Source organism: Dasypus novemcinctus, chromosome 13 (assembly GCF_030445035.2).
Source record: "Dasypus novemcinctus isolate mDasNov1 chromosome 13, mDasNov1.1.hap2, whole genome shotgun sequence".
NCBI classification, from domain to species: Eukaryota; Metazoa; Chordata; class Mammalia; order Cingulata; family Dasypodidae; genus Dasypus; species Dasypus novemcinctus.
This window is the reverse complement of record NC_080685.1, coordinates 26,296,518-26,368,606: the sequence shown is the minus strand read 5'-3', so window position 1 is coordinate 26,368,606 and position 72,089 is coordinate 26,296,518. Positions and strand designations below refer to the sequence as shown.

The 72,089-nt window shown below is 41.4% G+C and overlaps 1 protein-coding gene, 1 non-coding gene and 2 pseudogenes across 2 annotated transcripts; 2 read left to right on the top strand and 2 right to left on the bottom strand.

The window, feature by feature from the left end:
* The first annotated feature begins 35,263 nt into the window (after nt 1-35,263).
* Nucleotides 35,264-56,038, top strand: LOC101443389 (ferritin heavy chain). Its single transcript, XM_071207443.1, is given in 7 exon segments — nt 35,264-35,807; nt 47,043-47,223; nt 51,927-52,086; nt 52,683-52,793; nt 55,480-55,831; nt 55,833-55,947; nt 55,950-56,038. Coding segments are annotated over 7 exon segments (1,068 nt in total). The 5' UTR covers nt 35,264-35,732; the 3' UTR covers nt 56,024-56,038.
* Nucleotides 56,039-60,466: 4,428 nt separating this feature from the next.
* Nucleotides 60,467-61,136, bottom strand: LOC101440660 (importin subunit alpha-1 pseudogene; annotated as a pseudogene).
* A 2,197-nt stretch (nt 61,137-63,333) lies between these two features.
* Nucleotides 63,334-64,379, bottom strand: LOC139436134 (importin subunit alpha-1 pseudogene; annotated as a pseudogene).
* A 5,427-nt stretch (nt 64,380-69,806) lies between these two features.
* Nucleotides 69,807-69,913, top strand: LOC111762616 (U6 spliceosomal RNA). Its single transcript, XR_002795695.1, has one exon. It is a non-coding gene; the product is annotated as a U6 spliceosomal RNA (small nuclear RNA).
* The last annotated feature ends 2,176 nt before the right edge of the window (nt 69,914-72,089 follow it).

The window sequence follows — 72,089 nt, the reverse complement described above, 5'->3', positions numbered from 1 at the left end:
TGTTGAGGGCTTGACATGCTCAACTGCCCTAATGCACTGGGAGCCACCATTTCTCTTGAGAGATACAGTTCCCTCTATTTGATGGCATCAGTCCTCCCCAGGATGTGGGTATAGCTTCACTCTCATTATATGGGTCTCTATCCAATGATATAACCCACTATGGCAAAATGAGCATTCACATATTCCCTAGGAGCCTGTCCTGTGTCAGATTATCCCCTTTAAGCATCTTAAACAGGCAACTTTCCTTATTATATTTTTGAAAAGGTTTTCTCAGCATTATACTCTCAACCAAATACCTGAGAATCTCCTATGTTTGTATGTTGCCCCACTCTCCCCCCAATTCCTGGGGCAATATTACCCATCCTCCCATCCCTAGCCCCCTCAAGCCTGCAAAGCCCCACCCAAAGGTAACCCTATGCCCCCATTTTATCCCTTCCTTTGTACAAATACTTACCTCCAACTTATCATACATTTCACCCATGTAGGTGTCAGCTTACATCCTTCCTCTACCCCCCACTTTCCTGTAAGCCTATCATCCAGTCTCTAGTTCTCTGAGGCAGCTTGGTTTACTTATTTCATATCATTGAGGTCATGTAGTATTTGTCCTTCAATGCCTGGGTTGCTTCACTCAACATAAGGTTCTCAAGATTCATCCATGTTATCACGTGTGTTTGTAGTGTATTTGTTCTTAAAGCTGAGTAGTGTTCCATTGTATGTATATACCACATTTTATTTATCCATTCATCTGTTGATGGGCATTTGGGTTGATTCCAACTTTGGGCAATAGTGAACAATGCTGCTATGAACAGTGGTGTGCATATATTGGTTTGTGTCCTTGTTTTCAGTTCTGTTGGGTATATACCCAGCAGTGGAATTGCTGGGTCATATGGCAAATCTATGGCTAGTGTTTTGAGAAACTGCCAAACTGTCCTCTGGAATGGCTGGATCCTTCTGCATTCCCACCAGCAGTGGATGAGTGTTCCCATTCCTCCACATCCTCTCCAGCACTTGTAGTCTTCTGTTTATTTCATAGCTGCCAATCTTATGGGAGTAAGATGGTATCTCATTGTAGTTTTGATTTGCATTTCCCTAATAGCTAGAGATTTGGAGCATTTTTTCATGTGTTTTTTAGCCATTTGTATTTCTCCTTTGGAGAAGCATCTGTGTAAATCTCTTTCCCATTTTTGAAATGGGTTGTTTATCTTTTTATTTTCAAGATATAAGAGCTCTTTATATATGCAGGTTTTAAGTCTCCTATCAGATATATGTTTACCAAATATTTTCTCCCATTGTGTAGGCTCTCTTTTCACTTTCTTTTTTTTTTTTTTTTTTTTTTAAGATTTATTTATTTATTTAATTTCCCCCCCTCCCCTGGTTGTCTGTTCTTGGTGTCTGTTTGCTGCGTCTTAGTTCTTTGTCCGCTTCTGTTGTCGTCAGCGGCACGGGAAGTGTGGGCGGTGCCATTCCTGGGCAGGCTGCACTTTCTTTTCATGCTGGGCGGCTTTCCTCACGGGCGCACTCCTTGCGCGTGGGGCTCCCCCACGCAGGGGACACCCTTGCTTGGCACGGCACTCCTTGCGCGCATCAACACTGCGCATGGCCAGCTCCACACGGGTCAAGGAGGCCCGGAGTTTGAACTGCGGACCTCCCATATGGTAGACGGAAGCCCTAACCACTGGGCCAAAGTCCGTTTCCCTCTTTTCACTTGACTCCTTTGAGGTGTAGAAGGCTTTACTTTTGAGGAAGTCCCATTTATCTATTTGTGCTTTTGGTGTGAAGTTCATGAAGCCATTTCCTATTACAAGGTCTTGTATATGTTTCCCTACACTGCTTTCCAAAGTCTTTATGGTCTTGGCTCTTATATTTAGGTCTTTGATCCATCTTGAGTTGATTTTTGTATAAGGTATAAGATGGTAGTCCTCTTTCATTCTTTACATATGGATATCCTGTTCTCCAGGCACCATTTGTTGAATAGGCCATTCTCTCCCAGTTGAGAGGGTTTGGTGGCTTTATCGATATTATATGACTCTATATGTGAGGATCTATATCAGAACTCTCAATTGGGTTACATTGGTCTGTGTGTCTCTCCTTGAGCCAATACCATGCTATTTTCACTACTGTAGCTTTGTAGTATGTTTTGAAGTCAGGTAGTGTGATTCCTCCAATTTTCTTTTTCTTTTTCAATGTCTGGCTATTCGGGGCCTCTCTCCTTTCCAGATAAATTTCATAACTAGTTTTCTAGTTCCTTAAAGAATGCTGTGTTGATTTTTTTTTTAAGTTTTTTTTTTTATTGATTTTGTAAAAATATTACATTAAAAAAATATGAGGTCCCATTCGACCCCACCACCCCCACCACACCCCTCCCCCCCCCAGCAACACTCACTCCCATCATCATGACACATCCATTGCATTTGGTAAGTACATCTCTGGGTATCTCTGCACCTCATGGTCATTGGTCCACATCATGGCCCACACTCTCCCCCATTCCATCCAGTGAGCCCTGGGAGGATTTACAATGTCCGCTGATTGCCCCTGAAGCACCATCCAGGGCAACTCCAAGTCCCAAAGGCGCCTCCACATCTCATCTCTTCCTGCCATTCCCCATACCCATTAGCCACCATGGCCACTTTTCCCACTCCATTGCCACCTTTTCTCTGAGGTCCTTGGATTGGTTGTGTCCGTTGCACCTCTATGTCAAGAGGAGGCTCAGATTCCACATGGTTACTGGATGCAATCCTCCTGCTTTCAGTTGTAGGCACTCTAGGCTCCATGGTGTGGTGGTTGTCCTTTTTCAACTCCATCTTAGCTGAGTGAGGTGAGTCCAATAATTCAGATTGTAGGAGCTGGAGTCTGTTGAGGCTCAGGGCCTGGCTATCATATTGTCAGTAAAAAGATTCAATCCCCTAAATATATCTTAAACCCCAATACCAACTACAATTCCAGTAAAGTAGCATGATAGTCTTATGAAAAGAGATCCCCTCTGGGTCCAGTTTCATCATGCAGAAACACCAGCTCCAAAGAAGGGCCATCTGACATGGCAGTGAACCCTATCTGCCATGACCATAGAACCCGTGGGTCCCTTTAGCCCTCAAAGGAACCAATACCTGGGGATTGTATCTACTTTATCTGTCTCTTAGACTCTGCTCAGTTGTGTATAAGGGAAATCCTTCTGACAGCCTCCAGACTCTTATTTTTTTAGAGACTCATAGCCATATAAACTCATTTCTCCTTTCTATTTCCCCCTTACATTAGATCAAACAGCATTTTAAAGTCATATTATTCTATGTAGACAGGGATATTCTACTGATCCGCATCGAACCTTCAATTCAAGGTCATTTTCCAGTTGCATTATCAGTTGTTAGTTGATAGTGATCCCTCGGTGCCAGGGAGGCTCATCCCCGGGTGTCATGTCCCACGCTGGGGGGAAGGCATTGCATTTAGATGCTGAGTTAGGCTTCGAGACTGGCCACATTTGAGTAACATGAAGGCTGTCAGGAGGAAATTCCCAGGCACAATGCTGCTCTAGGCCTTGTTCTTATTTCAGGCATATAGGCTCACAAGCATAGTCATTAGTATCAGGGGCTCACTGTTGGACCCTCATTCCTTCTCGGTCCTTGCTGCTGCACTTGGGGAACTGCCGCTGCTCCCCTAGGGACCACGGCACAGCACCCCCGGCCAGGGACCCAGTACCCCCCCCAGCTTTAGTTTTTAATTGTTGCCACTATGAGTATATCCAAACATTACCATGCACCCTGGACATATGCCCTGTATAGCTCCCTGTCAGCCATATATCCCCTGTCAATAGTATCCTATACCAGTATTCCTCCACTGCCATTGTTGGACCACTCTGGGATCCAGAACTTCCTGAATATTGAAGCCCCAATATCATGTCAGGATCTCTTACTAGCAAAATGGGATATAGCGATGGGTTTAAAGGTTAGATATAGAATACGTGTTGACTTGGAAAAATTCTACATCCTATCTTTTTCTTTTCCTTTTTTTTTTCCCTAATTATTGAACTTCTCTTCACAAGAGCCCTAGGCCACAGCAATTCATGTATGCAATAGACAGCACTCTCACACATCCACCACAAAACCTTTTCCCTTCCACAGCGATACTCTTACAACCTATTCACAACATATTTACTTAAAGTGATGTACAGAGTCTGAGACAATAGCTTTCAAACCAGGTGACATCTGTGCTTACATTGTGGTGCATACTTTAGGACATGCAGTTTTCTAACATTTTTAGTTATCCTATGTTTTACATGATGGTTTACATTATCATTCTGTCGTCCCCTATATGTTTATGATGTAATATTACATATTTTATATCCATCCTTGTGTACTCTCACGAAACTCCTCTCTTACCCCACATTTACCTTGGTTTCACACATTTAACATCCATTTTCCCATCCCCTTGGTGCCCACAGTGACAGCCAACCTCCATTTCCCGAGGAGCCACGTCCAGAGATACTTGCAACAGTGTTCAGGTCCTAAATTGCTCAGCTGCGCCAATGCCCTGGGAGCCACCCTTTCTCTCAAGAGATACAGTTCCCTCTATTTGATGGCATTAGTCCTCCCCAGGATGTGGGTCCACCCCCACTCTCACTGCTTGGGTCTCTACCCAATGGTATCATCCACTCTGGCAAAATGAGCATTCAGACATTCCCCAGGAGCCCGTCCCACATCGGACCATCCCTTCCGAGCATCCTAAACAGGTAACCCTCTTAATTATATTTTGATACGATTTTTTCAGCATTTTACTCTCAACCAACACCTGACACTCTCCTGTGTTCGTATGCTACCCCTCCCTCCCCCCACTTTTTGGGCAATATTACCCATCTGCCCATCCCCAGCCCCCCTCAAACCCGCAAAGCCCCACCCAAAGGCAGCCCCTTGCCCCCATTTTATCTCTTCTTTGTGTTCATACTTACCACCAGCTCATCATAAATTCCACCCCTGCAGACGTCGGCTCACATCCTTCCTCCACCCCCTGATTTCCTGTAAGCCTATCGTTCAGTCTCTAGCTCTCTGATGTAGATTGTTTATTTCATATCATTGAGGTCATGTAGTATTTGTCCTTCAATGCCTGGGTTGCTTCACTCAACATAAGGTTCTCAAGATTCATCCATGTTATCACGTGTGTTTGTAGTGTATTTGTTCTTACAGCCGCATAGTATTCCATTGTGTGTATATACCACATTTTATTGATCCACTCATCTGTTGATGGGCATTTGGGTTGATTCCAACTTTTGGCGATAGTGAACAATGCTGCTATGAACATTGGTGTACATATATCGGTTTGTGTCCTTGTTTTCAGTTCTGCTGGGTATATACCCAGCACTGGTATTGCTGGATCATATGGCAAATCTATGGTCAGCTTTTTGAGAAACCGCCAAACTGTCCTCCAGAATGGTTGGATCCTTCTGCATTCCCACCAGCAGTGGATGAGTGTTCCCCTTTCTTCACATCCTCTCCAGCATTTGTATTCTTCTGTTTTTTTTTTTTTTATAGCTGCCAATCTTATGGGAGTAAGATGGTATCTCATTGTAGTTTTGATTTGCATTTCCCTGATAGCTAGAGATTTGGAACATTTTTTCATGTGCTTTTTAGCCATTTGTATTTCTTCTTTGGAGAAGTGTCTGTTTAAATCTTTTTCCCATTTTTTAAATGGGTTGTTTATCTTTTTATTTTCAAGATATATGACTTCTTTATATATGCAAGTTATAAGTTTCTTATCAGATATATGGTTGCCAAATATTTTCTCCCACTGTGTAGGCTCCCTTTTTACTTTCTTAACAAACTCCTTTGAGTTGCAGAAGGCTTTAATTTTGAGGAAGTCCCATTTATCTATTAGTTCTTTTGCTGCTCGTGCTTTTGGTGAGATATTCATGAAGCCATTTCCTATTACAAGGTCCTGTAGATGTTTCCCTACACTGCTTTCCAAGGTTTTTATGGTCTTGGCTCTTATATTTAGGTCTTTGATCCATCTTGAGTTGATCTTTGTATAAGGTGTGAGATGGTAATCCTCTTTCATTCTTCTACATATGGATATCCAGTTCTCCAGGCACCATTTGTTGAACAGGCCACTCCCAGTTGAGAGGGTTTGGTGGCTTTATCGAATATTATATGGCTATATATATATGAGGTTCTATATCAGAGCTTTCAATTCGATTCCATTGGTCTGTGTGTCTCTCCTTATGCCAATACCATGCTGTTTTCACTACTGTAGCTTTGTAGTATGTTTTGAAGTCAGGTAGTGTGATTCCTCCAATTTCGTTTTTCTTTTTCAGTATGTCTTTGGCTATTCGGGGTCTCTTTCCTTTCCAAATAAATTTCATAGTTAGATTTTCTAGTTCCTTAAAGAAGGCTGTGTTGATTTTTATTGGGATTGCATTGAATGTGTAGATCAGTTTTGGTAGGATAGACATCTTGATAATATTCAGTCTTCCTATCCATGAACAAGGAATATTCTTCCATTTATTTAGGTCTTCTTTAATTTCCTTGAACAGTCTTGTATAGTTCTCGGTGTATAAGTTTTTTACCTCTTTAGTTAAATTTATTCCTAAGTATTTGATTTTTTTATTTTCTATTGTGAATGGTATTTGTTTCTTGATTTCCTCCTGATCTTGCTCATTATTGGTGTACAGAAATGCTACTGATTTTTGCGCATTGATCTTATAACCTGCAACTTTACTAAACTCATTTATGAGTTCTAGAAGCTTTGTTGTAGATCTCTCAGGGTTTTCTATGTATAGGATCATGTCATCTGCAAATAATGACATTTTGACTTCTTCCTTTCCAATTTGAATGCCTTTTATATCTGGTTCTTGCCTCAGTGCTCGAGCAAGTACTTCTAAGACAATGTTAAATAGGAGCGGAGACAATGGGCATCCTTGTCTTGTTCCTGACTTTGGAGGGAAGGATTTTAGGATTTCTCCATTGTAAACAATGTTGGCTGTAGGTTTTTCGTATATACTCTTTATCATGTTCAAAAAATGTCCTTGTATTCCAATCTTTTGGAGTGTTTTTATCAAGAAAGGGTGCTGTATTTTGTCAAATGCTTTTTCTGCATCTATAGATATAATCATGTGATTTTTTTTCCTTCAATCTGTTTATATGGTGTATTACGTTGATTGATTTTCTTATGTTGAACCATCCTTGCATACATGGAATAAATCCCACTTGGTCGTGGTGTATAATTCGTTTAATGTGTTGTTGAATACGATTAGCAAGTATTTTGTTAAGTATTTTTGCATCTAGGTTCATTAGAGAAATTGGTCTGTAATTTTCCTTTTTTGTGGTGTCTTTGTTTGGCTTTGGTACTAGGGTAATGTTGGCGTCATAGAAGGAGTTCGGCAATGTTCCATCTGTTTCAATTTTTTGGAATAGTTTCAGCAGGATTGGTGTTAGTTCTTTCCGGAATGTTTTGTAGAATTCACCTGTGAAGCCGTCTGGCCCTGGGCTCTTCTTAGTTGGGAGATTTTTAATGACTGATTCTATCTCTCTGCTTGTGATTGGTTTGTTAAGATCATCAATTTCTTCTTTCATCAATATGGGTTGCTTATGTGTTTCTAGGAATTTGTCCATTTCCTCTAAATTGTCATTTTTGTTGGCATATAGTTTTTCAAAGTATCCTCTTATGATAGTCTTTATTTCTGTGGGGTCAGTGGTGATATCGCCTTTCTCATTTCTTATTTTGTGTATTTGCATCTTCTCTCTTTTTTTCTTTGTTAGTCTCACTAAAGGTTTGTCAATTTTGTTGATCTTCTCAAAAAACCAGCTCTTGGTCTTGTTTATCTTTTCAAGTGCTTTCTTATTTTCTATTTCATTTAGTTCTGCTCTTATCTTTGTTATTTCCTTCCTTTTTCTTCCTGTTGGGTCACTTTGTTGTTGTTTTTCTAATTCCTTCAAATGTGCAGTTAGTTCTTCAATTTTTGCTCTATTTTCTTTTTTGATATATGAATTTATGGCTATAAATTTCCCTCTCAGTACTGCTTTTGCTGTATCCCATAAATTTTGGTATGTTGTGTTATCATTATCATTTGTTTCAAGGTAGTCATTGATTTCTTTTGAGATTTCCTCTTTGACCCACTGTTTTTCTAAGAGTGTGCTGTTTAATTTCCAAATCGTGGTGTGAAACCTGGGCCTCTGTCCCTTGCAAATTTCCAGCTTGACTCCACTGTGGTCAGAGATATTGTTTTGTATGATTTCAATCTTTCTGAATTCATTCAGCCTTTCTTTGTGGCCTGGCATATGGTCTATCTTGGAGAATGATCCATGTATGCTTGAGAAGAATGTATATCCTGCTGTGTTTGGGTGTAATGATCTATATATGTCTATTAGATCCAGCTCCTCTAATATACTGTTCAAATGTTTTGTTTCTTTAGTGATTCTCTTTTGAGATGTTCTGTCCAAGGTAGATAGTGGTGTATTAAAATCCCCCACTATGATTGTAGATGCATCTATTGTTTCACTTAGTTTTTCCAGCGTTTGTCTCACGTACTTAGAGGCACCCTTGTTAGGAGCATAAATATTTATGATTGTTCGATCTTCTTGACAGATTTTCCCTTTCACTAAAATGTAGTATCCTTCTCTATCTCTCACAATTGTTTCACATTTAAAGTCTATTTTGTCTGATATTATTATAGCTACTCCTGCCTTTTTTTGGTTATTGTTTGCTTGTATGATTGTTTTCCAGCCATTCACTTTCAATCTCCATGCGTCTCTGGGTCTAAGATGTGTCTCTTGTAGACAGCATACGGATGGGTCATATTTCCTTATCCAATGTCCCAGTCTGAATCTTTTGATAGGTGAGTTTAATCCATTGACATTCAGTGTTATTACTTTCAAGGAATTATTTGTTAGCCTTATTTTTATTGGATTTGTGTTTGTCATATTTTGGTTTTTTTTTTCCCCATCTAGTTTGTCTTTTTTTGTTGCTCTTATACTCTCCTCCAACTCTGCCTTTCCTGTTTTTCCCTTTCTTCCTGCAGAACTCCCTTTAGAACTTCTTGAAGGGGAGGTTTCTTGTTGGTATACTCTTTCAGTTTCTGTTTATCTGCGAATATTTTGAACTCTCCATCATGTTTGAATGTTAGTTTAGCTGGATAGAGTATTCTTGGTTGAAAATTTTTTTCCTTTAGTACCTTGACTATATCATACCACTGCCTCCTTGCCTCCATGGTTTCAGATGAGAAATCAGCACTTAATCTTATGGAGCTTCCCTTGTATGTGATGGTTTTCTTTTCTCTTGCTGCTTTTAGGATTTTCTCTTTGTGTTGAGCATTGGATAATTTGACGAGTATATGTCTTGGGGTGGGCCTGTTGGGGTTTATGACCAGTGGAGTGCGCTGTGCTTCTTGGATATGTACGTCTGTCTCTTTCAGTAGATTTGGGAAGTTTTCAGCCATTATTTCCTGCAACACTCCTTCTGACCCCTTTCCCTTCTCTTCTCCTTCTGGAATACCTATAATACGTATATTTGAGCGTTTTGCATTGTCATTCATGTCCCTAAATCCTAGCTGGATTTTTTCTATCTTTTTATCGACCCCTTCTACTATCTGTTTGATTTCTGATGTACTGTCTTCCACATCACTAATTCTCTGCTCTGCCTCTTCTAGTCTGTTGATATTTGCTGCAAGTGTATTTTTTATTTCTTGAACTGTGGTGTTCATTCCCATCATATCTGTTATGTTTTTGCGTATGTCTGCAATTTCCCCTCCCAGTGTTGTCTTCATGTTGTTAACCTCTTTCATTACTTCATCAAATTTGTTGGTGATAAATGTTCTGAGATCTTTCATTGCTTGTGCGAAGTTCTGCTCCCCTTCCTGATTTTTAGTTTGTTGATTGGATTCAGCCATGTTTTCCTGGTTACTGATTTGGTTTGTCGATTTTTGTTGCTTTCTGGTCATCCTTTTATCTTTATGGGTTTAATCAGTTCCTTAGCTTCTTTGTCTAGTCTTGGAGATTAATTAGCTGTTAGTTTTGCGTAAGTGTTATATCTTCTTTTTGTCACTTTGTTCTTCTTATTCTAATTTCTTGTTGCTGGTTAAGTTCACTTTAAAGGAAAGTATTAGTGCCAGGGAAAGGCAATTGTGTAAGCAAGGAAAAAGTGTAGAATAGTATTGGTGATATATGTTAACAAAGCAAGAATATGAGATCTGGGAGGATGGAGGTTAGATTCATGTAAATTGTGTAGAGTTATAGCTGTAGGTAGAGTACCTATTATGAGGTAGATGACTGAATATGGGAGGAATATGGTATGAGCTACAAAGCTATTGTTTTCGTGAGAGAGGGAAAAAGAAAAGAAAGGTAATAGTTTCAAGAGTGGATACCAGACAGAAAACAAAACAAAGGTATTAGAAATTAAGAGTTACACACTTTGTGGATCAAAGAACGGGATGTGGGGGGTGGAATATAGGAGAGACAGTAGATGATAGCGGATATCAAGATGCAGGGGAAGGGAGATAGTGTAGGTAGCCTAAATCAGTTCACACAGAAATGAGGCAGTGGAGGATGGGAAAACCCAGCAAATGTGAGGTGTTCTCTGTAGCACCTATTGTATACTTGAATTAAAATAAAATAAGTGGAAAATGAGGGACAAGAGGGAGAGAGAAAACCGAAAAAGAAGAACTAATAATAATAAAGAAAAAAAGAAAGACGAGAAGAAAGGAAGAAAGAAAAAGAGGGTAGGCAAACGGTGGGGGCTGTGTTGATTTTTATTGGGATTGCATTGAATGTGTTTATCAGTTTTGGTATGATAGACATCTTAATATTATTTAGTCTTCCTATCCATGAACAGGGAATATTCTTCCATTTATTTAGGTCTTCTTTGATTTCCTTGACAGTGTTGTGTAGTTCTCTGTGTATAAGATTTTTATATCTTTAGTTGAATTTATTCCTAGGTATTTGATTTTTTTATTGACCATTGTAAATGGTATTTGTTTCTTGATTTCCTCCTGAGCTTGCTCATTATTGGTGTACAGAAATGCTACTGATTGTTGTGCATTGATCTTATAGCTGCGACTTTACTAAACTCATTTATGAGTTCTAGAAGCTTTGCTGTAGACCTCTCAGAGTTTTCTATGTATAGGATCATGTCATCTGCAAATAATGAAATTTTGACTTCTTCCTTTCCAATTTGAATGGCTTTTATATCTGGTTCTTGTGAGGCCTCTTTCTGTGCCTCTGAGCTCTGCTGATACCCGACTTCAGGACCTCTCTCAGCCTCTCGGGGCTTCTCTGCCTTTCTGCAGCTATAGGTGAACCTGCAGTCCTCTCTCTCTCTCTCTCTCTCAACTTTCTCCTTTCTCTAATATTTGCAGGATTGAAATGCAGCTTCCTTTTTCTCTGTGTCCCTGTTTATATAAGATCCAGCAAGCAGCATAGACCCAACTTGTGTCATGCCCCAGAGATGTAGTACAATCAAAAGTGATCTAATGAGAGTAATCTAATCAAGGTCCTTTAACCAAATCTAATGCAATCACAGTGCTCACACCCACAGGAATGAATTAGTTCAAAAACAATTCCCTTTTGGAATTCACCAAATTCAAACTGTCATAGTCAGGGAGAGAGAATATTCCAATTCCTTTTTGAAATTTACTGCCAGGTTCATTTAGGCCAAACCAGTGACGGCTAGTCTGTATAACTAGAAGACTGACATGCATTTTGCATTCTTCAGTACCTTCCCTTTAATACCTACGGTTTGGGACAAACAATCAACTTTGGATAGCTCTCCTAAGATGACGCTACAACCATGACCATATTTACTTACTTTACAACTGAAATACAAAATGGCTTTTTCTAAAAAATAAAAATCATTGTAAGGAAGACAAAAGTTAGAATTTACACAAATTAAACAGTCAGAATGGAAAGTTTGCCGGGGTGACAGTGTTCTGTTATGTTAAAACTTTGCAGGAGCATCAAATGTTTTCTACCATAGGACTGTAGCAAAGGAGTTTAAAAAGGAAATGTAAAAATAAGTTTTGTTCATCAGACACAGTGCATCCTTGCAAACCTCCCACCCTACGTTCCCACCTCCACATCCTTGTGGGTGGTATACATCACTCAGAGACATTTTCCAATGTGTGGCACCATTTTCAAGAGTACCCCCAGCTCATGATCATGCCAGGCCCCCCACACCCTGATGTAGAGGTTCCCGCCAAGCACAAGTGCCAGTTTCCCCATTTCTTCTGTGCTACCCAGACCTGTCTGCCCAAGAAAGAGAGACTCACCGCTATTCAAATTCCTCAGGAAACTTTCCAGACAATCTCCGTTGATATAGACATCGTCATCCACTCTCATAAACCATTTGTACTTGTCCAGGTAGTGGTCGTGCATGTACTTGAGCATCATACAGGTCTTCTTCTGGGGCAGGTGGGAGTGCCCTGGAGTGGCTCTATGGGGATGGGTATCAAGGTGCCTGAGCCCTAAGTACACAATTTTTAAAAATTTAGTGTAAAAGTTTAACAGGAACTTGGTGCCCAGTTCAAGATTTAAAATTAAAGGACCTGCTTATGGCCAACATGCAGTAACAAGGACTGCAATTGCCCTCCTGTCTGAAACAACAACCAAAAGATAAAATACATAAAATAACAATTTTCAAGACACTGTAATGAAAAGTTGGTGATCCCTGGTAATGAAAGGTAGTGATCCCTGAGAGACAGGGAATAAATATGGAAATTCATACATTAACTTGAGACTTTCCATGTTAAGCTAGGGCACAGAGGAGGGTTACTTAGACTTTGCACCCAAGATAAAAGCAACAAAAGAAAAAATAGGTGAATGGAGCTTCATCAAAATTTTAAAGTTTTGAGCATAAAAGGACTTCATCATGAAGTAAAAAGAACCTACAGGATGGGAGAAAATATTTGGAAATAACATATTCAATAAGGGTTTAAAGTCCAGAATATACAAAGAAATCTGACAAAAAGACAACTCAATTTAGAAATGGACAAAGACATGAACAGACATTTCTCCAAAGAAGATACACAAATGACTAAAAATCATATGAAAAGATGCTCAAAATCATTAGCCATTAGGGAAATGCAAATCAAATCCATAAGGAGATACCATTTCACACCCACTAGAATGGCTACTATTAAAAAACACACATACAAAATCACAAGTGTTAGAGAGGAAGTACAGAAATTAGAACACTTGTTGGTGGGAATATAAACTGGTGCAGCTGTGCAGGAAAACAGTTAGTGGTTCCTCAGAAAGTTATATATAGCATATGATTAAACCATGCTACCCAGCAATCCCACTTCCAGGTACATATCTCAAAGAATTAAAACCAACATTACTCACATACCAGCATTACTCACAATGGTTATAAGGTGAAAGTAACCCAAGTGTCCAGGGATGGATGGCTAAACAAAATGTGGTAAATACATACATGGATTATTATTTAGTCATAAAAAAGGAATGACATTCTGATACCTGCTTAAAGACATCATGTTGAATGAAATAAGCCAGACACAAAAGGACAAATATTGTATCATCACGCTTGTATGCAATGACTACAATATGCAAATTCATAAAGACAGAAAGCAGACAGGGTACCGGAAAAAGGGCCAGGAAGAGAAAAAAAAATGGGAAGTTTTGCTTAATTGGGTACAGAGTTTCTGGCTGAGGTGATGGAAAAATTTATCTGTTGGTATGGCAGTTTGAGATTATCTATGAATTCCAAATAAGAGAGATTATGTTTGTAAACTGGTCTGTTCCACTGGGCATGGTCTCCTTTGATTGTATTAAATTCAGCTGGGATGTCTTTGATTAAGTTATGTCAAGATTAAGGCTTTGCTTCTATCATGTCATTAGGGTGACTTAGAGTTGAGTCCCTGCCCCTTGGTGGGCTATATAAATAGGCACTGAATCAAGGAGATAGAAGCAGATATGAGAGAAAAGAGGAAGGGCTCTCCAGGCACAGAAGAGGAGCCACAGAAGAGAGATGAGCCATTCACCTGATAGTTTAGAGCTGACCTTGTGAAGAGAACAGAAGAGCTAAGCCTTGAAAGAAAAGAGCTCTCCAGCCTACAGCTGAGATCTGAAGAAGCTGGACCAAGGAGCCTTAAGAGAGAAGAGGAAGGCTGAACCCTCACAGATGTCACCTGCCATCTTTTTTATTTTTTATTTATTTATTTTTTATTTCTCTCCCCTTCCCCAAACCCCCCAGTTGTCTGCTCTCTGTGTCCATTCTCTGTGTGTTCTTCTGTGACTGCTTCTATTCTTATTAGCAGCACCGGGAATCTGTGTTTCTTTTTTTGTTGAATCATCTTGTGTCAGCTCTCTGTGTGTGCGGTGCCATTCTTGGGCAGGCTGCACTTTCTTTAGCACTGGATGGCTCTCCTTATGGGGTGCACTCCTTGTGCGTGGGACTCCCTACGCGGGGGACACCCCCACCTGGCATGGCATTCCTTGTGCCCATCAACACTGCACATGGGCCAGTTCCACATAGGTCAAGGAAGCCCCGGGTTTGAATCGCGGACCTCCCATGTGGTAGGCAGACACCTTACCCACTGGGCCAAGTCCGCTTTCCTCACCTGCTGTCTTACTTCAACATGTAGCAACAGAGTTTGGTAAGGAAGTAACCTTGAGTCGGACTCTTTAGGCCCTTGTAACTGTAAGCTTTTACCCTAAATAAATATCCTTTATAAAAGCCAACAGATTTCTGGTTCTTTGCATCAGCTCCCCTTTGGCTGACTAATACAGTTGGTGAAGGCGGCACAACATTGAATAGGAATCTATTATTAAAAACTACATGAACTAATTAGTGAATTTAGCAAGCATATGATATATGAAGTTTAAAAATAAATTGTATCAAATTTCAGGCACACAGGCTCATAAGTATAGTCATCAGCATCAAGGGCTCATCATTGACCCAACTTTCTTCACTGGTCTTTGCCCTTGCACTTGGGGGACTGTTGCTGTTCCATTGGGGAATGTGACAGAGCTCCCCTGGCTAGGAGCTCAGCATTCCCTCAGTTGTCATTTGTAATTCTAACTACTATGAAAATAAACAACATATATCTGAACATTTTTATGTACCCTATATACATGTCCTGGAGAACTCCCTCCCAACCACGTGTCCCTCATCAATAACACCCCACACCAGTGTTCCTCCCCTGCCGTAGTTGAACCCCTCTGTCATCCAAAACTTCTTAAAAAATGAAGCCTAGGAGCAAGATGACAGTGGAGTAAGGAGCTCCTAGAGTCAGCTCCTGTTACAGGGCAGTTAGTAAACACACTGAGCTATCTGGAACTATCTGAAGCACCTGTTTGGGGGCTCCAGGAGGCCAGAAGAGCATCCTTCAACATACATTAAGGAATGGAAGGAAGAGACTGACCATCTGCAGAGAAGATTCATTAGTAGAGTGCTCCACGCCATGGAGGCCAGTGCCTATTCTCCACTGGAGGCACAAGCCACCTCGGGAGCTGTTCTGCAGCTGGAACTGAAAGCTCCACCTCCCAAAAACAGGGGAGGAATAGATGGTTGGGCACCAACTTCAACTATTGATGAGTAAATTCAGTGAGCTAAAGTATAATCCTGAGAACAGCTAAAGTTTGAGCCTGTCCAAGTCAGAAAGAGACCAGTGGCCTCCATCTTAACTCCACACCTGGCATGAGGGGAAGCAGGGTAGAATGAAAAATCACAGTGCTGTTGGGGACAGGCTTCTTTCCATCCAGTTCAGGTTGCAGGTCTAGCATAGGCTCCAGTGCCACCTCCAGCAGGGAAGAGGTTGTGGGGAACTCCACCAGCCTCTCTAGAAAATTACCAGCCAAGCTGCAGAGGCCTGTGATTATCCTACTCTGGCAGCATGAGCTACCCCAGGAACTGTTCTGTGACTGGAATTGGAAGCACATTTCCCAAAGTCAGGGTAGGACAAGATGATTGGCTGCTGATTTCAGATATTGATTGGTAGACTCAGCTTGCCAAGATACAACCCTGGCAACAGCTGGGGTACAAATCTACCCAAGTCAGAAAGAGGGCAGGGGTCACCATTTTGACCCTGCCCCCAGCATGAGGGGCAGCTGGGGTGACTGAAAATCACAGTGAGGGTAGGAAACAGTTTCTTTCACCCAGATCAGCCTCAGCCCTAGACCACGCTTCAGGCCCACCTCTGAGAGAGAGAAGGCTGGCAGGTCCTGCACCAGCCTATCCAGGTAACTGCAGGTACCTTTGGCTGGCACAGGCTGAAAATTGAAAGTGTACCAGGACAACTGCAGTCATCTTGAACCCACTCTGCATAGATTGCTGCCCACAACTGCAGCCCTATCCCTGTCCCAGGCAGGGGAGAAAGGGGCATGACTTCATCAGTCTCTCTGGGCAACTGCAGTCTAGGCCTGTACGACTTGGATTATTCTACACAGGTGTGACTCTGTCATTACCCCTGGCAAAGGAGAAAGTTGGGAGAAGCCTATGCACCTGGTCCCTGGTGCAATGAGGGCAGCTTGAGCCTCCACGGCATATAGCACCAATTACAACCTTGGCTCCTACTATACAACCAGCAAGGGAGAAAGGGCAGGAAGCCCTAAACTTTAAAGAGAAAAACTGCACCCAAAATAAATACTCTAGTAATCCAGATGCCAAGACACCAAAAAAAAAATTACAATCCACACCAAGAAATAGGAAGCTATGGCCCAGTTAAAGGAACAATGACATAAAGGAGTTGAGACAACTAATCATAGATGTTTGAACAAATCTCCTTAATAAATTCAATGAGATGGCTAAAGAGATTAAGATATTAAAAAGATACTGGATGAGCACAAAGAAGAATTTGAAAGCATACATAGAAAAGTAGCAGATCTTATGGGAATGAAAGGTGCAATAAATGAAATTTTTAAAACATTGGAATCATATAATAGCAGATTTGAGGAGGTAGAAGAAAGTATTGGTGAGCTTGAAAAAATGGCCTCTGAAAGTGAACATAAAAAAGAACAGATGAAGAAAATAATGGAAAAAATTGAACGAGGTCTCAGGGAACTAAATGACAGCAAAAGGCATGCAAACATACATGTCATGGGTGTCCCAGAAGGAGAAGAGAAAGGAAAAGGGGCAGAAGGAATATTTGAAGAAATTATGGTAGAAAATTTCCCAACCCTATTGAAGGACATAGATATCCATGTCCAAGAAGCACAATATACTCCCATCTGAAAAAATTGGAATAAACCAACTCCAAGACACATACTCAACAGAATGTCAAATGCCAAAGACCAAGAGAGAATTCTGAGAACAGCAAGAGAAAAGCAATGCATAACATACAAGGGATACCCAATTAGAGTAAGTGCTGATTTCTCACCAGAAACCATGGAAGCAAGAAGAGAGTGGTCTGATATATTTAAGACACTACAAAAGAAAAACTTCCAGCCAAGAATCTTATATCCAGCAAGACTGTGTTTCAAAAATGAGGGTGAGATGAGAATATTCAAAGATAAACAGAAACTGATAGAATGTCTAAGTGAGAGACCAGATTTCCAGGAAATACTAAAGTGTGTCCTAGAGCCTTGAAAGAAATCACAAGAGAGACCTGGAAGAGAGTCTAAAATGAAGATGACATCAATAAAAGTAACTAAAAGTATCAAAAGAGTGGTGAAAATAAAATAGGACAGATAAAACTCAAATAGTCAGGAATAAACTTAACCAATGGTGTAAAGTACTTGTATTCAAAAAACTGCAATTCAATGTTAAAAGAAATTTAAAAAGGCCTAAATAACTGGAAGAACATTCCATGCTCATGGATTAGAAGACTAAATATCATTAAGATGTCAATTCTACTCAAACTGATATACAGATTCAATGTGATCCCAATAAAAATTCCATCAGCCTTGAAAAATAAAATTGAAAGCACAATCATCAAATTTGTGTGGAAGTGTAAGGGGTCCTGAACAGCCAGAAAGATCATAAAAAGGAAAACTGAACCCTCATCTCCAGACTTTAAATCATATTTCCTAGTTCTAGTGGTAAAAACAGCATGGTACTGGCAAAAAAGACAGATACATAGAAAAAATACATTTTTTAAAATTGAAAACATGATTATCAAATTGATTTTGAAGGGTAAGTGTTCCTGAATAGCCAGAAACATCTTAAAAAGGAAAAACAAACTCTCCTCTCTAGACTTTAAATTATATTACCTACCTATTGTGGGAAAAACAGCATGGTACTGGCATAAAGACAGACACATAGACCAATGGAACCAAACTGATGGTTCAGAAACACCCTCACATGTATGGTCAAGTGATTTTTCACTAGCCTGTCAAACCCAGGCAGAATAGTCCATTCAACAAATGGTGCTAAAAGAATTGGATATCCATAGCCGAAAGAAGGAAAGAGGACCCCTATTTCATACCTTATCCCAAAATCAACTCAAAATGGGTCAAAAAACTAAAAATAAAAGCAAGAACCATAAAACTTCTGGAAGAAATTGTAGGAAAATCTTCAAGACCTGGTGGTAGGTGGTAGATCTTAAAGAAGATAAGAGGACGACTGAGTAGACTACTGATGTTTAATGTATGTAGAAGTTTTAATTAGCTTTACTGTAAAAGTGTGGAAATGGATAGAATGGATGGTAACACGCAGTGAGGAGCAGCTAGTTTATAACAGGGGATTTGACTGAAATTGGTGGTCTAGGGATGTAAATGCTAATTGGCAGAATGCTAAAGAATAATCTAGTAACTGAACAGCACAGTAAACCAAGAGATGGATGAGAATTGTGGTTGATGGTACAGATGCAAGAGTGTCCTTTGTGACCTAGAGCAAATGTATATCACTACTGCAGAGTGTTGGGGATGTGGAGAAGCATGGGAAAAATACAACTGGAGGGACCTATGGACTGTGGTTAGCAGTAATAATATTCTTGCAACTATGTAAAAGATGTACTGTGTTGATAATGAGGCAGTATGGAAAATGTGAGCCAAATGTACACTATGGACATGGAAACAACCAGATGATATTATCTTATCTGTAGCAAATGTTCCACCACAGTGTGGTGTGGTGATGGAGGGGTGTTTTTGGGAATTACGACTTCTCTCATACAAAATATATTTTAAAAATAATAGGGAGGCGGACTAGGCCCAATGGATAGGGCATCCACCTACCACATGAGAGGTCCATGGTTCAAACCCCGGGCCTCCTTGACCCGTGTGGAACTGGCCCACGTGCAGTGCTGATGCGTGCAAGGAGTGCCGTGCCACACAAGGATGCCCCCCACATAGGGGAGCCCCAAGCGCAAGGAGTGCGCCCCATAAGGAGAGCCGCCCAGAGCGAAAGAAAGTGCAGCCTACCCAGGAATGGCACCACACACACGGAGAGCTGACACAGCAAGATGACGCAACAAAAAGAAACAGATTCCCAGAGCCGCTGATAAGGCTAGAAGCGGTCACAGAAGAACACACAGCAAATGGACACAGAGAGCAGACAACTGGGGGGTAGGGGAAGGGGAGAGAAATAAATAAAAAATAAATCTTTTAAAATAATAATAATAATAGGATGGGCCAAGTCTGCCGCTTCCCGCATGTTCTTAAATTCTTTTAAACAACGTAGCCAAGAACCTAGAGGAATCCAACACTTTCCCAGCTTTATTTGGTGAGCCATTGCCAGGAGACAGAAAGGTGAGTGGTGCTCCCTGAACCCCACCAGAGACTGGTGCATTTTAAGGCCTATCTGTGCCCTCTTTTGGATCTGCCATTTTAAAGGACATCCTGGATAGGCTCCCACAGGACATAAACTCAGTCTGCCCAGCCTTCTAGCTCCTTACTGAAGTGGTAGGGGCAAGCCCCCACACCATATAGATCCAAGAAACTTCTGGGTGGTGGGTGAAATCACCCTTAAGACCTGAATGGGGGGAAACGGACTTGGCCCAGGGGTTAGGGCGTCCGTCTACCACATGGGAGGTCCACGGTTCAAACCCCGGGCCTCCTTGACCCGTGTGGAGCTGGCCCACGCGCAGTGCTAATGCACGCAAGGAGAGCCCTGCCACTCAGGGCTCTCCTCTGCATAGGGGAGCCCCACGCACAAGGAGTGCGCCCCATAAGGAGAACCGCCCAGCAGGAAAGAAAGTGCACCCTGCCCAGGAATGGTGCCACACACAAGGAGAGTTGACAAAACAAGATGATGCAACAAAAAGAAACACAGATTCCCGTGCCGCTGACAACAGAAACGGACAAAGAAACAAGACGCAGAAATAGACACAGAGAACAGACAACCCAGGTGGCGGGGGGGGGGGGCAGAGAAATAAATAAATCTTTAAAAAAAAAAAAAGTCCTGAATGGGCACATGGCCTGAGTCAAGCAGGAGTCCACCGGGAGTCTGCCAGGCCCTCTCCTTGAGTTCAGAATGGCTATCACCCATTGTATCATTTCCTTAGACAGCTAGTTAACTCCTTTTAATTGAAAGTACCTTTGATTTTCCAACTACTGCAGTCCTCATTTTGGGTCTGTAAGATGCTCTAGAATGCCTTAGAAACTGAAAATGCATTTGTTAGGAGGAGGCATGAGCCCCACCCTCAGGAGTGCCCTGAGGCTTTGCTCCTTCTCTGCTCTGGGGAGGCCCCGAGATTGTCTGGGAGACAGGGGGTCCCTGAAGGTGTTTGCAGGCAAGTCACAGGACAATTGTCTCTGGTTTTTTAGTGCATTTAATGTCGGGTTTAACTTCAGACCTTGGCCCCTGGGAGCGGCTATGAGGGGAGCTCATTCATAGCCAGCTCCTAAGACTGCTACGAGGTAGGCCAAAGAAAGGCGCCTTTCCTAAGTCAGCCCGGCTTGGGTATTTGGTCTGGGAACCAGACCCAAATGCCCCCAAGACCTCTAAGGCTCTGGGGATGCCTAGAGACAAAGCTCCCCATCCCTGGAAAGTGGGACAGAGAGCAGTGCTCCCGATTTCTAGGACGCTGCCTCAGCAAGCACTCTGTTCAGTCAGGTCTAACGGTGGGACACCCCCAGACTGACGGGGTGCAATTTATCCTCCACTAGGATAATGGGCGGCAATTCCAGCATACCGCACACTCCCCATTGGGGTGCCTTCTCAGAAATTGGGGCAAACTTCCTACTGATAGTGTTGTAGAAGTTGAGAGAGGTTCAATTATTTGCGTATAGAAAGGCCAGGACTCAGGAATGATTTTGAGAAGGAAAAATGATTTATTGATGGCCAGCTGGACTCCGGAGACTTCCGTTTCAAACCTGAGCCTCCAACAAGATTTTCAAGTTCCTTTTATACAAGGTGGGGAGTCAAATTGTGCTTTTATCAAAGAAAACTACTTTCTTTGTTAGTGAAGTGTTTGCCTGAGTACCAGGTAGGTTTTGAATTAACATTTCGCCCACATTTCAGGTGAGCTTGAATTAGCATCTTGCCCACATTCCATCTGGATGCAACTTTGAATACACATTCAGTCTTACATCCTTTCTGAACATTCAAACCCCGAACACTTAACTGGATTTCTAGAGTCTAGGCACTCTTGGATACAGAATTAGAAGATTTTGAATTTATGCACAGGCTATATTTCCCATTCGAGGCCAAGTCCAAGTTCCCTTAAGCTTCGGCATTACCACCATCAGAGTTTCCCTGGAATGACTGGTATGTATATAGAGTTTGCATTGCTAAATTGCCACCCAGAACTGGAGTCATTGCCATGGTCACCAAGGGCATGACTGCAGCCTTTTACTGTCTCACACCCACAAGTCAGGACACAAAGGGACTAACAGCCTCCCACTCATAGCCCACATCAACAGTATAAAAAGAAAGAGGCTATTATTTTTCTGCCACACCACTTGGCCCCCAGTATGGCCGAGAGTGGGCTCTGTGTGGGACTTGGAATTCCAGTAAAACCTATGTAAGAGAGAAGGAGAAGACAGACAGATATGAGAGCCAGAAATCTCATGGCCATGTCTCCTTAGAGGGATGAGGAAATGTACTCCATTTACTAAACCTCCTCATGTGCCATCAATTGCAAGTTAAAAGTTCCTGGCTTTCCTAGTTCCCTCTTATTTCTTTGTAACAATCCAATCCCTCCAGTGAAAAAGGCTTGCAGGGCTTTACCCCTTGTGGGAGGTAACTAATGGGATGCAGCCCAATTCGGGTCTCCTCAGGGGCAGGGCTTATCTGCACACCTTAGCTCCAAATATAGCAGCTGACTAGAAATCTTCCTGGAGGAAATAAGCTGGAGGTGAAGCCGGCTAGTAAGATTGGTAATCAATAGATGGAACTGGAACCTGGCAAAGAGTCCACGTGGATGTTAATATCCCCAAGGCGACTGCAGGAAGACACCACAAGATTCTGCCTTATAGAACAAGATTTCCTCCAGAAGCCAGGAGAAGCCCCAGATATTCGCTAAAGACTTCCTCATTGGACTCTCCTGGGAGATTGATGGGAAAAATAAACAATCAAAACAGTAAACAGCTGGAACTCCTCCCCTGCCATTAGCAAAGGGGTGGGATAATTAACAGTTCAAAAGGCAGGCACAGGACCTAAACTCTCTCTCCTGTGTTCTCTCACCTTTGGACCCATTCCTGCCCTCTGCACACCGCTCTTACCGTTTTTCCTCTGCCATATGGCCACGCAAGTAAACCTGGGGATTTATAACCTATAATGGGAAATTGTAGCCTGTAAATCAGCCCTAGGACCCTTGATCTATTATTTTCTCCCATTTCTCTTCCCTCCCTACCTAAATAAATTACTGGCCTAACTTACTTGACATGCTCTGAAATTCATTTCTGCAGCAGAAGTCAGGAACCTAAATAAAATCTGGTAACAGTTACATATGTGAATGAATATTCCCTGAGCACAAATTAGGCTAGCAGGATGGAAAGGTCATAGAGAAATCTGAATGTAGAAACTATTGGGATGTTGTAGAATTTGAGAGAGGTTCAATTATTTGCATATAGAAAGGCCAGGACTCAGGAATGATTTTGAGAAGGGAAAATGGTTGATTGATGACCAGCCTACTCGGGAGCTTTCTGTTGCAAACCTGAGTCCCGAACAGGAATTTTGAGTTCCTTTTATACAGACGAAGGGCTAAATCGTTCTTTGTTTCAGTGCTCAATAGGTTTGAATTAGCATATATATCTTCCACATCCTAGGTAAGCTTTTAGCATGGACTTCATACATTCTCGATAAGCTTTTAGCACATTTTGTTTGCATTTTCCCTGAATATTTAAAGTTTATAGAGTTTGCATTGATAAACTGTTTCCTGGGGCTGGAGTCGTTGCCATGGTTACCAAGGGCAGGGCTGCAGCCTCTCACCATCCCACACCCACAAGTCAGGACAGACAGCTTAGGTTAAGGTTATCTCCAAAGAGACAAAGAGCCTCCCACCCATAGCCCACATCAGGAAAAGAGAAAAAGATTTTCATGAGCTCTTTGACCTACCCACCCCCCAGAGCCTTCTCTTTGCAAGAGCACTGAGGAAGGGGTTGGTGTGGCAGATTAAAACTCTACCTTCTAGGCTGGGGAATTAAGAATCAGTTTGCCCTGTAGTTCCCCAATTTGACTTTTTAGCAGCCTTAAAATAAGAGTCATTAATCCAATTGTCAAGTTTCAGTAAGTAAAGGAAAAGTACTTGAAAGCCATGGAAAGAACTCTTAAGACAATTAAACAATTATAATTATTCCAGAACCCAACAGTCAGTATGCTTTTAAGATTATTCAGTTTTAGGATTTTGTTAGAGAAAAGAGGTTTTAACCTCCTAAAAAGGAGGAGGGAAAAAAACATTCCTTGCATAAGCTATAATGGCTTCAATTTTATTTAGCTTGGGTCTTATCTCTCTAGGTTTATGGAATAGCAACTAAATAAATAAATATTCTATGTATTAAATCTTTAAGGTAATGAAAATTGTAAGTTCATGTCTAATGAAATTAAGTTAAAAAGAAAATGTAGATCTGTCCTCTTAAGAAGATAAAGTAAATTTCATTGCTTGATAACTGTAATAAGCTTATTTAAAGGTAAAGTAGTCTATGTGGTTATGGTTAATTATAAAAAGTTTGTGAAAGCATCTTCTAAACAAATTCCAGCAAGCCATTATTAATTAGAAATCTAAATTGATATTAATAGCAAAAAGTAACTTCGTATCAGGAGAACATGTCGGAGGCCACTTCAGTCTGCATATTTGAGTAGTGGTAAGGAAAGGCCATCTTGATTCAATTGGGAATCTTAGATTTTCATAAAATAATGGAGAAAGTATTTTCTACTTTGCTGCTAAAGAAAAATATATTCTAATTAAAATAATCATGGTAAAGGTATAAAAGTAAAAAGCAAAGTACCAAAATAGTTAAGTTCATTTGATATGTTATACATGCATTGGAAGTATTTAGAAAGTGTATGAAAATTAAGAGAAAGACTTTAATATCCTCAAACTCTCATATATTCAAACCAGGCCTTCAGTATACAGCATGTTGCCTCTCCATTTGAGTTACTGCCTAGATTGGTCACTGACCCCTAAAACAAAAAAGTATCTACTACATCTCTGAACATGTGCTTGAAGTGGATGGAGAGTATATTGCAATTGCAGATTCTTGCAGCAGCCAGCGATGGCTCAATATGGCCAGATGTACAATAGACATTGCCTCCAGACTGGCTCTGTTTCATAGTGCCAAATGGTGCTATGCACCACGCTCATGAAATATTGGAACCTTACCTTCCTAGTCTCACTAGGGTCTGCAGCATGCTGGCTGTGTGGAGGGTATATCAAATGGAGAAAAAATTACCAGAGTACTATGAGTGGAACTTAAACACAACTGGCATTATGGCCTGCACCAATGGAGAGATGTGTATGGTATTGCAAACATGGAGCTTAGATCTGTTACCTGCAGCTCAAAGAGGAACTTGTGCATTGATTAGTATTAAGTACTATTCTTATATGCCTGATGATTATGATGATAACTTTTCTATTCTAGATCATATGCAGAGATATACTGAACATGTTAAAAGTCCTGGTAAACTTAATTCATTTCCTAAGTAGTTAATGAATGTGCCTATAAGATAAAGGAATGGCTCTCACAAGTACTGTATTTCATTTGCCATATGCATGTCTTTTTTGCCTATACTGTCTTTGTGAGGTTATGTCTAGGGCAGTGCTTATCCATACCTCTCCTAGCTGTACTTAAGCATAACCATTTCTGTGGGAACTGGGTTTGGCAGTTTATAGCCAAATCTGGCAGTTCTACCACAATCTGTCCCTAGAATTAAGCAACAGCATAAAAGAACTCAAAGAAGAATGCTGTTTCCCATCAACTTTGGGAGGATTCAGCCTCTGAAGACACCTGGATTTTCTCAGTCTCGTGGTCTAGTATATATCAGGGCTGACCCTCTTTTTGAGTCTGCATACCACCATGCTCTTTATCCTGTCAGTGGGACCATATAGCTTGAAAATTCTAATTATGTTTATTTCTTACAGAATCAATGCCTTATTCCTCATGCAGGGATTTCATCCAGTTCCAACCACAGTGTTGGACCTGTCTTTCCTTGACCTCAGTAGAATAGCCAGGGAGGGTTACACCCTGTCAGGCAGGGACTACTGCCCTAACCAGTAGGAAGTAAGTACAGAAGAATGGCTATAGCCCATCAGCACCCCCTAAATAATAAGGGCGTGAACTCTCTGAGGGGAGAGTTGAGGCAGGTTAGTACAGGGAAATGAGGAAAAGACAAGCCACAGCATGTTCGACAGACAACATGGCCGTGAGACCCCACTGTGAGAACTTGACCCTGACCTTGAGGTCTCTAACTCTTTCCAGAACCTCCCCTTGGCCCCAGATATTCCCAACAGTCCTCACCATTGGCCCCCACCATTGGTGGGGTAGCCAATGACAGCTGGGGACCCTCCCCTTAGCAATAGCAAGGGGAGGAACAATTAATAGTTTAAATAGTAACCACACAAGTCAGAGCTCACTCTCTCTACCTCAAGGATCCTGCCCCAAATTTGGGGGCATATTTCTGTCTTCCGCTCCCATATCTCAATAAGCTCTACTCTTTCCTCCCATTTCCCAATAAATTTTTCTTACTTGTCTAACTTAAAAAAAGAAAAAGTTAAACATATGATCCATTCATTTCACTCTTAGATATTTACCCAAGAGAAAAGAAAGCATGTCCATACAACACTATGTTCATAGCAGCTTTATTTAAAACAGACAAAAGCTGGGCAAGAATTTTCATTCATGCTGTCAACACAAATATCAAAAAAAAAAAATGCCTAATGAGGGAGACCAGGTCAGAGTGGGAGTGATTTAGCCAAGCATATTATACAGCTTGAAAATTCTGAAAGTTATAGTTAATATAATTGACCTAAAATTGTCCTAAACCCAAAGTGTTTTGAAAGTCAGATATATAGTCTGGGATCAGATTGTTGGTGATATTTATAGTACAGACACTCTTAACAGGGCTGAGGTCTATTTATGGGGTTAAACCAACTTTGACTACATTGTAAAACAGTAAGTATACACAATTTTAAGTGATCTACATAAATGATTTTCTATTCATTAACACAAGTTTTGACTTACAGGGGCTTTTTACCACTTTTGTTTTACATTTATAATGTTATTTTTATTTTTTATACTTGTGCTTTTATCTGCACCACATGGTAAGACAATAGACACCAATGATACTTTGAGCTCTTTCTGCTAAACAAGTATTTAAGCACTAGGTAAGAATCATTATAAGAAACACTACAATTAACACAAGTTGGCACTGTCTCTGTCCTAGATAACTCATACTGTATAAAAGAGAAGCAGGTGTGGCTCAAATGATTGGGCACCTGCCCACCAAATGAGAGGTTTGGTTTCCAGTGCCTCCTAAAGAAGAAGAGCAAACAGCAGGCTAACACAATGGGCTGCCATGGCAAGCTGACACAAAATGATGAAACAAGATGACACAACAAAGAATAACCAAGAGGAAACTCAATGTGAGACACAGCAAGTGGGAGCAGAGGTAGCTCAAGCCATTGGGTGCCTCCCTCCCACATAGGAGGTCCCAGGTTCGGTTCCTCTTGCCCCCTAAAAAGAAGACAAGCCCTGCTTTTGCCTTTTTCCTCTGTCTGGAAGACCATACAACATAGCCAAGAACCTAGAGAAAATCCAGCAACATATTTGGCAAGTGCTAGCCAGGATGTATTAGTGAGTCACTAAGGATTACAGCCTGTTTAATGCCCTCTTTTGGTTATCATTTTAAACAAATTTGCCTATGAACGCCCACAGGATATAATCCCGAGAGGGAGGGGGCCAGGGCAGAGGACTTTTCTGCACCTGCGCTGTGTGCCCAGGATTGTGAGATCTGACCCTGGCCGGGAGGGTAGGGGTACAGGGAAGGGGCCCAAAGCAGAGCCCTGCCAAGGCAGGGGTTCCTGGGCCAAGCTCCAGGCATTGCAAAGCCACTTTTTCAAGCCTTTTAAACAGCCAGTGGCTTTGCCCTTGGGCCTGGCTGCCATTGCCTTCTCCCACCCTCTCCCCTTGGTGGTGTCAGGGGCAATGATGGAGGAGAGCCCGGGAGGTGCAGGCCACCGTCATATGGACCACACCTGGCTTGGACAGGGTGGGAAGGCAGCAAAGAACAGGGCCAAAGTGGATGCCAGATGCCACGGAAGTTCCTTTCCTGGGAGGGTCATGGGCCAGGGCTTCCTTCATAATTAACCTTGACCCAAGTTTAATCTCTCACTTTCTACTACTGAATTTCTCATTACAGGTTTGTAAAGTGCTTTGGAATGTCTTAGAAACTGTAAAATTGAAAATGCATTTGCTGGTGAGTTTTAGCCCTACCCGTGGCATGTGGAAGTTATTGTCTCAGGACCCCAAGGCCTGTTAGCTGGAACAATTGATTTCTAATCTCTTAATGACCTTTTGATGGCTGATCTAACAGGGAACTTCTCAGGCAGAAGAGTCAAAAACTAGGACTGCTTTTTAAGACCTTTGTAAGAATAGGTGAAGAAGTTTTTTGCCCTTTCTCCAAGAAGAAGCAATTTTTGGTTTGTCAGCTTCCATTGGAAATCTATTCGTTCTGACTCCCAATCCCAGAATGGCCTGGAAACGCCCAGCAGCAGGCGCTCTGTGATTCTCAGGGTGGCAGGAACCAGAGCAATCAAACATCCCCTGAGATTTAGCTCAGGTGCTTCACTTTGGGTAACAGTGTGGTTAGTCTCATATGCTGGGATTCCAGGGGTGCTGGGAACCAGAGCAGTAAACTCTGAATGTCCCTGAAGACGTTCCTTGGGCCCTTCAGTTCAGAGGGCAGCCAAACATCCCCTGAGACTTAGTTCAGGCTCTTGGGTTTGGGCAACTGCTCCCAAAGTCTCCCAGCAGCAACTCTTTGACTTGGGCACTTGGGTCTGAAGTTTGAAGTTTTCAGGCATCCCCCAAGACCTAGGTCAGTCACAGGAATGCCCACTGGCAGAGCTCTGGATTAAATTCTCAGGACACTGAGACCAGAACATCAGCTCCAAATTATTTGGAGTGGTGAACGTTTTACTCAGACCTGAAATCTGGAATGCTGAGTCAGTCGGCTAAAAAGTATTTCTTCATTCTTCCTAGAATAATGGGCATGATCTCTAGCCCACCAGCAGACTCTCCATAGGCGTGTGTTCTCAGAGATCACGAAAATTTGGCTACAGCTGGTCTATGTGGCCACAATATAGCTGAGCAGCCTCTGTATGGGACCCTGAATTCCAGTTTAGCCAGTATAAAAGAAAAGGACAAATATATCTGAGGGCCAGAATCCTTATGTCATGTATCCTTAAAAACATGAGGAAATACACCTCAAATGTTCTTTTTTTTAAACTTATTTTTTTCTCTCCCCTCCCCCCCCATTTGTCTGCTCTAAGTCCATTCACTGTGTGTTCTGTGTCCACTTGGATTCTTGTGAGCAGCACAGGAAATCTGTGTTTCTTTTTGTTGCATCATCTTGCTGTATCAGCTCTGTGTGTGTGTGTCACCACTCCTGGGCAGGCTGCACTTTTTTCATGCAGGGCGACTCTCCTTATGGGGCGCACTCCTTGCACGCATCAGCACTGTGCATGGGCCAGCTCATCACACAGGTCAGGAGGCCCTGGGTTTAAACCCTAGACCTCCCATGTGGTAGGTGGACGCTCTATCCATTGACCCAAATCTGCTTCCCTCAAACAACCTTGAACTCCCTTTTAGAAACAGCCTTCTCAGATTTAAACTCAGTTGTGCCTATTTAGGAGTGTTAATAGGGATTAAGATCCAAACTGGTTACTAAACCTCTCCTGGAAAATACGAAGCCTCATGTGCCATCAATTAAGATCAAAAAGTACCTAGAAATGCTAAGGATATAAAATCTGCTTGTTTGTTTTAATCTGTCCTTAACTTTGTGTTCAACTTTGATATCTGTGTTTAACTTTGTCAGTTTCCTTCTGCCTAGGAAATCAGATTTGGGGTTCACCTGTTACAAATTGGATAATGGTGAAAGGTAACCTAAAAATGAGTCTTCAAATGTCCATACTGTCTTGCAATTGGATTTAATGTATAAATCACAAGTGAATGAGTTCAACTGCTAGAAAAACAGGAAAACTTAGCAAAGGTGTTACTAATAAAATCCTTATGGCTTAGTTAATGAAGGTGCATAATTAACCTTAAAGTAAAAACTTACTAGAAACCGTAGCTAAGAGATCATTATATAAATGGAACAATGTCAAATTCTCTTGTGCATTTAAATACACTGTGTTTTGCCATTCCATTTAAGTTATTGACTAGGTTGGTTACTGACCCCTAAAACAATAAAGGTACCTACTGTTACTGGATTTTATTGAGGTTCTTGCTGCAGAAATGAATTTTAAGAACACATTGGGTGAGTTAGACCTGTAATGTATTCAGGAAGGGAGGGAAGAAAAATGGGAGAAAATAACAGATCAGGGATCCCAGGTAGAGAGGAAGGGGGTGAAAAAGGATAAAGAGGGCTGATTTACAGACTACAATTCCCCATTATAGGTTATAAATACCCAGGTTTTACTTGCGTGGCCACATGGCAGAGGAAAAATGGCAAAAGCAGCATGCAGACAGCAGGAATGGGTCCAGCGGCAAGAGAGCAGGACCCAAGCACACTCAGGCCTTGCAGTCTGCTTTATAAACTATTAATTATTCCACCCCTTTTCTAATGGCAAGGGAGGGGTTCCAGCTGTTTCCTGTTTTGATTGATCGTCCCAGCCATCAATCCCTCATGAGGGCCCAACGATAAAGTCCTTAGGGAATATCTGGGGCTTCTCCTGGCTTCCAGAAGAAGTCTTTGTTCTGGATAGCAGAATCTTGGGGGTGGGGATCTTTCAGCAGCCATCTTTGGGGTGACTGATGTCCACATGGACTCTCTGCCAGGTTCCAAAAACATCTATTGATTCCCTATCTCATTAGCCTGCTTCACTGTCACATCTCTGGTTGTACTCCTGAAGTGGATGGAGACTACGTTGCAGTTTTGGACTCTTGCAGCAGCCAATGATGGCTTGATATAGCAAAATGGACAATGGATATCGCCTTCAGACTGGCATTGTTTCATAGTGCCAAAGGATGCTATGCATCAGGCTGGTGGAAAACTGGAACCTACCTTCCTAGCCTCTCTCTAGGGCCAACAGTGCTGCAGCATGCTTGCTGTGTGAAGGACATGCCATTGAAGCAATGTTTACCAAAGCAATGTAAGTAGATCTTAAACACAGTTGGCATTATGGCCTACTCCCATGGAGAGATAACATATATGGTATTGCAAATCTGGAATTTAAATCTATTAATTACAGCTCAAAAAAGAAACTTATGCATTGGGTTAGTGCACTAATTAATATTATGTACTATACCTATATTTCTCCTGTTCTACGTACATGCATCATGATTGTGGTGGTATCCTTTCTAGGCCATATGCGGAGGGATACTGAACATATTAAAATTCCTGGTAAACTTCATTTTCGAAGTAGTTAATGAAAATGCCTATAAGATAAAAAATGGCCACCTAGCCTGAGAGTCATGGAGGTAACAGCCCTTTTAATTTAAAAAAGCGATTAAATTAACCCGGGATGCCCTCTTGATCTTCACCCCACACCAGGTGAAAGACATGCTTAACCCAGGTCTCCCTCCTAGCCCGTATTCCCGAACCTATCCCACTCATATCCTGGGGAGGACTGACAAACCCACATGCCACCCTGCTAGGGCTAAGCATTTCCCACCAGAAGGTAAACAGCAAATGAGGTGACTAGGACCCACTTCAGCTTAGCCCCTTTGAGATGGTTCATGGACAATCTTTCCTCACTCAGGACCTGGAAGCCAGGTTCTGATCAAAACTTGGCAAGAAAACAAGCCTCACTCTCAATCAGAGCCAAAATGAAAGGAAGCTTACTCTATAGTACTGATCACTCCATCAACTGTTAAAGGTAAAAAGAATTCCCAGCTTGGTACACTTATCCCGAATGAAGCCAGCTGCCCAAGGAAGTGCCAGCTCACCAGAAGCATCTCATGGGATGTATGAGTGCCACTCATTGAACAGCCTGAAATACCTCTTCAAGAGATAAAGACTAAGAAATGTCTGTGTCGAAGCCAGCTGTTCCCTCTCATTCTAGCCCAAATGCCTATTGCTAGGGGGAGGGCAAACCATACACCCCTTAGGAAACCTTGTCTGTTTTCATTTCCTGTAGTTTCTTCCTGTACAATAACTAAAAGGGCAATGTCTCTTCTCATTCCCCTCTTAGCTGTCTTAGGCATAACCACCACCATGGAATACTAGGATTGACAATTTATACCAAGCCCCATTGTCTATTGCAATCTCTCCTTAGAGTTAACCAACAGCATAAAATAACTAAAGGACGAATGCTCTTTCCCATCAACTTCAGAAAGATACAGCCTTTATAGGCACCTGGCCCTTTCTACCTTTGTGGTCCAGTATCCTCGTAAGAGGACCATTTATCCTCAAAATTCTAATCAAGTTTATTTCTTCTAGAATTAACATCTTGTTACCCAAATGGGGAGTACATCCAGCTTCACCCCAAATGCCGGATTCATCTTCCTCCAACAGCAATACAGCAGGCAGAAGGTTTTACACCTTATCAGGTTGGGTCTACTGCCTGTAACCAGCAGGAAGTAATTACAGAAGAATGACCATCGTTCTTCAGCACCCATTTAAGAATAAAGGAGTAAACACTCTGAGGGGGGAGTTGAGACAAGCTAGTTAGGGAATAAAGAGACCTGGAACCTGGCAGAAAAAACACTACCATTTAACATGTGGCCATTGGTAACCCACAAGATGACTGCCTCTGGAAACCAAGAGAAGCCCTGGATATTCTCCAGGGGCCTTATCATTGGGCCATCCCAGGGGATTGATAGTTGGGATAACCAATAAAATAGCAAACAGCTGGGACTCCTCCCCTCTCATTAGCAAAGGGGTGAGGTAATTAATGGTTCAAAAAGGTAAGTGCAAAGGCTGACCCCGCCCTGCTGTTGCTTTTTTCCCCTTGCCTGGAACACCACACAAATAAAATCTGGGCATTTGTAGTTTGTAATGGGAAATTGTAGTCTGTAAATCAGCCTCCTTTTTCTATTTCCAGCCCCTTTCCTCTCTACCTGGGACTTATATTGTGTTATTTTCTCCCATTTCTCTTTCCCCCTTCCTTAATAAATTAAGGAAGCCCTAACTAAAAAAAAAAAAGACAAGCACACATCAAACAGACACAGAGAGTACACAGTGAGAGCAAACAATGGGTGGGGCAGAAATAAATCTTTTTTTAAAAAAGACTGTATTAAAGAGAAGACAACAGATAAAATGTATGGGGAGGAGGCAGAGCAGGAGAGAGCAGCCTTTCAGAATTACAAAATGTCAACTGCTACCCTTTATGCCTTATGATCTTCAGTCCAAACCGCTCTGGGATTCCATGCACCATTCCTGATCTGTCAAACTCCTTTTGTGTGAGAATGCTGTACCTTTTCCCCAGTTAACATTTTAGGTTTGAAATATATCAGGGGAAAGCAGACTTGACCCAACGTTCAGGGCATCTGCCTACCACATGGGAGGTCTGCGGTTCTAACCCCAGGCCTCCTTGCCCCGTGTGCAGCTGGCCCATGTGCAGTGCCGATGCATGCAAGTAGGGCCATGCCATGCAGGGGTGTCCCCCACGTAGGGGAGCCCCACACACAAGAAGCATACCCCGTAAGGAGAGCTGTCCAGCGCAAAAGAAAGTGCAGCCTGCCAAGGAATGGCGCCACACACACGGAGAGCTGACACAACAAGACGACACAACAAAAAGAGACACAGATTCCCGGTGCCGCTGATAAGGATAGAAGCAGTCACAGAAGAACACATAGTGAATAGACACAGAAAGCAGACAACTGGGGTGGGGGGAAGGGGAGAGAAATTTTTTTAAAAATTTAATCCTTAAAAAATATATATATATATCTGGGCACTTCTAAGGGACGTGTAACTATGATAGTTTGTCCTTATTGTTCCAAGAGACATTATAGGATGTCTCTCTAAATAAAGACTTGAAAAATGCAAAGAGAAAAATGTAAAGTGAGTATTTGGGTGCCAAGGTGAGAAACTAGGAAATGAAAGATAAAGGGGCCTCATGAACAGGAATGCATGACCAAATATCACGGATGAAGCAAGGTTAATTGAAGATGTCTGGAATACGTTAGCATCCTGAGCTAGCATGAAGAATTTCTGAGCACTTTCACTCATATTTCAAGAGGGTAATGTGATCAAAATGAGAACTTTCGGAACCAAATCTTCAGAAAACATTTATCTCAGTAAAAATTTATTTAAAAAAACAAAAAAACAAAAAACTAAATGACCACCATCTTGGAAATAAAACCATCTTTCTTGATTCACAAAATAAAAATAAATGCAATTTATTCAAGCATTAGAATAAAAGTTAAACCTATTTTTATATTCTTTCCTGCTGACACACTGATGGAGAAGTTCACAGGAAAGAAATCAAGGCCAAAATTATCTAACACATCCAGGTTCTTGGAGTTTCATAGAAACTAAGAGTTCACAAAAAGTTAGAAGGGAATTCTCAGAACTTAAAAGCCAAGCCAATTTATCTCTGATAAATCTCTCCTGATAATGGTTTCTCCAATCCACACCTTCAGCTCCACCACAACTGTGTGAGTTGTTACTGAATGGGGTGGTAGGAAAACCCGTGCAATGGTGTGCTGGGGTAAGCCATCTACCATTAGTCTTAAGTCTTCACCTGAAGATGGGTTAGCATCTTTATTACTAGCTAGTAAAAAAGGAGAGAGAGAATGGCCTGATTTGTAGCATCTGGGTGGCTGATTTCAAGCTACCACTGTGATGTGACAGGATGCCGAGTTGGGAAGAGAAGCAAGGCAATACATACATAGGTGGTAGTATTTCCACCCAACAAATAAAAGGGGCATAAATAACCTCAAGAGCATAATAATAGTAAAATGTAGTAAAATAATTAGCAAGTGATACATTTAATATCTATTATCTGTGTTTTTCATACATAATTTATTGAACTGTAAGGTTACATAATTTAATTTTAAATAATGACAGTGTTTAAGAACTGTCTCACAGTAGTCCTGAAATTTTAACAGCTCTGGTGAGTCTTTGAGAAGCCGGATCCAGCACACCCCTGACTTGGGAGCATTTCCCTTGTAATGGCATTTATATTACATTGTAATGGCATTTCTCAGGTAACTTCTAGCTTCATGACTCCTCTACTAAAAGAGAAGGTCCTGACAGTAGTAAATCTTCATATACATTCTTTTCAGTACTTACAACCACCTTACTCTTACCAATAAACAGAAGAAACAGGAGGCCAGGTGCGATTAAAGAGTTTGTGGGGTGAGGAGGAGCGGCAGGGGAGCGGTGGTGGTTGAACCATAAGTCCGACTCCAAAGCTAGGAATGGACCCTTAGAAGTCATTAGTGAACCCACGCGTCTTGCAAAAGTGCAAACACTTTCTATTTGGAGAAGTCTGGTTTAAAAGGACTTTAAGCTCTGCCCAGACCCATAAGGATCCTCTCTTTAACAGAAGCGCGCCAGAGGGGGAGGAGAAGGGAGCAGGTGGGGAGAAGGAAGAGGGGGGTTGGGGAAGAAAGGGGAAGACGGCGGGCATTGTTCATGGTGTAATCGTACACAAGCCCTTTACACCAAGAACCCAATCAACACTACCAACCCGACCCCAGGGACGTGCCCATGGCCTACAAAAACACTTGATTCAAAAAACTATTTCTACGCTTTAGTCAGCACCAAGGTCTTCCTGTCTTCTGCGGGTGGGGGAACTCCTTGGGCACTAAGAAGTCTAAGCCTGCGCAACCGCGAACCCTCCACCCACAATGCGCTTGCGCGGGGACTGGGGCGGCTTCAGCGTCTAGGCAGTAACGCGGTCAGGGCTGGCGGGTGTCGCCACGCGGGTAGTGGGGTGCGGGACCTCCCGGGTCTGCCGGACCTCCGGCAGACCGCTCCCGCTGCCGGGCCAGCGAGGGTCCCTGCCCGATGGACCCGTTCGCCCCGCTCCAGCGGCCGTCTCGGTGCTTTGACGCGCCGCCGGAAGTGGCTCTGGGCGCCCTGAAGGGCATTAGGTCACCCAGGACTGAAAGCCGACCTCAGCAGTCAGTCAAGCGGCCGTCGCCGCCCTCTCACTGCTGGGAGAGCCCTCTGGACTCCGCCCTCCCCCGCCTCCTGGTTGGCGGAGCCTCCAGCATTTACAGTTCTGTGGGTGGGCCTGCGGGTGGATTAGTTTCGCTTTTTTGCCCCGAGGGTGAAAGGCGAACTCGAGACCCGGAATCCCCCTACCACTTGGAGCCATGCTGAGGGGCTTCGCATCGCGCCTGCGCGTGCTCGGGCCTCTGCAAGGTCCGCGGGGAGTCGAGCGGCAACCAGTGAGTGACCCTGAAGAAGCAGGAGTGGGTCCTGACGGGCCGGGAGGCCGGGGCCGGGGCCGGGGGGGGGGGGGGGGGGGGTTGTGGAACGAGACCTAATCAATAATACGGCTAAGATAACAGATAAATGTGTTTATCCGTTATTAGTTCAGCCAACTAATCTCAGAATAAAAGCTAACGTCAACTGCAAAGGGCATCAATATTAACGGGGTCTCGGAAATCCTTCAGATACAAAACATAGGAAATTGGTCAAAAAGGTGAGTCACTTTCAGAGCATTCTGCAGGATGCTTGGCTCTGGCCAGAAAGGAAAGGACCACTGATATTAAAATAGAGAGGAAAAACACGTGGCAGAGCTGCGATCTGAATTTAGTAGGCGCTAGAGTCCAGGCGCAGAACCATTAGTAACCTCTCACAAAAGAGCACTCCCTCTTCCAGTAGTTAATCCTGCTTGTTTCTGACTTGTAAATTCTGGAGCATGACTACCAACTTGGGAATTAAGTAGAAGGCACAAGATGCTTGTCGGTTAATCAACCCTCTCTAAGTCAGTTTGCTTAACTTTAAAGGTTGTTGTAAGATTCAATGAGATGATTCTCGTAGAGTGTTTAACACAGTGCCTGGCACATAGTATTAATAAATATTGCCTGTTTTTATAGCCCTATATTTTGCTTTATTGATTTATTCTATTAATATTGATTAATCCCCAGCAATGTGCCAGACTTTTTTGGTCATTGATGATGTAAAAATGAGTAAGAAACAACCCTTTCCCTCAAGGAACTTATGGCCTAGTTTTTTTTTTTTGAGTACCTGGATAGGGAACTGAACCCCAGGACCTCATATGTGGGAAGCCGGGGCTCAACCACTGAGCCACATCATCCCTCCGTCAATTGCAAATTTAAAATATGTATGTAGGGAGCACATGTGGCTCAAGTGGTTGAGCTCCCACATGGGAGGCCCGTTCAGTTCCCGGTGCCTCCTGAAAACAACAATAACAAAAACAACAAGCAAAACAAACTGAAAAACCAACTCAGCTGATGTGGCTCAGTGGTTGGGCACTGGCTGCCCCGCCCCAGTGCCAAAAAAAAAAAAAGTATGTGCTCTCTTAAAGGACCAAGGAAACATTGAGCAAGAACTGAAGGAAGACTTTAGAAATTTACACAAGTATCACATCTCTGTTAAGCAGTTAAAGTATTTACTTATATGTTGGTGCCTTGTAGTATGTGTAGGGTGTATTTACGTATTAGTATTCATGGGCTTTCTCAGTCATGCTGTTCCTGTTCCATAGCTTAGTTTTGAAAGAAAACATACAAAAAACTCGTAACTTGGTTTAACTATTCCCACTTTATGAATATAAACCAAAGATGACGCATATGAATGTATAATCAAAGATCAAGCAAGCCCTTCCTTCCTCTCAGGGCAACAAAAGGTAATGATTATCTCTAACATTTATCCCTCTGTGAATTTACAGGTGTCTTTGCAGTGGGTTTCAAGTAGCTCTTAGTTCTCACCTCCTTGTACTGAAACTTTTATATTTTTATTTCACACATCATGGTAGTGTACCTTAGGGGTTTCAGACTCACATGCCCCAAACTAAACTTCATAGTTCCACCTTTCTTCCCCTCATGACACACAAGCACTAACAAATCCTCCTCTTTCTTTTCCTTCTGTCCACCCCCATCCTCAAAGCCACAACTCAGATCATCTAAGACTCTTCTATTTTTCTCTTTCCCCACAGTCACTCCCCAATCCTTTGGTTGCAATATCCTAAATATCTCTTAAATCTTTTCATCTCATTCCTCTGAAATTAGTTCAGGTTCCAACCATATCTTGGACCTTTGCCCGTCTTTTTAACTGCTTTCCCTACCATTATACAGCATACGTTTTATTCATCCATTACACCAGAAGAGGCTTTCTAAGCCTAATTCCATGTTACTCCCTTGCCTAAAACTCCTTAAAACTCCCCATAATAGAAAAAAAAAATGTTTCTTAACTCTCATTCGAGTACCTTCTTCATGATTCCTATCATAACTGCAATCTACCTGTACAATTTTCCTTCATAGACTCCCTTTCTTTAATTAGTCTTATCATAATTAATATTTGTGAAATTAAGAGTGTGATGTGCCTTTTATGTCCTTTTATAATATGCATTCCAATATTTATAAAATACAGCCTTTTTCTTTGTGCTAGCTAACATCGTCTTTCATACTGGTCTTTGGAAACACTGACCTAGACGATGAAATCTAGGTCTACACCAAGGCTATGTAGAGCTTCTGGGCCTGTTCCCTTCTATTTTGCCAACTAGAAATTACTGCAGTTCTTGTACATTATCTCCATGAAGATTGAATTCCTAACCTTTCCCCAACATGTCATATGGGGTCATTTCATCCCTTGCTTGGAGCATCCCTTCCTATTTTCCCCTTAGTGAAAGTTTTATCCTTAAGAAATCAGCTCCATCACTCCTCACCTTTTTGAAGTGTTCCCTGAAAGTCACTCCTTCTGTGTCTGTATCTACTTCCATTGTAGCATTTTCACCGTCGTGGGCTCAAGCACTGAGGGCAGGGTCTGAGTCTTCTCTCTTTGTCTTACCTGTCCCTGGTACACAGTCATAAGCATATAATAGGTGCTCAGAAAGGTTTGTTGGATTTAGCTGAATCCCAGATTTTTAAAAATTAAAATTAGGCAGGAGAGCACACAGTTGGGGGAGTCATTCTAATTCCCAAAAGTCATTAAGTAACTCTGCTTCACTGGTCTATAAAAGAACTGTGGAAGTGAGACCCTAGAATTGCCTATATGAGACCTATAGAAGAGTGACAGAGCTCCAATTCACAACTCCAAAGCTCACACACACTATTCTGCCTCTGAGTTGACATGAATTGGTCAATACATACTCATTTCTGACAAATTGTTTCTGGTAGTCACTTCCAGAATTCATACACTTTAAGACCTACATGATTAGAATTGGATTCTAAAGAAACTGTCATAAACAGAAAAGAAGCTATATTCATGATATTCTAATGAGCATTTCAAGTATCAAAAGATTAGAAACAATTTAAGTGTCCAACTTAAATGGTCAAGTAAATTTTAGAATGTCAGCTTAGGGCGGCGGACTTGGCCCAGTGGTTAGGGCGTCCATCTACGACATGGGAGGTCCGCGGTTCAAACCCCGGGCCTCCTTGACCCGTGTGGAGCTGGCCCATGCACAGTGCTGATGCGCGCAAGGAGTGCCCTGCCACGCAGGGGTGTCCCCCGCGTAGGGGAGCTCCATGCGCAAGGAGTGTGCCCTGTGAGGAGAGCCGCCCAGCGCGAAAGAAAGTGCAGCCTGGCTAAGAATGGCACCACCCACACGGAAAAGTGACACAAGATGACGCAACAAAAAGAAACACAGATTCCCGTGTCCGCTGACAACAACAGAAGCGGACAAAAGGAGGGAGGAAGGAAGGAAAGAAGGGAGGGAGGGAGGGAGTCAGCTTAATGGGCAATTTTTCTGTTATTTCAATGATAACTGGGATTAAGGGCATGATAAAATGAATACTAAATTTTAAGCAGTGAAAGCAGAAAACAAAGTTATATTTCTTACTGAGAAATTATAAGTATATTAAAAATTCCATTAAAAAAAGACTTAGAGGAAATACATCAAAATTTTATCATTGTTTTTTACTAAAAAGGAGTGATAATGGATGGAATTTTGTTTGTTTTTCTTTTCTTTCCTATATTTTCTAAGCTGAGTTCTGAAGAATAAGGCAATCTAAAGACCAGAGGGAAAAAACAAAGGTACTAGGCCTGGGCTAGGGGTACACTGGTTTTTTACCCCATTCACATTCCCCCTCTCCTCCAATACCAGAAAGTTAAGACATCCTTTTGTTCATCCAGGCGGTTTTTAATTCTGTAGAGTTCTTGAAGCAGTTTCTCTGTATTCTTCCTATTGTGCCAGGATCAGAGCTGGCCCTGGTGCTGGTTCTTCCATCATGGTAACTGCAGCCTAACTGTTTTGGTCTCGGGTGCAGTTCAGGTGTTATAGGTACATTGAATCTGAATGAATTGATATGGGTGGCTGGAAGTAGAATGCCACAGTGTTTAGCTTCTGTGGTATTAAATCCAAGATTTCTGAAGAGGTGAGAAGAACCAATTTTCCTTTTTTTGTGCCTATCAGCATTCACTTTGTTGTGGTCCCCAGTCTTCCATGTCCTCCAGGGCCCTTGTAACATTCCAGAAACTGGGCACTGCGGTGGTAGCAGTGCTTGGTGCTGCAGAGAAATAGGACATGATTGCTGTGATACCAAAGCACTTGTCCCCCTGAACCTCTTCTTCCTCTTTCTCTTATATTCTTTTCTTTTTTTAAAGAATTATTTATTAATTTAGTCCCCCAACCATTTGTGCTCACTGTCTACTCTGTGTCTGTTTGTTGTTTGTGTCTGCTCAACTCTTTTTTTTTCTTTTTTTACCCCATCCTCGTTGTTTGCGCTGGCTGTCGTCTCTCTGTAACCATTTGCTGTGTGCTCTCTGTGTCTGCTCATCTTCTCTTCAGGAGGCACCCAGAACCGAACCTGGTCCCTTCCATGTGGAAGAGAGGCACTCAATTGCATGAGCCACCTCAGCTCCCTGCTTCATTGCGTGTCTTATTGGCTCTCTTTGTTGTGTCATCTTGTTGCATCAGCTCACCATGCCTGCCCATCATGCCAGCTCATTGTCTTGCTCGTCTTCTCCAGGAGGCACCAGGAACTAAATCCAGGACTTCTCATGGTAGGCGGGCACTCAACCTCTTGAGCCACATCCATTTCCCTCATCTTCTTTTTAGGAGGCACTAGGAACTCACTGGGGATCTCTCATGTGGATGGAGGGTGCCCAATTGCTTCATGCACATCCACTCCCTGCTTGTTGTGTCTCCTTGTTGTGTCATCTCACTGTGCCAGCCCACTGTATTGCTTTTCATCTTTAAGAGGCACTGGCAACCAAGTCCAAGACCTCCCAAGTGGGAGGTAGGCACCCAACTGTTTGAACTATATCCACCCCTCCTATTTTCTCTTTCCCAGTAATTGGTCCTATCATCCATCCAGTTGTATAATTCAGAAACTTGGGATTGATCCTTTTATTTCTCCTCTTCCCTCACTCTCCTTATCCAAATATCACCAAGTTTTGTTTCATGTTCTCATAATTTCTCCCCTGGGTTACCCCAGCAGCCTCCAAACAGGCCCCCAGACTCCAATCTTGGATGCTACCAGTACCTTTTGTACTGTGACCAGAGCTGATTATGTCACTCCCCTGCTTAAAATCCCTCTGAGAATATTAGAGATAAAACTCAAAGCAGGGAAGCGGACTTGGCCCAGTGGTTAAGGCATCTGTCTACCACATGGGGAGGTCCGTGGTTCAAACCCCAGGCTTCCTTGACCCGTGTGGAGCTGGCCCATGTGCAGTGCTGATACACGCAAGAAGTTCCGTGCCACGCAGGGGTGTCCCCTGCGTAGGGACCCATGTGCAAGGAGTGTGCCCCATAAAGAGAGCCACCCAGCGCAAAAGACATGAATATCATACATGATATTCCTACAATCCTCTTTCCAGCTGGCTAATTCTTTCTGATCAGTCAAGATTCAAGGGAACTTCCAGTCAACCAAGATGGGGATGTAAGAGTTCTAAACTTGCAAAAACTGGAAGACCATCTTCCTAAAAACTCTGGAAAAGTTAAAGGCTTGGATTAACTAGGTCAATGCTGAATCAAAAATGCAATTAAGAAAATGATAGGAGAAGCTCCTGGCAGCTTTGCTGGACCTTTCCCTATTCCCTCCCAGCAGTGCCTATGCTCCCATTGTGGATCCCTGGTCCTGTTCGGAAGGAGAAGAGGAACCTCAGTGCACACACTGGGGTGCTTTTATGTCATTGCCAGTCTATCAGATGGCAACTAGAAAGAGTGAACCAGGACACTCACCTCTGGCTTGTCCTCCTAGCACTTGCCAAAGCACCTAACAGACAGCTAAGGCAGTGTAAGGAATAATTAAATCAAAGTGGCCTGGGGTAAAGGATTACTGACTTTTAAGACATACATTAGATCACCGGATGTATTAGTCAACCAAAGGGGTGCTGATGCAAAATACCAGAAATCTGTTTGCTTTGATAAAGGGTATTTATTTGGGGTAGAAGCTTACAATTACCAGGCCATAAATCATAAGTTACTTCCCTCATCAAAGTCTTTTGCCATATGTTGGGGCAAGATGGCTACTGATGTCTGCCAGGGATCAGGCCTCCTAGGTTCCTCTCTTCCCGGGGCTTGCTTCTCTCCAGGCTCACTCTTTTATCTCCACAAGGCCCTTGTAGACTGTCAGGCAAACAGCTTGTTTCTCTTCCCAGGGCCTTTTCTCTTTGCTCATAACCAAGCTCCTCTGTGTGCTTACTTCCCAGGGCTCTAGCTCGAAAACTTCAACTAACTCTTCTGGCATGTGATTTTTCTCTGTGAGTCCCTGCCCACCAAGGGGGCAGGGATGCAATATCCTACTGGCGTGGCCCAATCAAAGCCTTAATCATTATTTAATCAAGTAAACCTCTGAATCCAATATGACCTAATATGGCCAGAGGAAAAGACCAGTTTATAAACATAATCCCATATGCTTTTTGGAATTTCTCAATAACATCAAACTGCTATAATGGTGAAGGGGGAAAGTCTATTTTATAGAGAATAGAGGGGACATTTGAATTTTTGTAAATGAGGGAATTCCTAAGGTGCAGGCCCAGGACAAGACAAAGGCTAAGAACCGAGAAAACCTTACGCTTTCGTCTCAGGCTGATCTTCTTGATAAACGAGTCAAACTCTGAAGAAGAGTACCAGCCAGTGCAAAGCCAATTTGTAAAGACTGTGAAATGTGTTTAGGACCATACCTTGGGACCCACGGGTGCTTTCTGACCCTTTAAAAAAAAAAGAAGAAGACCACACCTTGGACATACCAGACAAAGACTTAAAAAAAAAATGACCTTCAGGATACACAAAGAGATAAAGGAAAACACAGAGAAAAAACCGAAAGATATAAAGAAAACAATGATGAACAATATGAGAATTTCAGTAAAGAGATAGTAATTTTTAAACAAAACCAAACAGAAATACTGGAGTTGATGATGACAATACCTGAAAAAAAATCCTCTGGAGGATTTCAATAGCAGATTAGAGATGGAAGAAGAATCAGTGAACTGCAAAATAGATGAAATTATTCTGGCTGAAGAGCAGAAAGTAAAAAGAATGAAATCCCAATAAACCTCAAACAGGATAAACTCTAAGAGAACCATGACCATATACAGCAAACTGTCGAATACCAAGGACATGGAAGGAATTCTGAAAACTGCCAGAGAAAAGCAATGTGTTATGTACAGGGAATTCCTGTTAGATTAAGTCCAGTTCTCATCATAAACCATACAGGCAAGAAGACAATGGGTAGGAATACCTAAAGTGCAGAAAGATCTCTGGTAAAGGTAACTATATAGGCAATTATAAATACCAGTACTGTTGTATTATATTGATTGGTATATAGCTCCACTTTTTTTTTTTTTTTACTTCTTACAGGTTCTAAAATGCAAATGCGTATAAAGTAATGATAAAACTATGGTTTTGTACTGGCAAGGTTTGAAGATATAGTTTGACCCAAGTTTGTAACAAATATAACAAAAAGGAAGGGGAACTAGGGGACATAGGGACAGTATTTCTGTATGCTACTAGAGTTAATCTGGTTTCAAATCAAATGTGATGGTTATAGATTTAGGATGTTAAATTTAAGCCCCATGGTAACCCCAAAGAAAATAACTGAAAAAAACAGAAAGAAGAAATAAGAGTCAATACAAATAAATTGTCATAAATGAAAGGGGTACATTACTAACTTTACAGAAATAAAAGGATTATAAGAGGATACTATGAACATCTGTTCACCAACAAGTTAGATAACCTAAATGAAATGCACAAATTCCTAGAAACACACAAACTACCTACACTAACTCAAGAGAAAAAGGAAATCTCATCAGAGATGGAAGCAATAATCAAAAACCTCTCAACAAAGAAAAGCCCAAGTCCAGACAGCTTTACAGGGGAATTTACCAAAATTTTTAAGAAATTAATGCCAGTCCTGCTCAACTTTCTCCAGAAAATTAAAGAGGTGGGTACACTTCCTAATTCATTCTATGAGGTCAACATCACCCTAATACCAAAGCCAGATAAGGTGACACAAGAAAAGAAAATTACAAACTAATAGCCCTTATGACTATACATTGAAAAATCCAAAACAAAATCCTAACTTGCACACCAAATCCAATAGATGTATATACTGTGATCAAGTGGGATTTATCCCAGGTATGCAAGGGTAGTCGGAAAAAAGAAAATCAATTAATATAATACACCATAGAACAAAGGAAAGCAGCCACGTAATTACTCAGTTGACATAGAAAAGGTATTTCACAAAATCCAGCACCTTGGAAAACTAAAACTAGAAGGAGACTTCCCCAGCATGCTTAAGGATGTATATGAAAATCCACAACTAATATCATACTCAATGATGGAATACTGAAAGCTTTCTCCCTAAATCAGGAAAAAGAAGGATGCCCTCTGTCACCACTGTTATTCAACATTGTAGTAGAAACTCTAGCCAGAGCAGTTAGTTAAGAAAAATAAAAGGCATCCATATTGGAAAGGAGGAAGTAAACATGCCAATCTGCAGATGACATGATCCTATACATAGAACATCTTGAAAATTCCACAACAAATCTACTAGAGTTCATAAAAGAATTCAGCAAAGTGGCAGGTTACAAGATCAACACCCAAAAATCAGTAGTGTTCCTATATACTAGTAATGAATAATGTGAAGAGGAAGTCAAGGGGGGAAATCCATTTGCAATAGCAATCTAATGTCAATATCCATGAATAAATTTAACCAAGGACATAAAGGACTTGTGCATGGAAAAAACATTGCTGACAAAAACAAAAGACAGGGAAGCGGCTGTCAAGCAGTTGGGCTCCCATCTACCATATAGAAAGTCCATGGTTCACTTCCTAGGCCTTCTTGTGAAGGCAAGCTGGCCTGCATGGAGTGCTGGCCCACGCAAAGAGCTGGCACAGCAAGATGATGCAACAAAAAGAGATACAGAGGAGAGACAATAAGAGACATAGCAGACCACGGAGCTGAGGTGGCACAAGAGATTGAGTGCCTCTCTCCCACTCCAGATCAGTTCCCAGTGCCACCAAAAGAGAAGACAAGCAGCACAGAACATACAGCTAATGGACATGAGAGCATACAGCGAGTGCAAAAATAATGACAGGAAGGGGAATAAATCTTTTTAAAAAAGACTAAATAAATGGAAGACATTCTGTGTTTATGGGTTGAATGTGGATCCCTAGGGGCCAAAGGAAGATGTCCAGCAAGGGGATGTACTCAAAGGGATGCATCAGAGACCTGAAAATATGAGCCAAAACTATTAAATTCCCAGGAGAAAACATAGGGGAGCATCTTTGGACATTCTGTTAAGCAATGGTTTCCTAGAATTTATACCAAAAGTATGAGCAACAAAATAAATAATAGATAAATGGAACTTCACAAAAATGAAAACCTTTTGTGCATTTCTGCATCAAACATCTTCATCATGAAAGTAAAAAACTACAGAATTAGAAAAAATATTTGGAAACCACATATCTGAGAAGTGTTTAATACTCAGAATATATAAAGAACTCCAACAATTCAGCAACAAGTCAAACAACAATTTAAAAATAGGTAAATACTTGAATAGGCATTTCTACAAAGAAGATATGCAAATGGTCAATAAACCCATGGAATGATGCTTAACATCATTAGCCATTAGGGAAATGCAAATCAAACCACAGAAAGATACCATTTCACACCCACTAGAATGGCTTAAAATTGCAAATGTTGGAGAGGATGTGAAGAAATACAAATACTCATTCATTGTTGGTGGAAATGTAAAATGCTGTAGCCACTGTGGAAAACAGTTTGGCAGTTTCTATGAAAACTAAACAAAAAATTACCAAATGACCCAGCAGTCTCACTTCTAGGCATCTACCCAAAAGAATTGAAAGCAGGGATTTAAGCATATATTTTCACACCAATATTCTTAGCAGCATTATGCACAATTGCCAAAAGATGGAAGCAACCCAAGTGTCCATCAACAGATGAAACAATATGCTATATATTTTTAATGGAAAGTTATTCATCCATGAATGAATGAAGTTCTGGCACATGCAAAAACATGGATGAAACTTGAAGACATCATGTTGGATGAAATAAGCCTGACACAAGAGGACAAATATTACATGGTCTCACCTATATGAAGTAATTAAAATGTACAAATTCATAGAGTCAGAAACTAGAATATAGGTTTACCAGGGTCTAAGGTATTGTAGAGAATTGGGAGTTAGTGCTTAATTGGTACAGAGTGATGGAAAGGTTGTGTTAATGTATAATGGTGATGGTAGAATCTGAATCTAATTAACACCACTGAACTGTAAATGTGAATGTGGTTAAAACGGGAAATTTTAGGTTGTATGTATGTTACTAGAATAAAAATTTTTTTAAACTGTGGAACTATACAACACAAACATTGAATCCTAATATAAACTATGGATCATAGATTAATGGTACAATTATAACAATACTCTTTGATCCATTTTAGCAAAATTACTACACTAACACAAAGTGTTAATAAGGCAAACTGTGTTTGTGTGTAGATATATGAGAACTCTGTACTTTCTCTACATGACTTTTCTATATAACTACAACTCCTCTAATTCATAAAAAAAAGTTAACAACAACAAAAATAGACTCAAGTCAAAGAACCCCTCCCTAAACCCCTAATCTGAGATCAATACTTCTCCCCTGTGATCTAGCTTCTAATGCATACCTCCTCACTGGTGGCACTTTTTACGTGGAGGGCAATGTCTTTCCTTCATTCCTCTTTTATTTCCAGGGCCTGGCTCGCTTGTGTTTGAATAATGCTTGGAAAAAAAGAGTGGAATCAGTAGGCCTAGGCTCAACGCTGGTCCTGCCAGTAGGTAGATGAATAACAATGAGCAAATCACATATTCTCTCTCAATCTCCCATTTTCTTCAAGGAGTTTGGTTGGACCAGGTGATCCCTGGAACTCCCTTTCATTCCAAAGTGACAAGCCTTTGGGAAGGGAAAAAGCAGCAAGATAGTCTTGGAAAATATGGTAGTATGTTATGAACAGGCTGCACCTCCAATTGCTCTTTTTCTCCTCTCTTTCAGAGGTCATTTTCTTCCAAGGAAATCATTCAGAAGGACCATTCTCTCCCCAAACCCAGCTGGAGCAAGGACATAAAGCTGCTCTTCGACAAGTTCATGAAGAAATGCGAAGACAACTCCTGGAAACGTTTGCCTTCTTATAAGTTTAGTGAAGCATTAAATGTCATCAACAACAGGGTTTCTGGTAGGGATTCATTTTTGGTTTTATATCCCTTAAATATGAATAGTAATGGCCTCTTTATCTGCCATTTTAAAGGGTTCTTTAATGCCTAATTAGGTTCTATGCATTAGAAGAAGGAAAAAACCTTGCCTATCCTGACCTTAGGAGAATGCAAAAATTTTACCATTCTTTCAGATAAACCCTTATCCCCAAGGAATGTCTATTTTTCTAAGGAAAGATCAGTGACGTTTGTAAGATTCTCATAGGAGACCATGAACTAGAAGTGTTAGCCACAAGTTTAAAGAGTTGGACAAATATGGGTAGTTATTAAAACAAAGCAGTTAATTGGATAAATTGGGATAACTAAACAGAATCTGAGGATTGACTGATAAGATTGTCTAGTCTAGAGATGCAAGGGGCTTCTCAGTCTCCACTACTCAGTTTCCTTTTGGTAGACACTCAAATATTTGTTAAATGAATAAATGAATAAAATAAATACCCTGTTTCTTTGAGTGTTACACCACCTTCTTGATCACCCTTCTCTTCTCCCCTTCTCCGTTGCTGCTGCCATCTACCAGCCTCTCCCTTATATGTTCAGTATTTTAGGGAACTGGTTAACCTTCTTCCCCTCCATCGTTCTGTTCATCATTCCTAGCAAGTCCAGCATTCCACATTCTGGTCCTCAGTTCATTTTCCTCCTATGAACTTTTCTTTCACCCCACCCCACCCACATACTTCCATGGACATCTTAAGCCTAGTCTTAAAAAACTACACATTCTCCAAAACCTCAAATTTGGACATCCTGCTTTCTGACCAGAGCCTTTTATCCTTCCAGCCTACTTCCTTAAGGGCCCCTCAGAAACAATGCCCTCGCGCTCCCTTCCGCCTTCACTTTTCCCCTCCCCGCTTCCCTATCCCCCTGCTCCGCTTTCCCCTTCCTCTCTCTTTTTCTTTCTCTTTCTTTCTCTTTTTCTTGTCATAAGGAGGTTGTGGGATACTACTTAACTGTTAACCTACCTACCTTCCTGGCTATCATTATCTACCAAAAGAACTTGAGAGCTGTGCTGACCAAACTGAGTTAGACAAATTTGAAACAAAAAGGTCTCTCAGATAAATGGTTCTTAAATTTTGTTTTCATGGATCATTGAGTTTGGAGACCCACATAGGGTTGTTAACTTTTTCTTGTTACCACACTGTATTGTTTAAGCAACAACACCATTTCTTTTCACCATCGTTTTATTTTTTTTTATTTTTTTAAAGATTTTATTTATTTATTTAATTCCCCCCCTCCCCCGGTTGTCTGTTCTCTGTGTCTATTTGCTGCGTCTTGTTTCTTTGTCCGCTTCTGTTGTCGTCAGCAGCACGGGAAGTGTGGGCGGCACCATTTCTGGGCAGGCTGCACTTTCTTTCACGCTGGGTGGCTCTCCTTACGGGTGCACTCCTTGCGCGTGGGGCTCCCCTACACGGGGGACACCCCTGCATGGCGCAGCACTCCTTGCGCACATCAGCACTGCGCATGGGCCAGCTCTATGGGCCAAGTCCGTTTCCCCACCATCATTTTAAAACATAAAAGCTATCTTTTTTTTTTTAAGATTTATTTATTTATTTATTTCTCTCCCCCTTCCCCCCTCCCCCCTCCCCCTCCCCTAACCACTAGGCCAAGACTGCCGCCCCATAAAAGCTATCTTGACATGCAGAGAGTAGAAAGGACATACTCTCAGTGGGGAAAAAAACAAACAGTATTTTAAATATATTTAGCTTAATTTTAAAACTTGCTCCATTCTCTTTATTTTTCTCCTTTTTGTATAGTCTATTGAAAATCTCAAGATTTGGTAATCTGGATCAGGAATTTTGAACTATTCTAAGTTAAAACTTTGAATGGTTTGATGTTTATCTTATCCTGAAATTCCACAATATCAGAATTCGAAAAGATCCTAGAGGTCATCTCAGTTCATCTCCTCATTGAATGGATAAGAATATGGAGAAAAGGAGCAAGTTCTAGGCCAATCCTAGGCCAAGGACTTAATTTTCCCAACTCCTAGGCCAAGGTTTTTTCCCACTATACCATAAAACTGATCCTTAATGCTTAGTGTCTTTTTCTAGTCCCCTAGATCATTAATTTACTCAACAACTGTTTGAGTGCATATAATGTTTATATTTGTGCCAGTTGCTAGTATACGTTCATGGCCTAAAGAAAATTCTCCCCTATCTCCCATATCTTTTTCCAAGTTGTAAATACAAATTCTTTAGGAATAAATGCAACGTGAACAGTATTATGCATGGCAATTTAATGAGCTGTGAAAGAGAATTAAGTGTTTGAGGAATTAAGTTTTAAAATGGCTATGAATGGGCAGATTTGCCCTTCCTTTAGAGCATTAGCTTTCAATCTGTTTTGAAGTAGCCTACATTTTGAATCACAACCCAGTACACACAACTTTCACACAATTGTATAGCTGAAAAAAAGTATGTGAACAAGTATACTAGTACTTACACTGGATATTTGTGATAAATCCCATTCCTTTTAAAATTCTGGATACAACCCACTGATCAGGTTCTACCCCTAGTTTGGGCCTTAGAATCACAATCACAGGGAATATTGGGCTGAACTGGCTCTGGTTTTAAGTCAATATAGCTATCTTCTGCTAAGAGCTAAACTCATGTCTTCCCTGTTGTTTCGTTACCTTTTTTCCTTAAATCTATTTTAACTACTCTTATTCCAAGGAGGGTTTCTATCTCTATTTTACCATTTTATTCAATATATCACTTATATACTATATTTTCTACTGCCACATATGGGTAAGAACTTGTTTTTATTTCACTAATGTTTACTATGGCCCCAGCTGTACTGTGAATTCTTCAACCCAAAGACCCTGTATTAGTCAACCAAAGGGGTGCTGATGTAAAATACCAGAAATTGGTTGGTTTTTATAAAGGGTATTTATTTGGGGTAGGAGGTTACAGATACCAGGCCATAAAACATGTTACTTCCCTCACCAAAGTCTATTTTCACATGTTGGAACAAGATGGTTATTGATGTCTGCGAGGGTTCAAGCTTCCAGGGTTCCTCTCTTCCCAGGGGCTTGCTTCTCTTTCCTTTCTGTGCTTACTTCTCCGGGGCTCCCGCTTAATTCTTCAGCCTCAAACTCCAACATCAAAAACCCTCAACTCTCTCCTTTGCCATGCCTTTTATCTGTGAGTCCCCACCCAACCAGGGATGGGGCTCAAGGCCCTAATGACGTGGCCCAATCAAAGCCCCAGTCATAACTCAATCGTACCCAGGTACAGACCAGATTACAAACAATCCAGTATCTATTTTTGGAATTCATAACCATATCAAACTGCTACAGACTCTATATTCTGTTTTTCTGTAGACCCTCCCATTCCCTTTAATTTTACACCCAGCTGACATATTTTTGTTGTGGTGGTAACATGATATATAACACAAAATTTCCCATTTAACCATTTTAAGTATAAAATTCCATGGCAGTAATTACATTAACATTGTAGTGCTACCATCACCACCATTCATTACTAAAACTTATCACCCAGAACAGAAACGCTACCCATTAAGCAATGACTCCCCATTCCTCCTACCCTAACCCGTAGTTACCTCCAATCTACTTTAGTCCTTATGAATTTGCTTATTGCAGATATTTCGTATAAGTGGACTCATATGTGTCCTTTTTTTAAAAAGATTTATTTTATTTCTTCCCTCCCTCCCCACCCCCCGATTCCCCCATTGTCGGCTCTCTGTAGCCATTTGCTGTGTGTTCTTCTGTGTCTCCTTGTATTCTCATTAGGTGACTCTGGGAACCAATCCTGGGACCTTCCAGGGTAGGCAAGAGGCGATTACTCTCTTGCACCACCTCAACTCCATGTTCTGCTATGTCTTCTTATTTTTCTCTCTTCTGTGTCTCTTGTTGCGTCATCTTACTGTGCCAGCTCTCCACATCAGCCAGCACTCTGCGTGGGCCAGCTTGCTGCATAGGCCAGCTTTCCCTCACCAGGACACCCTGGGCATTCAACACTGGACCTCCTATATGGTAGATGGGAGCCCATTTGGTTGAGCCACATCCGTTTCCTAATATGTGTCCTTTTGTGTCTGGCTTATTTCACTTAGCATAATGTCGTCAAGGTTCATCCATATTGTAATGTGTCAGAACTTCCTTTTTAGAACTGAATAATAGTGCATTGTGTGAGTGTATATAACACTTCATTTATCCATACATCTATTGCTAGACATTTGGTTTGTTTCTTCCTTTTGGCTATTGTGAATAATGCTGCTATGAACATTGGTATACCAGTATCTGTTTGAGTCCAAGTTGCCAATTCTTTTGGATATTTACCTAGGAATGGAATTTCTGGGTCATATGGTAATGTTATACTAAACTTTTTGAGGACCCGCTAAACCCGACTGGCTTTTTTTTTAAACTTTTTATTTTGGAATAATTGCTAACTGACAGGAAAATTGCTTATCTGCACTTCCTAATTTTTAAAACAATGAATGTATACAATTTGTTTAATGAAAACGTAACTGAGAAACAATACATAGAACTCCAACATACCTCTCCATGCAGATACCCAGATTTTTCAACTCCAGCTGATATTTTCCTCCATCTTCCAGTGGCTTGTGATTCTAGCAGTGTACAGGTGCTTAGCTCTGTCATGGCTTTTCTGTCAAACTTGGTTCTTATGTGCTTTTGCCCATCCACCTCATTTCCTGACAGACTCACATTTTAAAGAAGGAAAACAAAGGTCACAGGCCCAACTCTTCACCAGAAGCTTTGAGGATGGCTTAGGCTTTGAATATGTGATGTTCTATAATGAGGATGAGAAAAGAGCGGTTTGCTTGTTTCAAGGAGGCCCTTACCTGCAAGGAGCACCTGGGTAAGAATGCTTGCCTAGAAATGTGGATCTTATCTTTATCTGGTAGCACCCCTCTCCATATCAGTGGATTATACTGAAGGCAATAAAGTGATGATATAGTTGTATATTTATTGACATGGGAAGATGTTTATATTATTAAATGAAAAAGCATAGGACATGGGTAATAGAGTATACTGTGAAAGAATATTATTAACACATTAACAGTGGTTATCACTAGGTAAAAGATTATGGGCCTTACATTTTCTTTTCTTTTTTCTTCTGCTTTATCTGCATTTCCTAAATTTTCAAACAATGAATGTATATAGTTTGTTTATTGAAAACATAAGTTTTTAAATGTTAGCTTTTTGTTTGCTTGTGATTTGATTGCCTTTAAGTTCCAGATTTATTACAAATGTGTAAGATGATACTATTAAGATCTAAACAAAATTAATCTAGGGACATGGGTATTTTTTACTTTTAATACACTGAATATGGACAAAGTGGCCCTTTCATAAGTAAAATGTTTGGAGATGCTTGGATAATTTCTCTCACTTTCTTGAGAGGCTCTGTTTTCAGAATTCACAGAAACATTTTCCTTCCCTTTCTCTTGTAACTAGATTCCTCCATGGAGGTGCCACTTCAACCATGATCGATACTACTCTTGGCATATGTGCATTTTTATCTGGGAGTGTTGCCATGACTGCCAATCTCAACATTGATTTTAAAAGGTAAATTCATAGGAATGCATTTCTTCTCCTTAGTTGCCATAGGTTGGGTTCCCCAGCAACAGACCCTAAGCCAAAGATTTGTGTGCTAATGATTGTTAAGAAAGTGCCCCCACAGAGAAGTAGCCAGGGAGTGCGGGAAGCCGGACTAGGAAGGGGAAGAAGCCAAGCAAGGTTGAGCTCTCAAAGGGCAGCTTCCACCTGATCATGCAATGGAACTCTGGAATAGAATTTACACCACAGAGTTGTCCTTACCCCAGGTAAGGGAGCTGGGCCTTCATACCCTCTTACACATCAGTCATAGGGTAAGGCAATCCTGAGGCCATAAATTCCCAGCAGCTCTCTATATTCGAGCTACACAGGCTCCAAGGAATACCACCAAAAAAAAAATTTTTTTTAATGATCCAAGGTATATTAGTCAGCCAAAGGGGTGGTGACACAAAGTACCAGAAATCTGTTGGCTTTTACAAAAGGTATTTGGGATAGAAACTTACAGTCACAAGGCCCTAAATAGTCCAATTCATGGTTACTTAAGAGGTACTTTCTCACCCAAAGTCTGTTGCAACATGTTGATGCACGATGTCAGGCAGTGTCTGTAAGAGTTCAGCCTTCTCTTTCCTCTTAAGCTTCCATGGCTCAGCTTCTTCATATCTCTGCTGTAGGCTGGCATAAGGCTCATCTCTCTTCCCAGGGCTCCTTTCTTTCCAGGCTCAGCTTCTCTGGTCTCTTCACAAGGTCAGCTGTAGACTATCAGCCTCATCTCTCTTCCTGGGGCTGCAGAATCCTGTCTGATGAGCTGTCTCTCTTCCTCTCTGTTCTTCTCTGTGTTCTCCTTCTCCATGTGAGAGTCTGTTTTATACCCACCAAGGGGTTGCAGACTCAAACCGAGTTGCCCTAATGATGTGGTCAAATAAAAGCCCTAATCTTGATTTAATAAAGTAAAAGTGAAACCTCTGAATCTAGTACAATCAAAGGAGAACATGCCCAGAGGAACAGACCAGTTTATAAGCATCATATTTCTTTTTTGGAATTCATCAATAACATCAAACTGCCACACAAAGGGATCTGAGTGGAACCCCAACAGCTACTCTAATGAATTTTACATAACTTCATACAGAATGAAAGGACAGCAAGATGAGTTTGATATCCATCAAACACAAAATTTACCACGATCTTATATCATTCTTTAACCATGCACCTGTACCCCTACAGTGAAACAAAATATGAATACTGGAACAGAAATAGAGAAAGAGCTAGAGGGCAACAGAGTCAAAGGACAGAGAACCCAATAAGTGAGGTCTCCAAGTGAGGTTTTGTGGGTCTAGGGAACATTTAAGTTATGAAACATCTCCATATTACATCCAAGAGAACTGGATGGTGTATGTGACTGTCCTCAGGGAGTCATGCTTCAAAGATTCTGGGTTTATTTGCTATAAGTAATCCTTAGCTAGGCATATTCCACTGAGGGAATTCCATAGAAAAGAACTCTTCCCCATAAACAATATCAGCGGTTTATTTCAGGATTTGGCAGACTATTTTTGCTATTAATATTTTATGCTTTGAGGCCATATAGTCTCTGTGACAGTAGCTCAACTCTGTCATTTTAGCACATGATACATAAAGACAATGGTAAACAAATCAGCATAACTGTATTCCAGTAAAACTTTATTTATAAAAAACCATCAGCTAGCCAATGGGCCATCGTTGATAGCCCTTGGTCTTTTTCTCTGGAGGTCCATTTGGAAGAGATGAGACACTTGCCTTCTTTGCTTTCTTCAGGGATTATTTCCTTCTACTTCCCACACCTCACACTGACATACGTACACACAGGGACTAAATGAATTGTAGGCCAGTTCTTTAACTTCTTCCTCCCTAGCTGCCAATAATAGTAACTTCAAAACAAAAATGACTTAAGGTAGAAGTCTATCATATAAAAGAAGCCTAGAAGATAGCCTCCTGAGCTAGTATAGCAGCTCTATTGTTCCAAGAGACGCAGGCTCCTTCCAACTCACCTCTTCACAGTCGAGTATCATCAAGAGCCATCACACGTCCTAGAAAACAGGATTGAGGAACTTCTGTCCTCTCTCCTTTCCGGAGACTTTCTGGAAGTACTATACAAGACATTCATTTAATCTCGTTAGTAATAAGGGAGATTGAGAAATGTGGTCCCATAACTAGTTACAATGTTACCACAAATAAAGTCAGGGTAGGGAACTCACACAATCACAGACACATCAATATATTAAAAATTTAAGTACAGAGAGGCTAAGTAACTTGCCCAAGGTCACATAGCTTGTAAGTGGCAAAATGAGGATTCAGACCTGCTCCAGAGTCTATTCTCTTAACCTCCTCATTATCCTGTCTCTCAGAAGACAAAAGTACTTTAAAATATTTGGATAGAACTGAAACAACAAGGAGGTAATGAAAAGAGACTTCCACAGGCCAAAAGTAATTTAAGCATAGAAAAAAGGGTGAAAACGATCGCTAACTACATTATGGAAAGCCCTAAGGTCCTAATGATTCACAAGAAGGGAAATGTTAGCACTAGGAGTACAATTTAAAAAACAGGTAAGCCAGGCATCTTCGCAGAGAGTCGCGTTGGTTTCCTGCTTCAACAGTGCTTTAACAGAACCCAGTGCTCGGGCCCCATTGGTCAGTCACTCCCAACTGCCTTCCACCATCCTTCCAGTGTTATGCAGCCACCACCACCTCTCCTCAACCCCAGCCATGACCAGGACTCAGAGGCCGCCATCAATCGACAGATCAACCTGGAGCCCTATGCCTCTTACATCTACCTGTTGATGTCTTACTACTTTGACCGTGATGATGTGACCTTGGAGAACTTTGCCGTGTATTTTCTTCCCCAATCTCACAAGGAGAGGGAACATGCTGAGAAACTAATGAAGCTGCAGAACCAAAGGGGCAGCTGAATCTTCCTTGAGGATATCAAGAAACCAGAATGAGATGCCTGGGAGAGTGGGCTGAATGCAATGAAATGTGCATTACACTTGGAAAAAAGGGTGGATCAGTCACTACTGGAAACTGCATAAACTTGCCACTGACAAAAATGACCCCCACTTGTATGACTTCATTGAGACCCATTACCTGAATGAACAGGTAAAGTCCATCAAAGAATCAGGTGCCTTCCTAACCAACTTACACAGATGGGTACTGGCTTGGCAGGGTATCTCTTTGACAAGTACACTCTGGGAAGCAGTGGTGATGAGAGCTAAACCTTATGCCGGCTTCCCCAGAGCCACAGAGCAGTGCATACATGTTGGATTTACTTTTTCCATAAGTTGTAGCAATGTCACCAAGTTCTTTCATTGGTACCATTCCTTCAAATAAAGTAATTTGGTACCCCTCTCAAAAAAAGTATAATTAAAAAACAAGGATAACCATAATAGTATGTCTAATTTTTAAAATAGTTTACACATAGAGAACAGTGTTGAAACATTTATCTTTTACTAAACATATGTCTGTCTTTTATGTGTTTTATACTGTGGAAGGAAGAAATGGTAAACAGAGAAAGATATGTGTACCAGCCAGGTTTTGTGAGTTTCCATTCAAAGAATCATGCATACACATCATGGAATCTTGCATGTTAGCTTAAGGACCTTGAGAGTCTGCATGAAGTCAGGATACACAAGACCCTGAGCATGTCCATCAAGACTATTACCTCTACATCCCCTGAAAGTGTGGGAACTACAAGTGAGCCGACCAGGTGAAAAAGAAACATCGGTGCACATTCAGAGGATTTATAATCATGGACAGATCCTATTTTGGGGTTCATAGTCCTGTGAACTCCCCCATCAGTCTATCTCCCAATAGGCAGAGAACAGTGAAGCCAAACATTTCCAGATAACGCAAGAACTGTACCCTTAACAGGAAGGACTGATCACAGAAAATAGCAAGGGAAAGAAAGGCCCGAAGGTATGTTGCAAGAAAATGGCCCTGGAAGAAGACCACACAGTTTCATGTTCTGTCTCTTGGGAGATGGAACTTCAAGATGCCTTTAATTGTAAGTAAGCAGTAAACCAGAGCAGAGAATATGTTTCTAAAGACACAGTGGACTCGGATACAAAAAAAGGGAAAGGACCAGGTTGTAAACAAAAGGTGTAGGTTTAGAAAGTCCTTCTGACACAGCAAGGAAAGCTTGATTCCAAGAGGGGCTTGGCCCCATGAATTTGGGCTTATTTTTGAATCACTTTCAAAGGAAAAGTCCTGTCTCATGAAGAATCACCAGGTTGAGAGTCCAGAACCTACAAATTCAGCTGATCTGAGATGGCCTCTTTTGGGTCTGATACAATTAGTGGAATCCTAGATAGATACAAAAATGAATATTCTTCTAACCTCAGGAAACTATCAAGTAAGTACTGACATCAGGAAGAAATTAACTGAACCCAAATGAAAATAGATTAGGTGTAGGTAAAACAGTAAATTTTGTAATCATTGAGATAATTTTGTGTTTAAAATTTATTTAGGGGAAACGGACTTTGGCCCAGTGGTTAGGGCGTCCGTCTACCATATGGGAGGTCCGCAGTTCAAACCCCAGGCCTCCTTGACCCGTGTGGAGCTGGCCATGCGCAGCGCTGATGCGCGCAAGGAGTGCCGTGCCACGCAGGGTGTCCCCCGCGTGGGGGAGCCCCATGCGCAAGGAGTGCGCCCGTGAGGAAAGCCGCCCAGCGTGAAAAGAACGAGCAGCCTGCCCAGGAATGGCGCCGCCCACACTTCCCGCGCCGCTGACGACAACAGAAGCGGACAAAGAAACAAGACGCAGCAAATAGACACCAAGAACAGACAACCAGGGGAGGGGGGGAAATCAAATAAATAAATAAATCTTTAAAAAAAAAAAAAAATTTATTTAGGAAAAGCTGACATATTAGGCTTATTAATTTATTTACTGAAGTATTTAGTAAATTTGATTATGCTTTTAATCAGTGCTTCAGTGTTCAAAAGAATTTACCTTATATAAATTAGACATCCTATTATGGTTTTTAAATTATACCTTGTTTTTAAGTATACCTTGTTTGGTTTTTTTTGTGTTTTTTTTTTAAGGTTTATTTATTTATTCAATTCGCCCCCTTCCCCTGGTTGTCTGTTCTCTGTGTCTATTTGCTGCGTCTTGTTTCTTTGTCCACTTCCGTTGTCGTCAGCGGCACAGGAAGTGTGGGCGGTGCTATTCCTGGGCAGGCTGCACTTTCTTTCACGCTGGGCAGCTCTCCTTATGGGTGCACTCCTTGCCCGTGGGGCTCCCCTACGCTGGGGACACCCCTGCGTGGCAGGGCACTCCTTGTACACATCAGCACTGCGCATGGGCCAGCTCCACATGGGTCAAGGAGGCCCGGGGTTTGAACCGCGGACCTCCCATGTGGTAGACGGACGCCCTAACCACTGGGCCAAGACCGTTTCCCTACCTTGTTTTTTAATTGTACTCCTAGTACTAACATTTCCCTTCTTGTGAATCATTAGGAACTTAGGGCTTTCCATAATGTAGTTAGAGATAGTTTTCACCCTTTTTTCTATGCTTAAATTACTTTTGGCCTGTGGAGGTCTCTTTTCACTGCCTCCTTGTTGTTTCAGTTCTATCCAAGTATTTTTAAAGCACTTTTGTCTTCTGAGAAACAGGATAATGAGGAGGTTAAGAGAACAGACTCTGGAGCAGGTCTGAATCCTCATTTTGCCACTTTCAAGCTATGTGACCTTGGACGAGTTACTTAGTCTCTCTGTGCTTTAATTCCTTTATCTTTTAAAGAAGAAAAATATTAATAATACCTATTTCATAGGGTTATTTGAGCAGTAAATGAATTAATTCATGGAAGGCACTTAAAATATTATCTGGCTACAAAGCAAGCAAATGCTAGCTGCTGATTATTATCATTAACAGTAATGCTGCTATCATTACTTTTATTTCTAGCAAAAACAAGGCACATCTGTGCCAAGACATGAACTCAGCTACTCTATAAAGACCTCTGATTCCTTTGAGTGGAAAACAGTACTAAAGACCAGGAACGTATTCCACATGTGTTCTCACGATGGGCGGGATGACCTTGCTGCTGGGCCATTTCAGTGTTCGAGCTGGAAAATTATTAATGTTTAATTAAGGTTGTGAGTTCACACTGATATTTTCATATTAACTTTTTTATACGCTTAAATTTTTAACCCCTCACCTAGGCTGTCATTATACCTCTTTCTCTTATATAATCCTTAGGTCTCATCTACCACCTTTCTATCACTTGAATAAGCCAGGTGAACATTTGAAGAAATTTATCAAAATCTACCCCAAAACAAAATGTCATTTGTTAGCAGTTACATCGACTTAAAAGGTTAATTTGGGGAAATAGTCATCTTTATGTACAAGCATTATTTTATATTATTTAGAACTGTAACATTAGAACCTAGAAATTGTTTTATGAACAATATATTAAAAACTATGCTTTCAGTATTTTCCATATTCAAATAAAGTTGAATGCAGTATACCTTTCTCCCTCCACCCACTCATTTAAAAACAAGATCCAGCAAAATATTTGGATTGCAGTTGAGCTCAACAAATGTTTGTGCATTGGGCATATGCTACGCACAAGGCCCTATGCTTCGACCTTGTCCACCAGGCCATTACCAGCCACATAAATCAGTTGTATTACCATTCATTTGTTACTCACAATTAGAAAACATTCTTAAAACAAGTTTTACCTAAAGTCACATGGATAGTGAGCAGTATAGCCAGACTAGAACCCCCGTCTCCTAAACCCAAGCCTGATGCTCTCATTAAAACACACAGCCTCCGTTCTCTTAATTTATGATTAAAAACCAGAATAAAGTGTTGGATGATATAGTTTAGGATTTAATATCTAAAAGATCCTGTTTTTTTGGTATAAACTTCTTTAGATTCTTCTTCTTTGTTGTCATCAACAATAAATTTAGGGAAGCGGACTTGGCCCAGTGGTTAGGGCATCCATCTACCACATAGGAGGTCCACGGTTCAAACCCTGGGCCTCCTTGACCCGTGTGGAGCTGGCCTGTGAGCAGTGCTGATGCACGCAAGGAGTGCCCTGCCACTCGGGTGTCCCCCGCATAGGGGAGCCCCACGCGCAAGGAGTGCGCCCCGTAAGGAGAGCTGCCCAGCACGAAAGAAAGTGCAGCCTGCCCAGGAATGGCGCCACACACATGGAGAACTGACACAGATGACACAACAAAAAGAAACACAGATTCCCATGCTGCTGACAACAACAGAAGCGGACAAAGAAGAAGACACAGCAAATAGACACAGAGAACAAACAACCGGTGTGTGTGGGGGGGGTGGGAGGGGAGAGAAATAAATAAAAAATAAATCTTTAAAAAAAAAAAAACAATAAATTTAATCCAAACAGTTGAGGGCCCTCCAGGATACTAGAGGTTGCAACCTGGAATTAAATTTTTTACTTAAGTAAAGGATAGAAATTCATCTTTATTTACAGGATGCTGTAAGATATGAAATTCCTCATGGAAAATACAATACTTTGAGAGGAGAGCCTTTAAAAAGTATGTACAGTTTGGAACACTTCAAGTATAGTTTCATTGTAAAAAAGTACATTTCAAGAGTTCTTAATAGAGAAACAGTAAGACAAACTTATATACAAGTTTGTATACACAAACATAAGCATACAGCAAACATATTTATACCTCAGTTTTATAATCTAAAAGTTAGAAGTCCCAGGAGTACCATCCTGAACTTGGAAGATACAGCCTTCAGAGTTAATTTCTGGCATAACATTGTGATCACCTTCTTCCTCTACAAAAAATACTTAATGAAGCCTTATTACATGACTTACTTTCATAGTATTATAAAGCTTCAATTTTGTCCAAGCATCCATATTCTTCAATAATTATACTGGGTTTCTCAGTTTCACCTAGTTTCTAAGCAGCCTGAAAGATATCTGAAATGACATCCAAAAAAACCCAAAATAATTTTGACATCTTTTGCAGTTAAAAGGTTCATCAGTGGTTCTTTTATGTCACAATGAATGAGGTATACAATCAGTTCAACCATTCTGCCACTTGTATAGTTGGTCAAGCCCATACACCTTCCACTGGTCTTAAAGTCTGCCATAGAGAGAATGCCGAAAAGGATGGACTAATCATGATTCCCTTCTTCTGTATTGGGTCCTGATGGCCAGCTGTGATGTTTGACATTTTCCATATAGTGGCCTTCTAAATATTAGTTTTGGGGTTAGTTAGCAGGCTGGGAAAGATGGCATGTGCTCCTGCATCTATTACAACCTGAATCTGTTCATCTATCCCAGTGACAGTATTCCCTTTGACTCTTAAAGCCTTTGTCCTATATATCCAAAATCTGGTCTTCTTCATTGATGGTTTCTGATGTTTTATCTTGTTCCTTTGGATAGGCCCTCATTTCCTATTTCTTTGCATACCTTGTAATCAGTTGCACACTACATTTTAATGTTTTAATGTGTTGACTTTGGAATTTAATCCCTGAGGTGCCTATATCTTAAGTTTCTTTCCAGCTGGTGATATGATATATTTTCATGAATGCTGGGGACCTAACAAAAACAAGCAAACAAAAAAGCATCTTTCACAATCTTTGCAGTTTGGCTCAGTGTTAACTGGTGCTCTCCTTCAGAGCTTAAAGTTCCTACTAATGAACCTGAAGAATAGCTCACAGAGAAAGCACAAGGTCCCCTCTGGTCTTTTCTGAACATGCATTCAGGGTCCTCTCCAGTATTTTCTGAGCATACATTTTGTCCTGGGCATGCGCTTGTGCCTTAGGAATTGCCATTTACAGGGATCCAAATACCTCCTCATCTACCTAACTCTATTGTATATCTTTTTTTTTTTTTCTCCCTCCTTCCCCCCCCCCCCCGCCCCGAGTTGTCTGCTCTATGTCTCAATTTGCTGTGTGTTCTTCTGTGACCTCTTCTATCCTTATCAGCAGCACCGGGAATCTGTGTTTCTTTTTGTTGCATCATTTTGTTGTGTCCGCTCTCTGTGTGTGCGGTGCCATTCCTGGGCAGGCTGCACTTTCCTTCCCGCTTGGCGGCTCTCCTTACAGGGAGCACTGCTTGCATGTAGGACTCTCCTACACTGGGGACACCCCTGCGTGGCACGGCACTCCTGGCGCATTAGCACTGCGCATGGGCCAGCTCCACACGGGTCAAGGTGGCCCAGGGTTACTGCTGACCTCCCACGTGGTAGGCGGACGCCCTATCCATTGGGCCAAATCCTTAGGCCCAGGCCTCTATAATTTGATTGTTTTTTACATTGCCTTAGCTGTCTGCAAGCTGCTTCTGCATGCAGAGCAAGTCCTGGGATGGTAAACTACAGACAAAAGTCTTTCAGGCTGCCACCAGCCAGATTGGCACTTATATACATGCATTCCAGTATGCTCATGAGCATTACTCTGCTCCCTACTGTGACCAGGAACCCACAATAACAGTGCAGACTGACTCCACACCAAGCCACGGAAGGGCTGGAGAAGGGGCCGATAAGGGTAACACAAGGTTTTCCTACCATTTTTTTTCTTTGAAGATTTATTTTATTTTATTTATTTCTCCCCACCCACCTGTTGTTTTTCACTTGCTGTATCTGTCTTCTTTGTTTCTTCAGGAGGCACCAGGAGCTGAACCTGTGACTTCTAATGTGGGAAGAAGGTGTCTAATTGTTTGATCCATCTCTGCTTCCTGCTTTGTTGTGTTTCTCATTCTGTTTTTTCTCTCTGCATCTCTTGTTGCATCAGCTCATCACGCCTGCCTGTCATGTCAACTCGCTGAGCCTGCCTGTCACATCAGTTTGCTGTCTTCTTTAGGAGACACTGGAAACCTCTACTTCCTACTTTGGTTGTATCTCTCATGGTGTTTTTTTTCTTCTTGTGTCTCTTGTTGTGTCAGCTTGCTGTGCCTGCGCATCACACCTGCTCGCTGTCTTCTTTAGGAGGCACTGGGATCCAAACCCGCACCTCCCATGTGTAGACAGGAGCCCAGTCACCTAAGCCACATCTGCTTTTCTCCTACCACTTTTTTAAGTTGTGTTTTCTTGATTCATCACTCAGTTACTGCAACACTTTTTTTTTTAAGATTTATTTCTTTCTTTCCCTTCCCTCCCCCCCCCCCCCCACCCTGGTTGTCTGTTCTCCCTGTCTCTTTGCTGCATCGTCTTTGTCCACTTCTGTTGTTGTCAGCAGCATGGGAATTTGTGTTTTTCTTTCTGTTGCATCATCTTGTTGTGTCAGTTCTCCGTGTGTGTAGCACCATTCCTGGGCAGGCTGCACTTTCTTTCACACTGGGCAGCTCTCCTTACGGGGTGCACTCCTTGTGCGTGGGGCTTCCCTATGCGGGGGACACCCCTGTGTGGCAGGGCACTCCTTGCGCGCATCAGCACTGCGCATGGGCCAGCTCCACACGGGTCAAGGAGGCCCAGGGTTTGAACCGCGGACCTCCCATGTGATAGACGGACGCCCTAACCACTGGGCCAAGTCTGCTTCCCACTGTAACCCTTTGACTATTTTCTGGAGCTCTGAGAAATGGCTCTGCCAGTTTTTGGTAGTTGTTCAAAGATTCCATGGGTGAACCAAACCCTGGAGTGTTTCATCTTGGTCAACCATAAGTCTCCCTGTGGCTCTTAGTACAAAAGTCACAATTGGAAATTCAGTAACTCCTAGAAGCTTCAAAAGCTAATGTATAACTCCTGTTTTCACAACCATTTCAGTTCATTTATTTGGACCATCAGTAAAGTGGAAGATAATCTAGCAGGTGTCTGTGAATACTTCTGCATCATCATAATACAAGAGGCAAACTAAAGTAAGAAGGATTTGCCTAACAGAATCTAATGGGGATGTAGAATTCTTATTTCAACAAATGTTTGAAAGTGTCAAGGTAAGATTATGTAAATAACCACATGCTAAAGATCAGGAACCACAGTAGAAGAGCCAACAGAGGGTCACCTGCACCGTGCTTGATAACCAAATCTTGGAAAGTTGAAATGTCATCTGTATCATGCAGCCTGTTCACTGATATGAGCATGAGGAGATGCCAACAAAAAAAATGAATTTTGGGATAGCACCTTTATCTACCACAGCCTTAGTCTAGTCAGATGCTCATAAGCAATGTTAGTAAGCACCTAAGCAAACTCAGACTCAAGGGGAGTACGATCAGTTCTGTCCAAGAAGGACACAAATTTTGGAATAAAAAACCAGCCCAGTTTATGTTGTTTCTGGGGTGCTCTTTTTCCCTAGAAAGCAGTTTTCCAGCAGCTTAAATAACTTGGAGCTGGCTTTCTAAATTGTTGCTATTTATGCCTTTGACAGTGTCATCAACTGACCAATTTATAGTGCCCTTGCCATTAGGTTTTCCTGCAGTGGAAATGCATCATCATCAAGAAAAGAGCCTACATTTCTCCATTTCAGCATCTAGTCACCCTTAGCTTTTCCTCAGCTACATGTTAACTTCTGTCTGATGGTGTTTCCTTTCTGTTCTGTCTTTCCCCTAGTTCTTGAATCTGTTAAAGCAGGCAGCTGGTGCGTTAGCATTCTCACTGATGGACATGGTTGTGAGACAGAGAGAAAGCTGAAGCGCAGGCTCAGGCTTCCACAAGAGGGAGCGCAGGGCTCACAGGCCGTGGGTTTGACTGCTCTTAATGGTGTCCTGGGATTAAAATTTAATTGACGATAATCTACAGGGTTGTTTACACATCAATTCCCATGGTCCACTCTCTTGTTTCTAAGAAGCAAGGCTGCTCCATAACCATATCAAATACTTTCCAATCCTCTGATCCAAATGTCACACTTGATGTATTTCCTTGTGCCTGGCGCACTAGGATAAATAGATGAAGCAGCTCGTGACTAATGGTGACCAGTCTGCTTACAGGATGAATTTCTCACCATACTTATAACCCACTCATGGCAAAGAGTTGGGAAGCTCTAGGTTAGACTTCTTCATGCAACACTGCAGACAAGTAACTCTGAAGGACAGTGCTACTTCAAAACAACTACATCCTATACCAAATACCCAAGGAAATAAACCATCATGAGTGAGAATCAGCAGAAATAACTAGAAACCTAAAGGCAAAGAGATCTTAAAAGCAAGAAGAGAAAATACAGCACTAGTAAAGGAAAGACTTTTACATTGACAACAAACTTCTCAATAGGAATGGAAGCCAGAAGATTAAAGTATCTTCAAAGTGCTGAAAGAAACCTATCAACTTAGAATGGTGCCCTCCACAAGACTAAAGTACAAAAATGAGGGTGAGAAAAAGACATTTTCTTTTAAACAAAAATAATGTTAGGGATATTACTTTGTAATAGTAATATTACTTTGTAATAGTAAGGATTCACTTCAGTAGTGTACTATAACAATTGTAAATTTGTATATAACTAATAAGATAACTTCAAAGGATATAAACAAAATTAATAGAACCATAGGGAGAAATTGACTAATACAGTGTCTTAGTGAGAGATTCCAACATGCTGTCCTCAATTATTGATAGATCAAACAAAAAGTAATTAGAAAAGGGAAGAAATAAACACTAAAGAATAACAAGGTTGACTTATTGGGTATATGTAGAACCTACATCCAGTAATTACAGAAAAATATACTTTCTTCCCAGCCACACATGGGACATTTACAAGAATTAATCATGTATTGGGCCATAAAGGAAATCTCAATAAATTTTAAAGAATCAGAATTATAGGCCACATTATCTGGTCATGTTAAATTAGAAGACAAAAATTAGGGAATTGTTTTAAAAACTGTAGTAGATAAGTGACAATATCACTAGCTAGTGTAATGACCCCTGCATTTTACTAGTTTAAACCAACAGACTCTTGTTTACGTCATAGTCCAGTGTGATTATCCCTGGTCAGAGAGGGACTTGCTCCATGAAGTGATTCAGAGAGCCAGGCTCCTTCCCAAGTGTGGCTTCACTGTCCTCTAGGACCTAAGTGTTTTCTTTATCCAAGAATTCAGGCTTGCTTTCTTTCCCCCTTTTTTTTTCCCTTTGTCAATTTTGGTAGCATATTTTTCTTTAAAAGTTTCCATTTCATCTAAGTTTTCAGATTTATTGACATGAAGTTATTCATAGTATTCTCTCTCTCTCTCTCTCTCTCTCTCTCTCTCTCTCTCTCTCTCTCTCTCTCTCTCATCTATGCTAAATCTGTAGTTTGTGCTTCTTTTTGGCCCTAATTGTATTTATTTGTGCTTTTTCTCATTTTTGTGATCTTTCTTGCCAGAAGTTATTAGTCTTTTTAGGGAGTCAACTTTTAACTTTGTTAAGCCTCTCTATTTTATATGTTTTCTCTTTTATTTTAAAATTGTGCGCTAATCTTTATTATCAGTCTCTAATACAAATCTAAATAAGGTATCTGGCAAACTAGATTAAGGAAAATGATCTAGAGCCTGTTACCTGCGTATCATTCAGAACCATCTGTAAACCAGACCCGACTTTTCTCATCTTTAGTCAACTGATTGTAAGGGACTCCCCAGGCAACTAGGGCTGTGAGCTGGAAAAGAAAAGGTAAGCTGGCAGGAGTCGGGGCTATGGGCATTTGGGCTACTTCCTCATGTAACTTACTTGTGCCTTCAGGACCTGCTCAAGCCCTATCTGGTATATACCACTTCCACTTTATTATGGAGTGCTGCTGTGCTCGCCCAACTTTATGGTTTGGTGGGTCAGACAATACCCAGCTCATGATAGGCAACTCAGGTCTCATGGTAACTTGATGGCCATGGTTAAGCATTCAGTCTCTACCAAGGCTCAGTAGCAGGACGAAAGCTGTTTCTCAGAAGGAGAGTAGTTATCTGCAGATGATGGCAGGGCTTTGCTGCAAAATCCTAAGGGTCTGCGTTGTGATTCTCCTACAGAGGCCTGTCAAAGGCTCCAGACAGCATCTCTATTTGCCACTGAAACTTCCTTTGGATCTGCAGGATCATATGGCCCAAGTGGTAGTGCAGCTTGTACAGCAACCTGGGCCTGTCACAGAGCCTCCTCTTGTTCCAGTCTCCAATCAAAACAAGCAGCTTTTCTCATCATTCAGTAAATGGGCCAGAGTAGCACACCCAAATGAGGAATGTGTTGTCTCCAAAATTGGAAGAGCCCAACCAAGCATTGTGCCTCTTTTTTGGTCTCAGGAGAAGCCAGATGCAACAGCTTATCCTTCACTTTAGAAGGGATATCTTGACATGCTCCACACCACTGGACACCTAAAAATTTCTCTGAGATAGAAGGCCACTGTATTTTTGTTGGGTTTATCTCCCACCCTCTCTCACAAATGCCCTACCAATAAGTCTAGAGTAGTTGCCTCTTCTTCTCACTGAGTCTAATCAACATGATATCATCAATACAATGGACCGGTATGATGTCTTGTGGGAGGGAGAGATGGTTCCTGCAGACAATATTGTACATAGGGCTGGAGAGTTGATATACCCCTGAGTCAGGACAGTGAAGGTCTACTGCTGGTCTTGCCAGCTGAAAGCAAACTGTTTCTGGTAGTCCTTACTAATGGCAATTGAGAAAAAAAGCATTTGCCAGATCAATAACTGTAAACCAGGAACCAGGGGATGTGTTGAATTGCTCAAACAGTGATACCACATCTGGTACAGCAGCTGCGATTGGAGTCACCACCTGGTTACATTTACAGTTATCTACTGTCATTCTCCAAGATCCATCTATTTTATGCACAGGCCAAATAGGAGAGTTGAATGAGGATGTGGTGGGCAGTCTGTGTCCCTATACTGGAGAGCAATGCTTGGAGTAAAGAGATAGGAGAGGCTCTAGGTGTCAGTGTCCTTAGGAATGTTTTATCTAAGGCAGTCAACACCCTTTGATATCAGGCTTCATACATTTCCACCCCTTGCCATACACTTGATTCTCTCTCAATGTTACATAAATCTGAGAAAAACTGCTTTTTTTCCTTTTTTTTTTTCCTGCAGACCTATCCCCCTTAATTCTGTTGTTGTGATAAATAGCCAGCTTGATAAAATTGAAGGAAGGAAAGTTTTTCTTTCCTGTAGTGTTCAAAGTGTTGATGAGAAGATCCTGTACTCAGAGGCAACAAGTAAGAAGCTACCATTCTATTTATCTATATCTATCTATCCATCTATTTTATGCTTTGGTTTTATAACCCATACATCTCAGAAATGCTTAATTCTCCATCATGCAAGTTAAAGTATTCTTATGCATTGCTGGTAGAGGGATATTTGCCAATATCTAGCAAAAGTACAAAATCGCATATCATTTGACTCACTTCCAGGACTAAATCCCACAACTATACTAACGTGTGTAAAATAGGCAATATATAAGGTTACTCTAAGATTCCAGCAATTGTGTTACTGATTGCACAGTTATTTGCAATAACAAAGATTGGGAAAATAGAGATATACATCAGTAGGAGACTGATTAAAAACTACCATTCATCCATAAAATGGAATATTAGAAAACTATTAAATTTGCATATGATATGGCATGGCATATATATTAAATGAAAAAGGCTAGGTGGAGGAAATGAATTTAGTGCGTTTTCATTAGAGTGGAGGAGTCCTTCCCATTCTCTTCCCCATTTCTTCCTCTTTCCTTTCACCCTTTCCTTCTTTCCTGAATTTATTCCCAAAGGCATTAGATTGGGTCAGACATGGTAGGCTCCGGGTTGAAGGGGAGGCCACAGAAGAAGGGTGGCTGCTATGGCCCATGGCAGGGTGTCAGAGCCTGAGCAAGTCAAGTGATATGACCATGCAACGTGGCCAAGCAAATGGTGTTGGAGTCCCGGTAGGTAAGAAAGGTGTGCATACCCCTATGCACAGGGTGAGGCTGGCATCTGCATGGGATGGCAGGAGTGATAGGAGGTTGGTCATGTACAGGAGGACCAGTAAATAAATAGATATACATTGTGGATAATGGGAGCCTGTTTCTCACTGTCAGGGAAGAGAGTTACAGATATAGAAAGAGAAAACTAGAATGAACCCTATGGTATTAGGCTGGAATTGGGGAAATGGGGCATTTATGTTTTCCCAATCTTTTGTGCCTTTGCAAATAATGCTGCAATGAATAACTTTCTCATTTTGCATACATTTTGGCCATTTACTTTCCAGTGATTCTGGGAAAAATCAGGTTTTTTTGCACTGTTCTTGTGGTTTTTCTGTAAGCATGAATTTGTTTCAAAATTAAAAATGGCAGGCACTACATATATGTGCATATTTATGTGTATATGTATATATACATAAGTATACGTATATATGTGTATACTTGTATACACATAGAGTCTCTCAGCAAGTGTCATAAACATTAACATTGGTTGCTTCTGGGAAGGGACTGGGTAGGGAAGGAGGGAGATTCTGCTGATACCCTTTAGTACTCTTTAAATGTGGTAATGTCAGTGTATTACCAGGGATGGAGCTAGGTTTTGTGGGGCCTAATGTTTATGCAATTTAAGAAGCCCCACTTGAAGAAAAAGAATGAAAAGGTGAATAGAAAGATGAATATTTTAAAATGAGAAAAGAAATCAAAACATATTACTGCTGTCTTAAAGATCCGGGTCCCTTCCTTCTGAGATCTCTGTAGGCAGTTTGCCGTAAGTGCTTACATAGAAGTACTTCCTGATTGCTCTTGCCTTCCTCTCCTCACCTGGAGCATTGCACAACTTCCAGCGCTCATGGGCCTTGCAAGCGTTGACACCTCACCTTCATTAGCTTCAGATTTAGGCAAGTTAGACGCCTCTGTTTTTTGTTTTTCTTCCTTGTGGTTTTAATGGGCCTCAGATGCACAGTTTGGGTTAATCATAATGCTTGATTCATGAATGGTTGCCTTTTATTTAAAGACTAATGAATTCTTAAATTTAATAATAAACAAATACCCTGGAACCTACCACCAAACAAGAACTAGAATCTTAATATTTTATCATCTGCCTACATACTGATCTCCATCTGAGTCTCCTGCTTTTCCCCCAGACTTAACTACAATCCAGAATTCTGTGGTTTTCGCTCCTATATGCCTTTTATTTTTTAGTTTTTTAGATTTATAAAAATACAGATACCTGTGCTCACTTCATCAGCACATATACTAAAACTGGAACTATACAGAGAAGATAAGCATGGCCCCTGTGCAGGGATGGTACACAAATTCATGAAGCATTCCATATTTTTAAATATAGAGAGAGAGAGACACCTGAAGAATATATCGTTCAATTGTGCTTGTGTTTGAACCTTATAGAAAAGATATTGTGCTATTATGTGCTTTTTTGGAATTTGATTTTTTTTCACCCACATTACTAGATTCATTCACATTTTAGCTATGTACATCACTCGTTTTTACGGCTGTGAAATGTCCCATTGAGGGACGGCACCACAGTGGATTTATTTCCTCTGCTGAGGGTGGGCCTCTGGCCAGCAGGAATGGGGCTGCTGTGCACAGTCTTGTTCGTGTCTCCTGCTGGTGCACATGGCCAAGAGCTTGGTGTGTATTTAGGAGCACAATTTCGGGGATGTAGGAAATTGCTGGGTTCTAGACTTGTGAGTGCCAAGTTGTTTTCTGAAGCCAGACCAAATTACACTCCCACCAGCAGCACAAGAGGTTTTGGTGATCCCTGTAGTGGGTAAAGTCAGACTTCTTGATTTTTGCCAAATGGTTACAAAATTGTATGTCCGTGTGAACTTAATTTGGATTTCCCTGATCACCTATGGACACGAGCGAGCATCTTTTCATATGTTTATTGACCATATTGTTTCCCATTCGATGAAAGTTCTGTGTGTTCAGCCCCTTTTCCTATTTGTTTGAAGGTATTTTCTTACTGATTTTGTTGTATCTTTATATTTTTTATATTAAACCAATCCTCTTGTTGGATATATAAGTTTCATAGGGAAGCAGATGTGGCTCAAGTGACTGGGCTCCTGTCTACCATATGGGAGGTTCAGGGTTCAATTCCTGGGGCCTTCTGGTGAAGGCAGTCCCATGTGGCAAGCTGGCCTAGGCAGAGAGCTGGACTATGCAGATTGCTGGCCCACCCAGGAATGCTGGCCTGTGCAGGAGTGCTGGCCCATATGGCAAGCTGGCCCGAGTGGAGACCTGGCGCAGCAAGATGATGCAACAAAAAGAGACACAGAAGAGAGACAATAAGAGACATAGCAGACTGGGGAGCTGAGGTGGCACAAGAGATTGAGCACCTCTCTCCCACTTCAGAGGGTCACAGGATCAGTTCCCGGTACCACCTAAAAAGAAGACAAACACACAGAAGAATGCACAGTGAATGGACACAGAGAGCAGACAACGGGGCAGGGGGGTGGAGGGTGATAAATAATTCTTTTTTAAAAAAATTAGTTGCATATATCTCCTCCCAAGGTGTCAAAGTTGTCTTTTATTATTTTCTGTAGGGTATCTTTGTGATGAACAGGAGTTTTAAATGTTAATGCAGTTGATTTATTATTTTTTTTCCTTATGGTTAGTGCTTTTTGTGTCTTACTTAAGAAATTTATTTTTCCCCAAGTTTCAGCTGTTGGAAGGAATGATGTTAAAATGAGAAGGAAAGTGACCATGAAGAATTTGAATCTACAATCAGTATAAGAACTGCATTGCAGGCTATGGTCTAAACCTCCTGTCTCAGTAAACCTTAGAATATCATAAAGATACCAGATGGCTCAATTGTAATTTTACCTCCTTTCACGTCCCTGTCTATCTCCAATGGAAATGGTAATGAACCATGAAATGGCCAAGCAGTAGAGGACTTGGTTAACTAGGGAGGGTAATGCAGTGTTGTAAGAGTCAACAGTTGATTTCTTAATTTGGCTAGAAAATGAAAGTGGGCAGGCAGACAGATTGAAGGAACAAATATGCACCTATATGCCTCTTTATTTTTTTTAAATAAAAACAGTTTATGCCTTTCTTTTTATGTGTTTTTCTACTTTGAATAGTCCCATCAGATTGAAGTCATGTGACTTAAAATCTTTTTCTATTATTTTATTTGCTTAGGCATATTTGTACAGTTGGATCCTGACAAAAGTTTGGCATAAAAGAGCTTCTGTCAAATTCCACACCATTCCACGTAAGGCTCCCCCTCCTCCGTGAGAAGCTGTCGTCACCCCTCCTGCTCTGCTCACCCACTCCTGAGACCCCCATAGGGAGAAGCCTGCTCATTCCGACCTTCCTGAATAGTCTTCGGAATACAGCTCCAGGAACTCAGTCTCCACCCTCTTCACTTTTTAACACAGAAACCCTCTCTGTGAAAGTATCAGCAACTCTGTGTCTCCTTAGGATAAGTGTAATATTCTCCTGAGATTTTTTAGGATAAGTGTACTATTCTCCTGAGATTTCAGTGGACTCATTAGG